The sequence below is a fragment of the Nerophis ophidion genome, linkage group LG24 (genome assembly GCF_033978795.1).
Source record: "Nerophis ophidion isolate RoL-2023_Sa linkage group LG24, RoL_Noph_v1.0, whole genome shotgun sequence".
Taxonomy (NCBI): Eukaryota; Metazoa; Chordata; class Actinopteri; order Syngnathiformes; family Syngnathidae; genus Nerophis; species Nerophis ophidion.
This window is the reverse complement of record NC_084634.1, coordinates 35,516,482-35,588,570: the sequence shown is the minus strand read 5'-3', so window position 1 is coordinate 35,588,570 and position 72,089 is coordinate 35,516,482. Positions and strand designations below refer to the sequence as shown.

At 39.6% G+C, this 72,089-nt stretch overlaps 2 protein-coding genes and 1 long non-coding RNA gene across 8 annotated transcripts in view; 1 reads left to right on the top strand and 2 right to left on the bottom strand.

The window, feature by feature from the left end:
- Nucleotides 1-883, bottom strand: part of LOC133542353 (rho-associated protein kinase 2-like) — a 164,359-nt gene extending 163,476 nt beyond the window's left edge. For 2 of the 4 annotated variants that reach the window (XR_009804135.1, XM_061886406.1), the window contains exon 1: nt 474-883. Coding sequence is in view for 3 of the 4 variants with exons in the window: in XM_061886406.1 (XP_061742390.1) it covers nt 474-569 (96 nt within the window). In the remaining variant the exon portion in view is untranslated. The remainder of the gene's footprint in view (nt 1-473) is intronic. The other 2 variants (XM_061886407.1, XM_061886408.1) reach the window with 2 other exon arrangements.
- Nucleotides 884-15,674: 14,791 nt separating this feature from the next.
- On the bottom strand, nt 15,675-67,273 carry LOC133542425 (sine oculis-binding protein homolog B-like). 3 transcript variants are annotated; one of them, XM_061886524.1, is made up of 7 exons: nt 66,981-67,273; nt 42,763-42,892; nt 38,262-38,450; nt 33,197-33,348; nt 26,366-26,461; nt 22,247-24,130; nt 15,675-19,260 (listed from the first exon to the last, which is right to left on the bottom strand). In XM_061886524.1, exons 1-6 carry the CDS (start codon nt 67,071-67,073, stop codon nt 22,256-22,258), a joined length of 2,535 nt encoding a protein of 844 aa, XP_061742508.1. In that variant the 5' UTR covers nt 67,074-67,273; the 3' UTR covers nt 15,675-19,260; nt 22,247-22,255. The 3 variants fall into 3 exon arrangements, with proteins under 3 accessions (XP_061742508.1, XP_061742509.1, XP_061742510.1); XM_061886525.1 differs by having other exon boundaries at nt 22,247-24,109; XM_061886526.1 differs by lacking the exon at nt 66,981-67,273 and adding an exon at nt 43,338-43,640.
- Nucleotides 21,846-42,606, top strand: LOC133542426 (uncharacterized). The gene is made up of 3 exons (XR_009804157.1): nt 21,846-23,820; nt 23,884-24,077; nt 40,600-42,606. It is a non-coding gene; the product is annotated as an uncharacterized LOC133542426 (long non-coding RNA).
- Nucleotides 67,274-72,089: the final 4,816 nt, after the last annotated feature.

Below are 72,089 nucleotides of genomic sequence, written 5' to 3'. Positions count from 1 at the left end.
CGGCGGGCCACATTTGGCCCGCGGGCCAGAGTTTGACACCCATGCTGTACAATATACAGAACAAGGTCCAACATATTATGGTATTTTAGGACATGTCTTATTTGTTTTGAATTCCAGATTAAATACAGAGAAATTGAATTGATTGACAAGTTGAAAAACTTATTGGGGTGTTACCATTTAGTGGTCAATTGTACGGAATATGTACTGTAATAAAAGTTTCAATCAATCAATCAAACTCCTATAATTTAAAAAAAATACAGATTCTAAAACTAATAACTTTTAGTAGTAGTAAAGCGGGAAAACTGACCGTCTAACATAAAATAAAATTATAAAATGGTGTTTTTACGAAGCGTCAAAGATCACGTGATTGTCAAACTTGCCGCCATGGCTCCAATGACGTCATCACCTGTTATCGCCATTATGTATCATTCTTCGACTCAAGACCAAAAAACACAACAAAAAAAAAAACTTACCAACAGCGTTTCCAAGTTTAACACCGACTCCGGGTTCCTCATGAGCGCCTCCAGCTTCTCCAGCCGGCTCTCCAGCCTGCTCTCCGCCCCGAGCATGTTTGATATTCCTTCTTAAATGTCAGAAAGAATCAAAAAGGAGACACCGGAAGTGGTGTTGTTTGCTAAAAGTCTACTCGCACCTGGCAGGACGCCTCATGACGCCGCTGTCCAGTTAGTCCGCTGGACTCATATTTAAACACACTTTTTATACAAAAAAAAAAGAATCCAAAAAAAAAAAGGGAAGAAGGGAAGAGTGGCTGATATTCCAACCGGAATAGTCGGTAGTAGGTCGGTCTCCGCGCTCAGGTGCGCGCGGTCTAGTCGCAGGTGAAGCTCGGCAAACTGATCCCAGAACAGCCTGTTCAACACCACAGTTGTCTGCCGCTGCCAGGCGTGACATCACACTTCCGGCGTGGACTACCAAAATAAAGCTGCGCTACGTTTCACCCTTTTTTTTTTAACTGGACCTAAAACTCATATATATACATATATATGTGTGTGTGTGATTTTACAGTGTTTATTAGTGGTTAATATTTTTTTTACAATTGTATGTTTTTTGTAGTTTTATAGCGCTTTACTACTTTTTACACGTGTATATAGTTTTTTTTTTTTTGTGGTAATTTATTCTAAAATATTTATGTAATTTTAGAGTGCCTAACTTCTTTTTACATTTGTTTGTAGTTTTTTTTTGGTAATTTATTTTTCAAATATTTATGTAATTTTAGAGTGCCTAACTTCTTTTTACATTTGTTTGTAGTTTTTTTTGGTAATTTATTTTTCAAATATTTATGTAATTTTAGAGTGCCTAACTTCTTTTTACATTTGTTTGTAGTTTTTTTTTGGTCATTTATTTTTCAAATATTTATGTAATTTTAGAGTGCCTAACTTCTTTTTACATTTGTTTGTAGTTTTTTTTGGTAATTTATTTTTCAAATATTTATGTAATTTTAGAGTGCCTAACTTCTTTTTACATTTGTTTGTAGTTTTTTTTTTGGTAATTTATTTTTCAAATATTTATGTAATTTTACAGTGCCTAACTTCTTTTTACATTTGTTTGTAGTTTTTTTGGGTAATTTATTTTTAAAATATTTATGTAATTTTAGAGTGCCTAACTTCTTTTTACATTTGTTTGTAGTTTTTTGGGGGGGTAATTTATTTTTAAAATATGTATGTAATTGTACAGTACCTAATTTCTTTTTAAACTTGTATTAATTTTTTTTTTTGGACAATTTATTCTTAAATATTTATGTAATTGTACAGTGCCTAACTTCTTTTTACACTTGTATATAGTTTTTTTTGGTAATTTATTCTTAATTATGTATGTAATTTTACAGCGCCTAACTTCTTTTTACACTTGTATGTAGTTTTTTGGGGGGTAATTTATTCTTAAATATGTATGTAATTTTACAGTACCTAACTTCTTTCTACACTTGTATTAAGGTTTTTTGGGGTTATTTATTCTTAAATATTTATGTAATTGTACAGTGCCTAACTTATTTTTAAATTTGTTTCTAGTTTTTTTGGGGTAATTTATTCTTAAAATATGTATGCAATTTTACAGTGCCCATTTTATTTTTACACTTGTATGTATTTTTTTGGGGGGTAATTTATCCTTAAATATGTATGTAATTTTACAGTGCCTAACTTCTTTTTACATATGTTTGTAGTTTTTTTTTTGGGGGGGGGGGGGGGGGTGGGGTTATTTCTTCTTAAATATTTATGTAATTTTACAGTGCCTAACTTTTTTTTTTACATTTGTTTGTAGTTTTTTGGGGTAATTTATTGTTAAAATATGTATTTAATTGTACAGTACCTAACTTTTTTTTACACTTGTATATAGTTTTTTTTTGTAATTTATTCTTAAAATATGTATGTAATTATACAGTACTTATCTTCTTTTAACACTTGTATATAGTTTTTCTTTTTTTGGTAAGTTATTCTTAATTATGTATGTAATTTTACAGTGCCTAACTTCTTTTTACATTTGTATGTAGTTTTTTTTGGTAATTCATTCCTAATATTTATATAATTTTACAGTGCCTAACTTCTTTTTACATTTGTTTGTAGTTTTTTGGGGGGGTCATTTATTTTTAAAATGTGTATGTAATTTTACAGTATCTAACTTATTTTTACAATTATATATATAAATATATATATATATATATATTTTTTTTTGGTAATTTATTCTTAAATATTTATGTAATTTTACAGTACCTAACTTCTTTTTACATTTGTTTGTAGTTTTTTGGGGGGGGGTCATTTATTGTTAAATATGTATGTAATTTTACAGTGCTTAACTTCTTTTTACACTTGCATGAGTGTTAAGAATGTAAAAAAAAATAGCTCCATCCATCAATTTTCTACCAGTTGTCCCTTTATTTGTTGTGGTTCAATTCTGCACTTATGGAGGTTTTTTTTAGAAATGTATTCTTACACATGTATGTAGTTTTAGAGCGCTTAACTTATTTTTACATTGTATGGAGTTTTTTTGGGGGGTAATTTATTCTGAAATATGTACGTCATTTTACAGTCTACATACATTTTTACACATGTATGTAGTTTTATAGGACTTAACTACTTTTTACACATGTATGTAGTTTTATAGCACTTAACTACTTTTTACACAAGTATGTAGTTTTTTTTAGAAATGTATTCTTACACATATATGTAGTTTTATAGCACTTAACTACTTTTTACACATGTATGTAGTTTTATAGCACTTAACTACTTTTTACACATGTATGTAGTTTTATAGCACTTAACTACTTTTTACACAAGTATGTAGTTTTTTTTAGAAATGTATTCTTACACATATATGTAGTTTTATAGCACTTAACTACTTTTTACACATGTATGTAGTTTTATAGCACTTAACTACTTTTTACACATGTATGTAGTTTTATAGCACTTAACTACTTTTTACACATGTATGTAGTTTTATAGGACTTAACTACTTTTTACACATGTATGTAGTTTTATAGCACTTAACTACTTTTTACACAAGTATGTAGTTTTTTTTAGAAATGTATTCTTACACATATATGTAGTTTTATAGCACTTAACTACTTTTTACACATGTATGTAGTTTTATAGCACTTAACTACTTTTTACACATGTATGTAGTTTTATAGCACTTAACTACTTTTTACACATGTATGTAGTTTTATAGCACTTAACTACTTTTTACACAAGTATGTAGTTTTTTTTAGAAATGTATTCTTACACATATATGTAGTTTTATAGCACTTAACTACTTTTTACACATGTATGTAGTTTTATAGCACTTAACTACTTTTTACACATGTATGTAGTTTTATAGCACTTAACTACTTTTTACACATGTATGTAGTTTTATAGCACTTAACTACTTTTTACACAAGTATGTAGTTTTTTTTAGAAATGTATTCTTACACATATATGTAGTTTTATAGCACTTAACTACTTTTTACACATGTATGTAGTTTTATAGCACTTAACTACTTTTTACACAAGTATGTAGTTTTTTTTAGAAATGTATTCTTACACATATATGTAGTTTTATAGCACTTAACTACTTTTTACACATGTATGTAGTTTTATAGCACTTAACTACTTTTTACACATGTATGTAGTTTTATAGCACTTAACTACTTTTTACACAAGTATGTAGTTTTTTTTAGAAATGTATTCTTACACATATATGTAGTTTTATAGCACTTAACTACTTTTTACACATGTATGTAGTTTTATAGCACTTAACTACTTTTTACACATGTATGTAGTTTTATAGCACTTAACTACTTTTTACACATGTATGTAGTTTTATAGCACTTAACTACTTTTTACACAAGTATGTAGTTTTTTTTAGAAATGTATTCTTACACATATATGTAGTTTTATAGGACTTAACTACTTTTTACACATGTATGTAGTTTTATAGCACTTAACTACTTTTTACACAAGTATGTAGTTTTTTTTAGAAATGTATTCTTACACATATATGTAGTTTTATAGCACTTAACTACTTTTTACACATGTATGTAGTTTTATAGCACTTAACTACTTTTTACACATGTATGTAGTTTTATAGCACTTAACTACTTTTTACACATGTATGTAGTTTTATAGCACTTAACTACTTTTTACACAAGTATGTAGTTTTTTTTAGAAATGTATTCTTACACATATATGTAGTTTTATAGCACTTAACTACTTTTTACACATGTATGTAGTTTTATAGCACTTAACTACTTTTTACACATGTATGTAGTTTTATAGGACTTAACTACTTTTTACACATGTATGTAGTTTTATAGCACTTAACTACTTTTTACACAAGTATGTAGTTTTTTTTAGAAATGTATTCTTACACATATATGTAGTTTTATAGCACTTAACTACTTTTTACACATGTATGTAGTTTTATAGCACTTAACTACTTTTTACACATGTATGTAGTTTTATAGCACTTAACTACTTTTTACACATGTATGTAGTTTTATAGCACTTAACTACTTTTTACACATGTATGTAGTTTTATAGCACTTAACTACTTTTTACACATGTATGTAGTTTTATAGCACTTAACTACTTTTTACACATGTATGTAGTTTTTTTTAGAAATGTATTCTTACACATATATGTAGTTTTATAGCACTTAACTACTTTTTACACATGTATGTAGTTTTATAGCACTTAACTACTTTTTACACATGTATGTAGTTTTATAGCACTTAACTACTTTTTACACATGTATGTAGTTTTATAGCACTTAACTACTTTTTACACAAGTATGTAGTTTTTTTTAGAAATGTATTCTTACACATATATGTAGTTTTATAGCACTTAACTACTTTTTACACATGTATGTAGTTTTATAGCACTTAACTACTTTTTACACATGTATGTAGTTTTATAGCACTTAACTACTTTTTACACATGTATGTAGTTTTATAGCACTTAACTACTTTTTACACATGTATGTAGTTTTATAGCACTTAACTACTTTTTACACATGTATGTAGTTTTATAGCACTTAACTACTTTTTACACAAGTATGTAGTTTTTTTTAGAAATGTATTCTTACACATATATGTAGTTTTATAGCACTTAACTACTTTTTACACATGTATGTAGTTTTATAGCACTTAACTACTTTTTACACAAGTATGTAGTTTTTTTTAGAAATGTATTCTTACACATATATGTAGTTTTATAGCACTTTCCTACTTTTTACACATGTATGTAGTTTTATAGCACTTAACTACTTTTTACACATGTATGTAGTTTTATAGCACTTAACTACTTTTTACACATGTATGTAGTTTTATAGCACTTAACTACTTTTTACACATGTATGTAGTTTTATAGCACTTAACTACTTTTTACACATGTATGTAGTTTTATAGCACTTAACTACTTTTTACACATGTATGTAGTTTTATAGCACTTAACTACTTTTTACACATGTATGTAGTTTTATAGCACTTAACTACTTTTTACACATGTATGTAGTTTTATAGCACTTAACTATTTTTTACAAATGTATGTAGTTTTATAGCACTTAACTACTTTTTACACATGTATGTAGTTTTATAGCACTTAACTACTTTTTACACAAGTATGTAGTTTTTTTTAGAAATGTATTCTTACACATATATGTAGTTTTATAGCACTTAACTACTTTTTACACATGTATGTAGTTTTATAGCACTTAACTACTTTTTACACATGTATGTAGTTTTTTTTAGAAATGTATTCTTACACATATATGTAGTTTTATAGCACTTTCCTACTTTTTACACATGTATGTAGTTTTATAGCACTTAACTACTTTTTACACATGTATGTAGTTTTATAGCACTTAACTACTTTTTACACATGAATGTAGTTTTATAGCACTTAACTACTTTTTACACAAGTATGTAGTTTTTTTTAGAAATGTATTCTTACACATATATGTAGTTTTATAGCACTTAACTACTTTTTACACATGTATGTAGTTTTATAGCACTTAACTACTTTTTACACAAGTATGTAGTTTTTTTTAGAAATGTATTCTTACACATATATGTAGTTTTATAGCACTTTCCTACTTTTTACACATGTATGTAGTTTTATAGCACTTAACTACTTTTTACACATGTATGTAGTTTTATAGCACTTAACTACTTTTTACACATGTATGTAGTTTTATAGCACTTAACTACTTTTTACACATGTATGTAGTTTTATAGCACTTAACTACTTTTTACACATGTATGTAGTTTTATAGCACTTAACTACTTTTTACACATGTATGTAGTTTTATAGCACTTAACTACTTTTTACACATGTATGTAGTTTTATAGCACTTAACTACTTTTTACACATGTATGTAGTTTTATAGCACTTAACTACTTTTTACACATGTATGTAGTTTTATGGCACTTAACTACTTTTTACACATGTATGTAGTTTTATAGCACTTAACTACTTTTTACACATGTATGTAGTTTTATAGCACTTAACTACTTTTTACACATGTATGTAGTTTTATAGCACTTAACTACTTTTTACAAATGTATGTAGTTTTATAGCACTTAACTACTTTTTACACATGTATGTAGTTTTATAGCACTTAACTACTTTTTACACATGTATGTAGTTTTATAGCACTTAACTACTTTTTACACATGTATGTAGTTTTATAGCACTTAACTACTTTTTACACATGTATGTAGTTTTATAGCACTTAACTACTTTTTACACAAGTATGTAGTTTTTTTTAGAAATGTATTCTTACACATATATGTAGTTTTATAGCACTTAACTACTTTTTACACATGTATGTAGTTTTATAGCACTTAACTACTTTTTACACAAGTATGTAGTTTTTTTTAGAAATGTATTCTTACACATATATGTAGTTTTATAGCACTTTCCTACTTTTTACACATGTATGTAGTTTTATAGCACTTAACTACTTTTTACACATGTATGTAGTTTTATAGCACTTAACTACTTTTTACACATGTATGTAGTTTTATAGCACTTAACTACTTTTTACACATGTATGTAGTTTTATAGCACTTAACTACTTTTTACACATGTATGTAGTTTTATAGCACTTAACTACTTTTTACACATGTATGTAGTTTTATAGCACTTAACTACTTTTTACACATGTATGTAGTTTTATAGCACTTAACTACTTTTTACACATGTATGTAGTTTTATAGCACTTAACTATTTTTTACAAATGTATGTAGTTTTATAGCACTTAACTACTTTTTACACATGTATGTAGTTTTATAGCACTTAACTACTTTTTACACAAGTATGTAGTTTTTTTTAGAAATGTATTCTTACACATTTTTGTAGTTTTATAGCACTTAACTACTTTTTACACATGTATGTAGTTTTATAGCACTTAACTACTTTTTACACAAGTATGTAGTTTTTTTTAGAAATGTATTCTTACACATATATGTAGTTTTATAGCACTTAACTACTTTTTACACATGTATGTAGTTTTATAGCACTTAACTACTTTTTACACAAGTATGTAGTTTTTTTTAGAAATGTATTCTTACACATATATGTAGTTTTATAGCACTTTCCTACTTTTTACACATGTATGTAGTTTTATAGCACTTAACTACTTTTTACACATGTATGTAGTTTTATAGCACTTAACTACTTTTTACACATGTATGTAGTTTTATAGCACTTAACTACTTTTTACACATGTATGTAGTTTTATAGCACTTAACTACTTTTTACACATGTATGTAGTTTTATAGCACTTAACTACTTTTTACACATGTATGTAGTTTTATAGCACTTAACTACTTTTTACACATGTATGTAGTTTTATAGCACTTAACTACTTTTTACACATGTATGTAGTTTTATAGCACTTAACTACTTTTTACACATGTATGTAGTTTTATAGCACTTAACTACTTTTTACACATGTATGTAGTTTTATAGCACTTAACTACTTTTTACACATGTATGTAGTTTTATAGCACTTAACTATTTTTTACAAATGTATGTAGTTTTATAGCACTTAACTACTTTTTACACATGTATGTAGTTTTATAGCACTTAACTACTTTTTACACAAGTATGTAGTTTTTTTTAGAAATGTATTCTTACACATATATGTAGTTTTATAGCACTTAACTACTTTTTACACATGTATGTAGTTTTATAGCACTTAACTACTTTTTACACAAGTATGTAGTTTTTTTTAGAAATGTATTCTTACACATATATGTAGTTTTATAGCACTTTCCTACTTTTTACACATGTATGTAGTTTTATAGCACTTAACTACTTTTTACACATGTATGTAGTTTTATAGCACTTAACTACTTTTTACACATGTATGTAGTTTTATAGCACTTAACTACTTTTTACACATGTATGTAGTTTTATAGCACTTTCCTACTTTTTACACATGTATGTAGTTTTATAGCACTTAACTACTTTTTACACATGTATGTAGTTTTATAGCACTTAACTACTTTTTACACATGTATGTAGTTTTATAGCACTTAACTACTTTTTACACATGTATGTAGTTTTATAGCACTTAACTACTTTTTACACATGTATGTAGTTTTATAGCACTTAACTATTTTTTACAAATGTATGTAGTTTTATAGCACTTAACTACTTTTTACACATATATGTAGTTTTATAGCACTTAACTACTTTTTACACATATATGTAGTTTTATAGCACTTAACTACTTTTTACACATATATGTAGTTTTATAGCACTTAACTACTTTTTACAAATGTATGTAGTTTTATAGCACTTAACTATTTTTTACAAATGTATGTAGTTTTATAGCACTTTACTACTTTTTACACGTGTATGTAGCTTTTTTTTAGAAATGTATTCTTACACATTTTTGTAGTTTTATAGCACTTAACTACTTTTTACACATGTATGTAGTTTTATAGCACTTAACTACTTTTTACACATGTATGTAGTTTTATAGCACTTAACTACTTTTTACACATGTATGTAGTTTTATAGCACTTAACTACTTTTTACACAAGTATGTAGTTTTTTTTAGAAATGTATTCTTACACATATATGTAGTTTTATAGCACTTAACTACTTTTTACACATGTATGTAGTTTTATAGCACTTAACTACTTTTTACACAAGTATGTAGTTTTTTTTAGAAATGTATTCTTACACATATATGTAGTTTTATAGCACTTTCCTACTTTTTACACATGTATGTAGTTTTATAGCACTTAACTACTTTTTACACATGTATGTAGTTTTATAGCACTTAACTACTTTTTACACATGTATGTAGTTTTATAGCACTTAACTACTTTTTACACATGTATGTAGTTTTATAGCACTTAACTACTTTTTACACATGTATGTAGTTTTATAGCACTTAACTACTTTTTACACATGTATGTAGTTTTATAGCACTTAACTACTTTTTACACATGTATGTAGTTTTATAGCACTTAACTACTTTTTACACATGTATGTAGTTTTATAGCACTTAACTACTTTTTACACATGTATGTAGTTTTATAGCACTTAACTACTTTTTACACATGTATGTAGTTTTATAGCACTTAACTACTTTTTACACATGTATGTAGTTTTATAGCACTTAACTATTTTTTACAAATGTATGTAGTTTTATAGCACTTAACTACTTTTTACACATGTATGTAGTTTTATAGCACTTAACTACTTTTTACACAAGTATGTAGTTTTTTTTAGAAATGTATTCTTACACATATATGTAGTTTTATAGCACTTAACTACTTTTTACACATGTATGTAGTTTTATAGCACTTAACTACTTTTTACACAAGTATGTAGTTTTTTTTAGAAATGTATTCTTACACATATATGTAGTTTTATAGCACTTTCCTACTTTTTACACATGTATGTAGTTTTATAGCACTTAACTACTTTTTACACATGTATGTAGTTTTATAGCACTTAACTACTTTTTACACATGTATGTAGTTTTATAGCACTTAACTACTTTTTACACATGTATGTAGTTTTATAGCACTTTCCTACTTTTTACACATGTATGTAGTTTTATAGCACTTAACTACTTTTTACACATGTATGTAGTTTTATAGCACTTAACTACTTTTTACACATGTATGTAGTTTTATAGCACTTAACTACTTTTTACACATGTATGTAGTTTTATAGCACTTAACTACTTTTTACACATGTATGTAGTTTTATAGCACTTAACTATTTTTTACAAATGTATGTAGTTTTATAGCACTTAACTACTTTTTACACATATATGTAGTTTTATAGCACTTAACTACTTTTTACACATATATGTAGTTTTATAGCACTTAACTACTTTTTACACATATATGTAGTTTTATAGCACTTAACTACTTTTTACAAATGTATGTAGTTTTATAGCACTTAACTATTTTTTACAAATGTATGTAGTTTTATAGCACTTTACTACTTTTTACACGTGTATGTAGCTTTTTTTTAGAAATGTATTCTTACACATGTATGTAGTTGTATCGCATTTCATTACTTTTTACACGTCTATATACATATATAGTTATTTTTTTTAAAGTGAATTATATTTATATAGCGCTTTTCTCTAGTGACTCAAAGCGCTTTACATAGTGAAACCCAATATCTAAGTTACATTTAAAGCAGGTGGGTGAAGTGTCTTGCCCAAGGACACAACGGCAGTGACTAGGATGGCGGAAGCGGGAATCGAACCTGCAACCCTCAAGTTGCTGGCACGGCCACTCTACCAACCGAGCTATGCCGCCCCTAAAGACATTTAGTCTTGCATATGTATGTAGTTTTACAGTGCTTAACTTCTTTTTACATTTGTATGTACTTTCTTTGAGATTTATTCTTAAATATGCATGTCGTTTTACAGCACCTAACTTCTTTTTACATTGGAATGTAGTTTTTTTGGGGTAAATTATTCTTAAATATGTTTGTAATTGTACTATCGTACATGATAAAACGTGAACATATTCCCGCCAACTTTAACTTCATTTCAGGTTTCTAGATTTCACTTGGATATTAGAAACCACGGCGTTTAATGTTTAAGTATTATTATACTCGCACGCTTCCGGCTTTTATTTTGAAGGGGTGTAGTTTCTGGTAGGGTTTTATTTTCGCTATATTGTCACACATCTCCCTCACCTTCCCTCCTTACTCACACCTGTTTTTATTCTTATGAAGTGTTTGGAGTTTTTTGCCGATCCACTCCCGCTCCATGTTGGGACGCACCTCCCTCAAACACGAAGCCGGAATTCCTGCCCTCTTATCTCATCAATCTGCCCACAGCCTCCGGTGACTTCCAGCATTTAAAGAATGCTGATGCTCAGCCTGCCAGGCATGTCGCTGCTAAAAATATCCTTTTTTTTTTCCAGGCCCCTGAATGAGTTAATCACACACGGCTTAGAATATTATTAATTTTTTTTATTATCCATTTAAATTTACAAATACAAACAAACAAAAAAAAAAATGGTGATATCTACTCGGGAGCGACAAAAAACGGTGGCACAAAACATATTTCAACCAAAATGTGCAAAAAAAACAGTATTGGCAGACTTTTTTTTGTCTTGTTATTGGCCTGTAATTTTTTTTTTTTTTTTTTAGCAGTGAGTCACACAAAGTCCCCCTGGCCAGCCGAGGATGATTTACGGCACAAGCATGGCGTGACCTGTGACGGTGGGAGTGGGGCTGGTGGGAATAAGCGAGGGGGGGGGGGGTGCAGGTGTGGAATGATGACATCATGTTGACACTTCTCCCATCCATAGTGTGGTAATGGCTGGTGAATATTCCATTTGACATTTCTAGTGGAATTTCTGGCCTGTGTACCATATATTGAAGTCCTAAAAGAAAGTCTATCTAAAAGCCTCCGAACCACTGCTGATCATAAGTAGGGGAAATTTGAGCTTGTGGTCGTTATGACCATTCTAAGAAATGTTTTGACTATTTGTTATGACTAAGGGATCCACAGTTGTTTGGGAGCCAGCAGTTGCAAAACAACAAGACCTTAACACATGAGGAAAACATATAAAAAGCCAGGAGATCAATAATTGATTGCATGATTCTGGTTCCTTGGTAGGATACTGTCTGTTTGCGTTGGCAATTTAAATCCAACTTGTACTTTTGAATATGGGTAAATAAACCTTTTGTCCTAAAACCACGTTGTTTGCAGTTTAAGCTCCGGGCCTATCCACCACACATTTAAAAGAGAGTGCTTTCTTTCTAATAAAATAATCTTGCCTTCAATAACATTGTCACTTATGGTGGGGTAAGAAGTAAATAAATGATGTTGTTGTTATGGCAACACACACCGAGCCACTTCCTGCTCCGTCACTGAAAACAACACAATGCCGGGTTTTCCCCTTGACACTGTCACTGTCCCCAGGTTGAATTCAAGATTCATGTAAAAATATAAAAGTATAAAAATGGTTTTATGTAAATATAAATTAATTGGAATAGGGGCTCCGAATGAAATGTTGCTTAGGGCCCCGATTTAGCCAGGGATGGGCCCTGCGTGTGAGGAAAATCGGACGATAGCTTCTTATATGGATGAGTATTTCTGTGATATGATCAACAAAAATACTCCGGGGATTGTAATACTGATCACTGCATACTGCAGTATTTGACGGTTGAATAATGTACAGTATATATATATATATATATATATATATACATATATATATATATATATATATATATCTGTATATATACATATATATATATATATATATATATACATATATATATATATACACACATATATATATATATATACACATATATATATACAGTATATGTAAATTATTAATATATATACATATATACACACATATATGTACATATATATATATATATATACACTAGATATATATATATACACACACACATATATATCTATATATAAAGTAAATATATGTATATATAAACACATACACATATATATAATTACATATACATATACACACACATATATAGAGATATATGTACATATATATATATATATATATATATATATACACTAGATATATATATATATATACATACATATATATCTATATATAAAGTAAATATATGTATATATAAACACATACACATATATATATATAATTACGTATACATATACACACACATATATAGAGATATATGTACATAAATTTATATATCTATATACACGCATGTATATACACATAAATATGTATATATATATACATATATATATATACATACACACACACATATATATACATATATATATACATTCATATATATGTACATATACATGTATATCTATATACACACACATATATACAGTGTGTGTATATATCTATATACTCACACATATATACAGTATATATATATATATATATATATATATATATATATATATATATATATTTCTTTAATTCCATGACTATTTACATTGTAGATTGTCACTGAAGGCATCATAACTATGACACCCGTGAAGTGAAACCCATTTCAGGTGACTACCTCTTGAAGCTCATGGAGAGAATGCCAGGAATGTGCAAAGCAGTAATCGGAGCAAAGGGTGGCTATTTTGAAGAAACTAGATCATTCTCAGTTAAGTACATAACTCCACATGTCTTCATTCATAGTTTTGATGGCTTCAGTGACAATCTACAATGTAAATAGTCATGAAAATAAAGAAAACACATTGAAATGAAAAGGTGTGTCCAAACTTTTGGCCTGTACTGTATACATATATGTATATAGATATGTATATAAAACACCACAATAGGTAATATCACACACTGTTTTTTGGAATCATCTCATTGAAGGCTTTTTCTTTTTTAAAAGGGCAGAATGCAGATCAGTTGCACATGTTTGGCATTATTTGGGCTGAAAAGGCAATTGAACTGATTAGTGATTGAAGCGACTGAGAGTGCACTCATGCTTTGTGTGTGATGCTGCTGAACACCAACAAATCACGTTGCACATAGTTTTCTCTGTGAAGAAAAATACAGAGATATCATTCCTAAGAGGTTGCCAGCAGACACAAGACATTGATACAACGTCGATTATACTTATGTTCTTTTAAAACTGACTTCTAAACAATCTTGCAAAACAGTCGGATTTGTAAAGTGAGACAACTTTGATGTGTAACGTTGGGAAATGACGTAACATTCAACGGTTAAATCAACGTCAGAACCCAACATTGATTTAACGTAATCAAAAAGCATGTTGTTTCAACGTTATGTTTGTGTTGTAGAATATTGGTTGGGAAATTACCAAAATTCAACCTTCAATTCAACATCAGAACCCAACATTGATTCAATGACCAAAAGTCAACGGTCAAATCAACGTCAGAGCCCGACATTGATTAGTCGTTATATAGCATGTTGTTTCAACGTTGTATTTGTGTCGTAGAATATTGGTTAGGAAATGACCAAACTTCAACGATCAAATCAACGTCAGAACCAAACATTGATTTAACGTCGTTCAACGTTGTGTAATTGTGTTGTAGTATATTGGTTGGGAAATGACCAAAATTAAATGGTTAAACCAACGTCAAAACCCAACATTGATTTAACGTTGTCAAAAAGCATGTTGTTTCAACGTTGTATTTGTGTTTTAGATTATCGTTTGGAAAATGACCGAAAATTCAACGGTCAAATCAACGTCAAAACCCGACATTGATTAAGCGTGGTCAAAAAGCATGTTGTTTCAACGTTGTATTTGTGTTGTAGAATATTGGTTGGGAAATGACCAAAATTCAACGGTCAAACAATGTCAGAACCCGACATTGATTAAACGTTGTCAAAAATTATGTTGTTTCAACGTTGTATTTTTGTTGTAGAATATTGGTTGGAAAATGACCACAATTCAACGGTCAAATCAACCCAACATTGTTTAAACATTGTCAAAAATTATGTTGTTTCAACGTTGTATTTGTGTTGTTAAATATTGGTTGGGAAATGACCAAAATTCAACGGTCAAATCAACCCAACATTGATTAAACGTTGTCAAAAAGCATGTTCTTTTAACGTTGTACTTGTGTTGTAGAATATTGGTTGGGAAATGACCAAAATTCAACGGTCAAACAACGTCAGAACCCAACATTGATTAAACGTTGTCAAAAAGTATGTTGTTTCAACGTTGTATTTGTGCTGTAGAATATTGGCTGGGAAATGACCAAAATTCAACGGTCAAATCAACGTCAGAACCCAACATTGATTAAACGTTGTCAAAAAGTATGTTGTTTCAACGTTGTATTTGTGTTGTAGAATATTGGTTGGAAAATGACCACAATTCAACGGTCAAATCAACCCAACATTGATTAAACGTTGTCAAAAAGCATGTTCTTTTAACGTTGTACTTGTGTCGTAGAATATTGGTTGGGAAATGACCAAAATTCAACGGTCAAATTAAACCAACATTGATTAAACATTGTCAAAAAGCATGTTCTTTCAACGTTGTATTTGTGTTGTAGAATATTGGCTGGGAAATGACCAAAATTCAACGGTCAAACAACGTCAGAACCCGAGATTGATTAAACGTTGTCAAAAAGTATGTTGTTTCAACGTTGTATTTGTGTTGTTAAATATTGGTTGGGAAATGACCAAAATTAAAAGGTCAAATTAAACCAACATTGATTAAACGTTGTCAAAAAGCATGTTCTTTCAACGTTGTATTTGTGTTGTAGAATATTGGTTGGGAAATGACCAAAATTCAACGGTCAAATCAACGTCAGAACCCGACATTGATTAAACGTTGTCAAAAAGCTTGTTGTTTCAACATTGTGTAACGGTCAATTTTACGTCGATCAAAACCCAACATTGATTAAACGTCATTCAACGTTGTGTATTTGCGTTGTAGAATATTGCTGTGGAAATGACGTAACATTCAATGGTCAAATCAACGTCAGAACCCAACATTGATTAAACGTTGTCCAAAACCATGTTTCAACGTTAGGTTCGAGGACCTAACTTGAAAAGTTGTTAATGTTGTTTTAATGTCTTGTGCCTGATGGGTTGTGCAACATCCGCTATGGCACAACTCCCCCTTATTTCCTAATGTTACAACACTGGCATGGAAACAGGAGTTCAGAACACTAAAAAAAAACAAAAAAACAATTACCGTACTCACTTGAACATAAAAACATCCTCTATAAAAATGACACTTTTCCATATCCGTTTTGAGTAAACAAGTCCAATTAAATAAATGTCTCCGCCCGAATGGAGCTACCGCGACCCCAAAAGGGACAGGCGGTAGAAAATGGATGGATGGATGGTGTTGTTTGCTAAACTTCGTTAACATTGAGACACTTTTTATCCAGTGTTTTTTTTTTTCTCTTTTTGCATCCGTCATGGTCACTGGTGGGAGACAATGACATCAAGGCATGCTTGCTGCGGGGTTTGGCGACCTCTGGTGGTTGGTTGGCCTATGTACATCTCCAGACATAATATAAGACCTCTGTCTTTTGCAGAATAGTTTTCTCTGGAAACATACCGTCTAATACAGACCTGGGCAAATAAAGTTTTTCCATCTGGCCCGCCGGACATTCCCAAATTTTTTTTTTTGTATTTCTTTGAGATGAAAAATGTTTCTAATGACCGGAAGTCTTGAACTGTACTCAGTATTTCAATGGTCGGAATCTGCCCTTTTGCATGATATGGTAGTTACTATGGTCATCTAATTAGTTACTATGGTCATCTAATTAGTTACTATGGTCATCTAATTAGTTACTATGGTCATCTAATTAGTTACTATGGTCATCTCAGTCACAGCAGCTCAGACGAGGCACCAAGCAGTGTGGGCGGGGAGCGTTTCCACAGAGCGTCGGCCTGAAATGCGGGTGTCAGGGACAGATGCGGAAAGTTCTAAAGCTTTATTTTTCGCTGTTTGGTGCATTTTTGTTGTGTTTCGCTTGATTGTAAAATATGTAAATGGGGAGGGGGAGTGATGTTCACATGTTGTCAATATTCAGTGTTTTATCCTTCATAGCTAATATTGTAAATCCCACATTCTTTATTTTTTTTTAATGCACATTCTGGGTGTCTCATTGAGTAGCATCCAATCAAACATTTTTGTGAGGTTTTGTATTATTGTTCCTAAAAACAGATACACCAGCAAACCCCAAACACATTTTTTTCCTCTCTAAATTTGGCCCCCTAGTCCAGTGTTTTTCAACCTCATTTTTTTCCATTGAAAATTGAAATTCTGAGGCACACCACCAGCAGAAAACATCAAAAAAATGGAACTCAGTAAGCCAATATTGACGATAAAAAGTAGTTATCGCATAGCTCTTGTCTCATCACGCCCTGAATTATTTAGCTTTTTTTAGTGTTTTCCTTTGTGTAAGTGTCTTACGCTCCTATTTTGGGTGGCTTTTCCTCTTCTGTTGGTATTTTCCTGTAGCAGTTTCATGTCTTCCTTGAGCGCTGTTCCCCACACTGGCTTTGTTTTCGTAAATTAAGACTATTTTAAGATGCGTTTACTAGCCTTCTTTATGGGGACATTGTTGATTGTGATGCCGTGTACGGATGTACTTTGTGGACGCCGTCTGCTCCACACGCTGTAAGTCTTTGCTGTCGTCCAGCATTCTGTTTTTTGTTCACTTTGCAGCCAGTTCAGTTTTAGTTTTGTTTTGCATAGCCTTCCCTAAGCTTCAATGCCTTTTCTTAGCGGCACCCGCCATTGGTTTAAGTGTTAGATACCTTTTTACCTGCACGCTGCCTCCCGCATATCGTGATCACAACAAACCGTGTTCCCGAAATCTACAAGAGCAATTAGCTACCTGCTGCCACCTACTGATATGGAAGAGTATGACACGGTTACTCCAGACTGTATCTCACGACACAGTGGTAGGAAACCACTGCCTTAGTCAAAATAATTGCCCAGGCCTGGTCTAATATTTAGGTCAATGTCGGTAATAGTTTTTTCCATAGCTGATCAAGGAAATGTATTCAAATTCCGCTCCCTTCTAGAAATATGATTTCCTATCCACATGTTGAATAAATGCATCATCAGGACCACTAAAGTGATCAGTAGGTCAGTCCGTCTTATAATCTCTGTTATTATACATTATTTAACATCTAGTCATAAACTGCTCAGTCATCAGTCTTAACCAAAAAGCCCTTTTTTTGTTTACATCTCATCCATCCCTGAACAAGCATAGTGGATAGTGAGGAACTCAAACCTCAGAACCCGGGCGTATTTAGATTGGGCGTGGGTGATGGAGAGTAGAAGCCAATCCTATATTCCGAACTGTCGGTCAAAAAAAAAAAAAAAATCCTCCTCCTCCTGAAGTCTGAGCCCCGTCGGCCAGGTAACCCAAAACCTCAAGTGGGGAGTCCGTGTGGTATACGGGGGAGAGGAACAATGTGGCTCTTTGTGCAAGCTGGGCAGAGAAAACAAGCCGTTTCCCCTGGAAAGAGATCATGTTCGGGCTCCATCTGAGAAGACCACACAGGGCTGATCAGTGCGGAGCGAGGAGGAGGAGGAGGAGGAGGAGGAAGACCACGATGAGGGCATCTGGGGCACACTTCAAGGGACGGTCCTGTACCAAACAGTCCTTGGACACGCCACTTGTTTTGGTCCAAAGGAGACTGGGATGGTGGAGCCGTGCCGGAGGCTTCCGGCTTTGGCACCCTGCTGACCCGCACACTGGTGGGCTGTTGGGAGCAGGGCGGGGAAGGTGTTAGCAGTGGCGTCGTCCACAAGAGGGCGTGGTACTGAATCTGGCACTGCCATGCTGTGTCGAACAGGGCTGCTGTTCATTCATTGATGTAGGGGGGTGAGGGTGGGTGGAGGGAACCAGAAGAGGATAAGTTTAAACATACATTGACTTTATTTGTTCAGCAATGCCATATATACACTTTCAGTCTAGTCGACACCAGAGTGATACCTTACACAATCAAACCAAAAACATCTGGGCCCCTTCACGCACATGCATATTAAATGCAAACAGGCCCCCGTGCTCACAGTGTTCTGTACTCCCCCCCTGTTTCAAAAGCTCAGCGAATACTCAAGTGGCGTGTTCGGATTACACAAGCCTATAAAGTATCCCTAATAAACTTAAGACAGAAAAGTTTCCTGAGCCGAAAGCCAGTCCGGTGCCGCTTGTGTCAGAGTCAGAGATATTTCAAAAGAATGACAATAGGACAGGACGGTAGGTGGCAAGCTGAAGCCTTTGACATAGGGCAGCGGCCGGCTCCCGTTACACGCAACACAGGGCTATAAATCCGTCCGCACGACACAGGCAGCGCGCCGTGATTTCATATGTATCGGTTACTAAGGGAACACTTGAAACCACAACAAATGACAACACTCACTCTTTAGCAGAAGCCAACCTTGCCCTGCTCGGGACAGAAAAACTGCTTACGGTTTATGCATATTCCCTTTTTTAAAAGCTTTTATGGAGTTGACTTCTGCCCTTTTGAGGGACAACGTGCAGTGGAAAAGCAGTGCAGTTGGAAATTAAAAACCAGGTTTGAAATATCAGCGAATTAATCTCTCGGTAACGTGATCTCAATATGGCAAGGTACCAGTGGGTGCGGACGCACGGGTGGTGTTACAGACAGACATTTGGACTACCGACCCGGCAAGTGAAAAAAAGGAAGAAAGCTGGTCTTCTTTACTTAACATCTGGTTGGCAATGGACAGTAGTTGTGATTGCAGACGGAGGAAAATAACAATAGGAGCGCGAAAGTCTGGTTTTGTGAAGACTCGCAGCTGTTTCCCAGCTGGGTCTTCTAGTAACAGGATCTCTTCTGACTGTCTCCACATTGGCGTTGAAATAAGTTTGTTGATGAACCTTGCTTCAGAACCCGATTCTGAAGAAAGGTTCGCGGTGCACGAGGCACAAGGATAGACTCCGTCAACCAGACAGATCAAGCAAGGTTCATCAACAAACTTATTTCAACGCCAATGTGGAGATTGAAATAAGTTTGTTGATGAACCTTGCTTCAGAATCAGAATCAGATTCAGCAAGGTTCATCAACAAACTTATTTCAATCTCCACATTGGCGTTGAAATAAGTTTGTTGGTGAACCTCTGAAAAAAATAGCTCAACATAAACTTTTATCCCGGGACGGTTTGCGGTTCACGAGGCACAAGGATAGACTCGGTCAACCAGACAGGCCAAGCAAGGTCATACTTGCCAACCCTCCCGGATTTTCGGGGAGACTCCCGAAATTCAGCGCCTCTCCCGAAAACCTCCCGGGAGAAATTTTCTCCCGAAAATCTCCCAAAATTTAGGGGAAGCTGGAGGCCACGCCCCCTCCAGCTGCATGCAGACCTGATTCAATGTTGTGACCCTCTTAAACAGGACAATGCTGCCATCTACTGTACATAGAATAGTATGTAAATATATTCTACATTTAAGTGCAGTCAAGGAACATGCATTAGGTAGTCTGTTGCTCTGAAGCCCACAGTAAAGAGACGTAACTTCATCACGTCGCCTGGTTATTGACAACCCAATATATTACACCGTCTACGGACAAAATGAAGAAATACGCTTGCAAGTTCCAGAACGATTAGAAACACGAATTTCAGTTTATCCAGGAGAGTTCGAAGGGTAAGGGGTATGTTGCCTGTAAATTTTGTAGAACAGACATTCCAATGAACAAGGAGGCCGAACGGATGTACTCAGCCATGAACGGTCAGCGAAGCACAAAGCGTCCGCAGCGCAGCATCGTTCACAACCCAGGATTATGGGCCACCTCGCAAAATGGAGACCCGATGGTGTAACTTATGCTGAGACAAAGATGGCTATGCTGATAGCTGGAAGCAACATCCCGTACTCATTTGCGGATGTCTACGACAAATCCGTGAGGGATATGTTCCCGGATTCGGAGATCGCTCGCCAATACGCAAATGGCAGAACAAAGTTTACTCAAATAGTGAAAGGTAAGTGTTGTTGTTGTTTTTTTAGTAACCAGCAGGCACAGTACAGTTAGTAGAAGAACTGTGTTTTTATTACTGTGTATTTGATAGGTGCTGCCGGAAATTCAACTATTTCTTTTATTTATACATTATAATAAAATAAATATATATAGCTAAAATTCACTGAAAGTCAAGTATTTCATACATGCATATATATATATATTTGAAATATATATGAAATACTCGAGTTGGTGAATTATACTCCTCCCCTCTTAACCACGCCCACCACCCCAACCATGCCCCCAACCACGCCTCCGCCCCACCCCCGACCACGCCCCCCACCCCCCACCTCCCGAAATCGGAGGTCTCAAAGTTGGCAAGTATGGCGATCTGTCTGGTTGACGGAGTCTATCCTTGTGCCTCGTGCACCGCGAACCGCCCCGGGATAAAAGTTTATGTTGAACACACACACACGCTATTTTTTGCAGAGTCAAAGGCATCCTGGCACGCCGCCAGAGCATTGTGACTGTCAGGTTGTGTCGAAAGTGATCGCCTTTCAAAGTGACTCTCACTGCCCCGTGCCCTTCACCTCCTTCCCTTGTTGTAACCCTAGAGCACAGAGGAGTGCCAGGTAACCACGAATCTCTCTCTCTTAGGCGCCGTGCTGTTTAGTGACCATGTGAGACCCGTGATTCAGTTTCCCCTATGGGAGACTGTGCGCGCATTTTCCGGTCCTCGGTCAAGCGATATTTGGAATAATCGGTGGTTTTTAATTCGACCGCCATTGCTTGCCACAATGCAAATTGATATGTATGAACTTTGGCAAAATGACGTTTAACGGGCATGCCACGGTTTAAAATGAGCTTTCTTACCTCAGTCTGTTATTTGTTTTGATCACGGATTCGTAGGCATCTCCTCTTTAGGGCTGGCTCCATGTCACCAGAACTGGGTGTATTAGCGGAGCCTCGCAAGCCACCCTTGTCCCTGAGTTTAGGCAAGAGCAGCGGAGTTGGACTCCCGCCTGTCTTTGGTGCGGTGGGTAGGGCGTAGGCATGGTCCTCATCTGGGAAATGGGGGTCTTCTCCAGCATTCGTAACTGAACATTCTTCTAACTGACTGATTGGACCCTCAACTCGTGCAGGGTTGACAACAGAGCACTTATTTTCTTTTATAGATTCCTGCTCAGTCAGTGCAGGATCTGTTGGGGGTGCTGGTACTCTTTGGGGTAAGAGTGTGTCTAAACTTGCGGTGGATTGTACAGAGGACATCCCATTTGGACCTTGGCTCTGAGATTTTAGGACAGAAGACATGCCATCATATGGGTGGATGTTAACTGTAGGGCTTGGTGGAGGTGACACATGAGAGTCCTTATTTTGGATTACGGTGTCATGTGAAGGAGATTGAGGGGGTCGAATGATGTCATGGAACCCTGACTTGATACTCTGAACAGTATGTGACTCCTCTAACCCCGAGAAGTCCTGTAATCCCCTGGAATGAGGTTCCAGCTTCACTTGGGTTCTTTGTAGTACCCTTTGTATAACTTGTCGTTCTGACTGTTGCTGTTGTTGTTTGTAGTCTATCAGTCCTTCCGAGCTGCGCGTTGAGCAGGGGGAGGCGTTGTACTGCGCTCTGGGGGACGATGTCCCACTGTGACATGTGGATGTTGGGGATGGGAATGGCCTTTCTGATTTAACCCAACTCAGGTCCATAAAATTGGAGTCACCGTGTGACAAGTTTCCACCCACTTTGTGGTGTAACGAGTGGGCGTTCCCTTCGGATACTCCAGGAGATGGAACCCTGAAAGGTATGGATCGACACCTCTCTGTTCCATCTGGGACAGGCTGTATAACGCCGCTGTGATTTGGGGTTTCATGATTAGTTTTGGGAGGCATAGGAACAGGGATTGGAATGGGTATTGGGATCGGTAGAGGAACAATAATGGGGTAAGGAACCAGGACAGTGGGTTGTGGAAGGAGTGGACTAAATGAGGGGATGCCAAAGTTCATAAAGGGAGGCATTGGGACAGGGCCTCTGGGCAACATGTTCACCGGAGGGGAGTGGAAGCCCGGGAAATAGGGTCGAGGGAAGGGATGCATCAGTCCTGGTGGGTTCATGGAGGTGGAGGTGGGAGGCTGAAGGTGAGGAGAATGTGGAGGTCTGTGAATTGGGCTTGAAGAGGGGCCTGGTTGTCTTGAATGGTGGGCAAAGGGGCTTCTGAGACCCTGGGCATGAAGAGGAGGTCTGATAAAGGGCATTGGCATTTGAGGAATCGGCTGATGATCCAAAGGGTGGTGTGGATGTGGAGATGGGATGAAAGTAGGGTGAGGCGACACTGCTACAGCTTGAGGAAGTGGTTGGATGGGCCTGTCCACAGTCCTTTGGCCAGAGACTGGAGGCTTAGATGAAGACGATAATGACTCTGATGGGGAGATGGAGGATGATTCTGGTAAGTCCTTATTGGAAATGTTTCTATGATGTGCATCCCCGGTGATACTGCTGTTATTCCAAGACTCCGGAGTTAGAAGCTTTTGTCCGGCAATACTGGCGTCCGACCGCCCCTCCGAGCTAGCTCTAGCCGGGCTGGAACAGGTAAGAGCGGCGCGGGCTTCTCTGTAAAAAACATCCATCTTGTACTGATTGAGACATTTTGTGCTGCAGAACTGGAGTCGCTCTTCGCCGGATCCGAAATCCAGGTATTCTTTGGTATGTCGGACATGCTTGCACCAATCGCACACCTGCATTACAGGAGAGAGAGACTGCGGAGGGTCACTAAAACATGCCGTTATACTGACGTTAATTACAGCCATGCAGTGTCTTCTCCAGGCACAATACTATAGAAATCTATGTATACTTTATCAATCACTCAATCAATCAATCAAAGTTTACTTATATAGCCCTAAATCACGAGTGTCTCAAAGGGCTGCACAAGCCACAACGACATCCTCGGCTCAGATCCCACATCAGGGCAAGAAAAACCTACTGTAGAGCATAGATTTACTATATCCTAAAAATAACTCAACACGGAAATTATTTTCAGCATTGCTTGCAACAGGTGTAAGTAGCAAGATAATTGGGTCTTGCTCACAGTCAAGAACCATGGTGGTAGCATCATGGTCTGGGGTGCATGAGTGCTGCTTGCATGAGGGAACTGGGGTTTTATGAATGGGAAAATTGATTCCAGGAAATATTATTAAATCTAAATGTCTATCCATCCATCCATTTTCTACCGCTTATTCCCTTTGGGGTCAGCTACAATGTCATGTTTTTAGTCTTCTCCCATGAGATTATGTAATAAAATTGTTGCTTCAATGTGAAAAATCGCATGCATATTATAATCTCGTCATTTTCTCATATATACCACTTTTCATGGACTGGCAAGATGTAACACAATGTGCCCTTCACCAGGGTAAAAAACAACATCGTAATTTTGGTACAAGTTTCTTTTTCTGGCCTTTAGGACCTACCGTATTTTCCGGACCACAGGGCGCACCGGATTACAAGACGCACTGCCGAAGAGCGGGTCTATTTAGGTCTATTTTCATTCAAAAGGCGCACCGGATTATAGGGTGTATTAAAGGGCTCAAATTATTTTATGTTTTTCTAAATGTAAAACACCTTGTGGTCTACATAACATGTAATGGTGGTTCTTTGGTCAAAATGTTGCATGGATTATGTTTTACAGATCATCTTCAAGCTGTTTTATGGCAATCGCTTCCGGATGCACCTGTTTTGTGGGCGGTCTTATTTCCGTGGCTCACCTCCGACAACATCTTCTCCCCATCATCTTTGTTGTAGCGGTGTAGCGTGCAAGGACGGGAGTGGGAAAAGTGTACAAAAAAATGGCGCTAACTGTTTTAATGACATTCAGACATTACTTAAGTCAGTAACGGAGCAACATGTGTTCCGTGAAAAACCGTCCGACCGTAACTTTCTAATAACTAAAGTTCCTTGGGTGAATAATGTAAACTCACAACACTAAAATGTTTTAGTGCTTTCATGGCGAGTTTACTGACAGATATAAGTAAGAACATTACACTACTTTATATTAGAAATGGCAACAGCTGAGGAGGTATGTCCCATAACGAGAAGATATAGAAAAAGAAGATGCTCGGTACGGACTACAAAGGCGGATGCGCGCAAATTTTCAGTTCTTATACAGATCCCAAATATAGATCAGCAGGTACTAGAAGGGAAGAAAAGTTGCTTTTGCATACAATTGCAAAACAAAACGGCAGATAATATGTCTTACCTTATACACGCACCAAAATATTACTCGTTAATTGAAGCACAGTACAATCCATCAAGCGGTGCGGCTTCATAGCCTACCAAAGTCGTACTAAAACATTTTCATGGATTTTTGAGCACTGTGTGTAATGTTCTATATTTTCAATGGAACATATAAACATTTTTGTGTTGTTTACTTGAGTCATATTGCAGTCTACACGTATCTCTTATGGGTGACTGCCATCTACTGGTCACACTTATCATTCCTCCATGTACCAAATAGAACAGCTTTGAGGTCAGTAAGCACAACCCAACTGATTCTGTACATTAGGCACACTGTTTTGAGAAAATGAAAGGATTTTAAGTGCGCCTTATAGTCCAAAAAATACGGTATATGTAAAAACCTGTGTTGAGGTGCATGAAATCCACTGCCATCTAGGGCTGGGCGATATATCGATATACTCCATACATCGCGGGTTTGTCTCTGTGTGACATAGAAAATGACTATATCGAGTATACTTATAGTCACTGTCACCGACGTCCCACTGGGATGAGTTTTTCCTTGCCCTTATGTGGGCTCTGTACCGCGGATGTCGTTGTGGCTTGTGAAGCCCTGTGATTTAGGGCTATATAAATAAACATTGATTGATTGATTGATTGATTGATTGACCTATAATTGAGCCTTGGGGAACCCCAGATCGTATTTCACGAGAAACATGAATCCTGACTTGAATGAAAACATCTGTCTGCGAGATAAGACTACTTACCCGGACATTGCTGTTCATCTTCATCACCAGCCTGGGCGAGTCCTCTGTACGCGGGTGCTTGGGGGATCTCTCGCCGTGGAGGTCTTCATCTCTGGCCTAAGTGGGTGGAAAACCACACAATGTGACATCCACAGTCATCAAACTCGAGTTTACACTTCAAAATCCAATCCAAGACCGAAGGAATCAAACCCTAAAGGTCAATACTAGGGGTGTAACAAAACACGAAAATTTCGGTTCGGTACGTACCTCGGTTTAAAGGTCACGGTTTGGTTCATGTAAGAAAACAACCAAATATAAATTTTTTGCTTATTTAATTACCAAATTTGTAAACAGTGGCTTTATCCTTTTAACATTGGGAACACTATAATAATTCTGCCCACGTTAATCGACATTAAACTGATTAAATAAAAAGACAAAACTCTTCTTCTACATATAAAAAGTGCAACATTATACAGTTTCAAGTCGACTCATCATGCTTGATTTATCCATCCATCCATCCATTTCCTACCGCGTATTCCCTCTTGGGGTATCGGGGGGCGCTGGCACCCATTTCAGCTACAATCGAGCATAAGGCGGGGTACACCCTGGACAAGTCGCCACCTCATCGCAGGGCCAACACAGATAGACAGACAACATTCACACTCACATTCACACACTAGGGCCAATTTAGTGTTGCCAATCAACCTATCCCCAGGTGCATGTCTTTGGAAGTGGGAGGAAGCCGGAGTACCCGGAGGGAACCCACGCATTCACGGGGAGAACATGCAAACTCCACACAGAAAGATCCCGAGCCTGGATTTGAACCCAGGACTGCAGGACCTTCATATTGTGAGGCAGACACACTAACCCCTCTCCCACCGTGAAGCCCCTGCTTGATTTATCACAGTCGATATTTTTCATGTAAATGTTATATTTCTATCAACATTTGATATCAATCAATCAATCAATGTTTACTTATATAGCCCTAAATCACTAGTGTCTCAAAGGGCTGCACAAACCACTACGACATCCTCGGTAGGCCCACATAAGGGCAAGGAAAACTCACACCCAGTGGGACGTCGGTGACAATAATGACTATGAGAACCTTGGAGAGGAGGAAAGCAATGGATGTCGAGCGGGTCTAACATGATACTGTGAAAGTTCAATACACAATGGATCCAACACAGTCGCGAGAGTCCAGTCCAAAGCGGATCCAACACAGCAGCGAGAGTCCCGTTCACAGCAGAGCCAGCAGGAAACCATCCCAAGCGGAGGCGGATCAGCAGCGCAGAGATGTCCCCAGCCGATACACAGGCGAGCAGTACATGGCCACCGGATCGGACCGGACCCCCTCCACAAGGGAGAGTGGGACATAGAAGAAAAAGAAAAGGAACGGCAGATCAACTGGTCTAAAAAGGGAGTCTATTTAAAGGCTAGAGTATACAAATGAGTTTTAAGGTGAGACTTAAATGCTTCTACTGACCCTGCCATTCAAAACTTTCCTGTCTGTAAAACACACACACACACACACACACACACACACACACACACACACACACACACACACACACACACACACACACACACACACCGCAAAATGAGCTAACGTTACGCTAAAAGCTAATTAGCCTTCATCTCAAGCCAGAACTGCGAGCGAGCTGAGCTGCAGTTTAAGTTTCTAGAAGGTCAATGGACTCATAGTGATGTTACTAGTAGTTGACTGGGAGGTGTTTTATTATCATTTGGGGAGAGTACGCTGCCTTATGCTCACCTGCTAAACACCTATCTGCTGGACGCTGAAGCATTTACTACGTGCGCTCTGAATACGCACTGCTGATTGGCTGTTACCGCTACATATGTAACCAATCAGATGGTTGTGTAGGTGGGACAATGCTGGGTGCTGAGACAGAGGCAGAAGAAGCAAAGCAGCTTGTTAAGACTTTAGCCTAGAAACTCGTCCGGTACACCCCCGTACCGAACCGAAACCCCCGTACCGAAACGGTTCAATACAAATACACGTACCGTTACACCCCTAGTAAATACTGCAAAGGGAAACCAGTGTGCGGTGAAACCGATACGCTCCTACGACCAAGCAGGGAGATATGTGTCAACTGATGTATTGTCATATTAATAACGCCTTGCCAGTATTAATATTGGAAATTCCTCCCGATTTGTGTAAGATGATCCGCTGTGGGTCTGAGCGTGTTCCCCCGGCCCACCGAAGTGGTGTTGGGTTACGACACATGAGGCAGCTGAAGGTAAGGTATGCGCTGAAAGTGGACACCTCGCCCCAGGCCTCCTGGCCTTCCTCTCAGACAAGCAGCAACAAGCCGACCGCCTCTGAAAAAGTAGAGGGCTCGTTGCGCGCCGTCAGCTCGCCTCGTCTTTTTTCCGTCTCTGCGTATTGGTGAATAAAAAAAAAAAACAGTCGAAACAACGGTGTGAAAGGCGATAATGCGGACCTGGGCAAATTAAGGCCCGTTAAGCTTTTCAATCTGGCCCGCCGGACGTTCTCAAATACAAACCCCGTTTCCGTATGAGTTGGGAAATTGTGTTAGATGTTAATATAAATGAAATACAATGATTTGTAAATCCTTTTCAACCCATATTCAGTTGAATGCACTACAGAGACAACATAATATAATAATAATAATTAACTTCGAATTTCATTGCTGCAACACGTGCCAAAGTAGTTGGGAAAGGGCATGTTCACCACTGTGTTACATCACCTTTTCTTTTAACAACACTCAATAAACGTTTGGGAACTGAGGAAACTAATTGTTGAAGCTTTGAAAGTGGAATTCCTTACCATTCTTGTTTTATGTAGAGCTTCAGTCGTTCAACAGTCCGTGGTCTCCGCTCTCGTATTTTATGCTTCATAATGCACCACACATTTTCGATGAGAGACAGGTCTGGACTGCAGGCGGGCCAGGAAAGTACCCACTCTCTTTTTTTACAAAGCCACACTGTTGTAACACGTGCTGAATGTGGCTTGGCATTGCCTTGCTGAAATAAGCAGGGGCGTCCATGAAAAAGACAGCGCTTAGATGGCAGCATATGTTGTTCCGAAACCTGTATGTACCTTTCAGCATTAATGGTGCCTTCACAGATGTGTAAGTTACCCATGCCTTGGGCACTAATGCACCCCCATACCATCACAGATGCTGGCTTTTGAACTTTGCGTCGATAACAGTCTGGATGGTTCGCTTCCCCTTTGGTTCGGATGACACAATGTCGAATATTTACAAAAACAATTTGAAATGTGGACTCGTCAGACCACAGAACACTTTTCCACTTTGCATCTTAGATGATCTCGGGCCCAGAGAAGCCGGCGGCGTTTCTGGATGTTGTTGATAAATGGCTTTCGCTTTGCATAAGAGATTTAACTTGCACTTGTGGGGCGGTATAGCTCGGTTGGTAGAGCGGCCGTGCCAGCAACTTGAGGGTTGCGGGTTCGATCCCCGCTTCCGCCATCCTAGTCACTACTGTTGTGTCCTTGGGCAAGACACTTTACCCACCTGTTCCCAGTGCCACCCACACTGGTTTAAATGTAAAAATATAAAAAAATAAAATAGATATTGGGTTTCACTATGTAAAGCGCTTTGAGTCACTAGAGAAAAAGCGATATATAAATACAAATCACTCACTTACAGATGTAGCGATGAACTTTATTTAGTGACAGTGGTTTTCTGAAGTGTTCCTGAGCCCATGTGGTGATATCCTTTCGAGATTTATGTCGGTTTTTGATACAGTGCCGCCTGAGGGATCGAAAGTCACGGTCATTCAATGTTGGTTTCCGGCCAATCCGCTTACGTGGAGTAATTTCTCCAGATTTTCTGAACCTTTTGATGATTTTATGGACCATATATGTTGAAATCCCTAAATTTCTTGCAATTGCACTTCGAGAAACGTTGTTCTTAAACTGTTTGACTATTTGCTCACGCAGTTGTGGACAAAGGGGTGTACCTCGCCCCGTCCTTTCTTGTGAAAGACTGAGCATTTTTTGGGAAGCTGTTTTTATACCCAATCATGGCACCCACCTGTTCCCAATTAGCCTGCACACCTGTGGGATGTTCCAAATAAGTGTTTGATGAGTATTCCTCAACTTTATCAGTATTCATTGCCACCTTTCCCAACTTCTTTGTCATGTCATGGCATCAAATTCTAAAGTTAATGATTATTTGCAAAAAAAAAAAGTTTATCATTTTATCAAATATGTTGTCTTTGTAGCATATTCAACTGAATATGGGTTGAAAATGATTTTTACAACGAAGTTCTAAAGCTTAGTGATGTATCAGATGTTTTTTTTCTTCATATTTCGCTGTGTTTGTTGCATTTGGCTTGATTGTAAAATATGTGGATGGAGAGGGGGTGTGTTGTTCATATGTTCTTAATATTCAGGGTTTTATCGATCGTAGGAAAAAAAATACAATTCCATTACGTTTTTAAGGCGGTCAGTCATAATGTTTTTTAGAATTCAATCAGACTTTATCGTGAGGTTTTGTATTAGTTTTCCTAAAAATAAATATACCGGGCCCCCAGACACATTTTTTTTCTCAAAATTTGGCCCCCCGAGTCAAAATAATTGCCCAGGCCTGTCTTAATGGAAGTTGACAAATGGTGTCGTGTGCATCTGAGCCGTCTCTCATAGTCCTTGTTTTGGTCCGTCCCACACACTGAAACCACCCTAATGGCCGACCCGCCTCCATTAACCAGAACATGATACCTCGTCAGTAAACTTTGACTTTTATCGTGCCATTCTATACCGAGCAAATATTCACTGAAAGAGTTCCAACGTTGGCCGTCTGACTGGATAGATGGTCAAAAGGGACCGACGATGTTTCAAATCTACAAAACCCTGTTTCCATATGAGTTGGCAAATTGTGTTAGATGTAAATATAAACGGAATACAATGAATCATTTTCAACCCATATTCAGTTAAATGCACTACAAAGACAACATATTTGATGTTCAAACTCATAAACTTTATCTTTTTTTGCAAATAATAATTAACTTAGAATTTCACGGCTGCAACACGTGCCAAAGTAGTTGGGAAAGGGCATGTTCACCACTGTGTTACATCACCTTTTCTTTTAACAACACTCAGTAAACATTTGGGAACTGAGGAAACTAATTGTTGTGAAGCTTTCATAGTGGAATTCTTTCCCATTTCTTGTTTTATGTAAAGCTTCAGTCGTTCAACAGTCCGGGTTCTCCGCTGCCGTATTTTACGCTTCATAAAGCGCCACATGTTTTCGATGGGAGACAGGTCTGGACTGCAGGTGGGCCAGGAAGGTACCCGCACTATTTTTTTACAAAGCCATGCTGTTGGAACACATACTGAATGTGGCTTGGCATTGTCTTGCTGAAATAAGCAGGGGCGTCCATGAAAAAGACGGCGCTTAGATATGTTGTTCCAAAACCTGTATGTACCTTTCAGCATTAATGGTGCCTTCACAGATGTGTAAGTTACCCATGTCTTGGGCACTAATGCACCCCCATACCATCACTGATGCTGGCTTTTCAACTTTGCGTCGATAACAGTCTGGATGGTTTGCTTCCCCTTTGGTCCAGATGACACGATGTTGAATATTTCCAAAAACAATTTGAAATGTGGACTCGTCAGACCACAGAACATTTTACCACTTTGCTTCAGTCCATCTTAGATGATCTCGGGCCCAGAGAAGCCGACGGCGTTTCTGGATGTTGTTGATAAATGGCTTTTGCTTTGCATAGTAGAGCTTTAACTTGCACTTACAGATGTAGAGGTGAACTTTATTTAGTGACAGTGGTTTTCTGAAGTAGGGCTTCACGGTGGCAGAGGGGTTAGTGCGTCTGCCTCACAATACGAAGGTCCTGCAGTCCTGGGTTCAAAAATCCAGGCTCGGGATCTTTCTGTGTGGAGTTTGCATGTTCTCCCCCGGGTACTCCGGCTTCCTCCCACTTCCAAAGACATGCACCTGGGGATAGGTTGATTGGCAACACTAAATTGGCCCTAGTGTGTGAATGTGAGTGTGAATGTTGTCTGTCTATCTGTGTTGGCCCTGCGATGAGGTGGCGACTTGTCCAGGGTGTACCCCGCCTTCCGCCCGATTGTAGCTGAGATAGGCGCCAGCGCCCCCCGCGACCCCAAAAAGGGAATAAGCGGTAGAAAATGCATGGATGGATGGATGGTTTTCTGAAGTGTTCCTGAGCCCATGTGGTGATATCCTTTAGAGATTGATGTTGGTTTTTGATACAGTGCCGTCTGAGGGATCGAAAGTCAGGGTCATTCAATGTTGATTTCCGGCCATGCCGCTTACGTGGAGTGATTTCTCCAGATTCTCTGAACCTTTTGATGATATTATGGACCGTAGATGTTGAAATCCCTAAATTTCTTGCAATTGCACTTTGAGAAACGTTGTTCTTAAACTGTTTGACTATTTGCTCACGCAGTTGTGGACAAAGTGGTGACCCTCGCTCCATCCTTGTTTGTGAATTACTTAGCATTTCATGGAAGCTGCTCTTATACCCAATCATGGCACCCACCTGTTCCCAATTAGCCTGCACACCTGTGGGATGTTCCAAATAAGTGTTTGATGAGCATGCCTCAACTTTATCAATATTTATTGCCACCTTTCCCAACTTTTTTGTCACTTGTTGCTGGCATCAAATTCTAAAGTTAATGATTATTTGCAAAAAAAAAAAAAAGTTGATCAGTTTGAACATCAAATATGTTGTTTTTGTAGTGCATTCAACTGAATATGGGTTGAAAAGGATTCATTGTATTCCGTTTATATTTACATCTAACACAATTTCCCAACTCATATGGAAACGGGGTTTGTATTGCAATGGCGTTTTCTCACCGCTCACCTTATTGCGCTTGAAGTAGGCCCGTCTGCAGGCGGCGAAACACTTCTCGCTGCAGAAGCTCTTGAGCTCGGAACCCATGCATAGAGAGTAGCGCTTGACGCCTTCCTTCTGGCACCAAACGCACACTATCTGCACATTCTGCACGTCGTCCACTGCGGGGGAGAAGAATAGGGCGGTCAAAAAAAAAAAAAAAAAAAAAAAGGACATTTGTATAGCCCCTGTTTTTCCATGGTATATATACTGTAACAGTGATTGGCTCAAGTGGCTCTCAGGGGACAGCAACATAAGTATATCCTTCTGGACCTTTGTGTTTAGCAGAACAGGGCTGTTTTGTTTTTGTTTTTTTTCAGAATAAAAAAAAAAAAGTCCGTTCTATATTGAGTAAAACATGCTTGAAACTAGAGTATCAATCAGAATCAGAATCACTTTATTAATCCCAGAAGGGAAATTAAAACTCTTGCAAAGCTGTGTCATTAACACTCACAAGTATGGCGACTTGTCCAGGGTGTACCCTGCCTTCCGCCCGATTGTAGCTGAGATAGGCGCCAGCGGCCCCCCGTGACCCCGAAAGGGAATAAGCGGTAGAAAAATGGATGGATGGAAGTATAAAACTACTTTTTTTTAAAGTAATAATTTCTTATGTGTTGGTAGAGTGGCCGTGCCAGCAACTTGAGGGTTGTAGGTTCGATTCCCGCTCCCGCCATCCTAGTCACTGCCGTTGTGTCCTTGGGCAAGACACTTTACCCACCTGCTCCCAGTGCCACCCACACTGGTTTGAATGGAACTTAGATATTGGGTTTCACTATGTAAAGCGCTTTGAGTCACCAGAGAAAAGCGCTATATAAATATAACTCACTTCACTTACTTCAAGCATGAAAAAAATACGTTACATTTACTTAATTTAAGAATATTATTCAACATATTGAGCAAAAAGGTCAATTTTTTTTCTATCAAGAAAAGTGCACTTGTTATTAGTGAGAATGTACTTATTTGAAGGTGTCTTTGGCTTCATTCATTAATTTGACTTGTTTTGGAAAGTCTTGAAAAGTGTAATTTTCTTGTTCTATTGGCAGATAATTTTGCTTAGTTCATATAAAATACCCCTCATTTTTGTATTTTTTGTTTTTGTTTTTGAACACTGACTTTTTGCAGAGTATGGCTGCTGTCAAAATAATGCATGCATTTTTCCTCTGGATTTTATTATTAAATATATAATATACCATATACATACAGATATATTTTTAAGTAGACTGTCAATTTTACAGTAAAAATGTTAAATTTACTAAATTTTACTGTAAAATAAACTGTTTTTTTTGTTTGTTTTGTTTTTACAACATTTTACGGTTAATGGTAAAACAGCAGCTCTCTTTTTTGGGGGTGTTTTTTTTACAGAAAAAGGCAGAATTTTCATATACATTAAAAGCGTTACTAAAACGGCCTTCTTTCATCTCCGTAATATCGCTAAAATTCGCTCCATTCTGTCCACTAAAGACGCTGAGATCATTATCCATGCGTTTGTTACGTCTCGTCTCGACTACTGTAACGTATTATTTCCGGGTCTCCCCATGTCTAGCATTAAAAGATTACAGTTGGTACAAAATGCGGCTTCTAGACTTTTGACAAGAACAAGAAAGTTTGATCACATTACACCTGTACTGGCTCACCTGCACTGGCTCACCTGCACTGGCTTCCTGTGCACTTAAGATGTGACTTTAAGGTTTTACTACTTACGTATAAAATACTACACGGTCTAGCTCCATCCTATCTTGCCGATTGTATTGTACCATATGTCCCGGCAAGAAATCTGTGTTCAAAAGACTCCGGCTTATTAGTGATTCCTAGAGCCCAAAAAAAGTCTGCGGGCTATAGAGCGTTTTCTGTTCAGGCTCCAGTACTCTGGAATGCCCTCCCGGTAACAGTTCGAGATGCCACCTCAGTAGAAGCATTTAAGTCTCGCCTTAAAACTCATCTGTATACTCTAGCCTTTAAATAGACCTCCTTTTTAGACCAGTTGATCTGCCGCTTCTTTTCTTTTTTCTCCTATGTCCCAAGGGAGGGGGTCCGGTCCGATGACCATGGATGAAGTTATGGCTGTCCAGAGTCGAGACCCAGGATGAACCGCTCGTCGGGACCCAGGATGGACCGCTCGCCTGTATCGTTGGGGACATCTCTACGCTGCTGATCCGCCTCCGCTTGGGATGGTTTCCTGTGGACGGGACTCTCGCTGCTGTCTTGGATCCGCTTGAACTGAACTCTCGCGGCTGTGTTGGAGCCACTATGGATTGAACTTTCACAGCATCATGTTAGACCCGCTCGACATCCATTGCTTTCGGTCCCCTAGAGGGGGGGGGGGGGGGGGGGGGTTGCCCACATCTGAGGTCCTCTCCAAGGTTTCTCATAGTCATCATTGTCACTGGCGTCCCACTGGATGTGAATTCTCCCTGCCCACTGGGTGTGAGTTTTCCTTGCCCTTTTGTGGGTTCTTCCGAGGATGTTGTAGTCGTAATGATTTGTGCAGTCCTTTTGAGACATTTGTGACTTGGGGCTATATAAATAAACATTGATTGATTGATTGATTGAATTTAGTTTTCGCTATCTGCCACCACACCGTTTCAATACATGCGTAATCTGTTGAATCGCTTGCGCCGCCGAAATCCGAGTCTGAATCCGAGCTAATGTCGCTATATCTTGCTGTACTATCCGCCATGTTTGTTTGTATTGGCGTCACTATGTGACGTCACAGGAAAATGGACGGGCGGATTTACAGATAGCGAAAATCAGGCACTGTAAAGCCTTTTTTCGGGATATTCCATGATGGCTAAAATTTTGAAAAAAACTTTGAAAAATAAAATAAGCCCCTGGGAACTGATTTTTATTGGTTTTAACCCTTCTGAAACGGTGATAATGTTCCCCTTTAAGTAAAACCCTGACCTGTGTGCACACACCTAATGTATAGTGGTCATCCTCTGGAATGCCCTCCCGGTAACAGTTCGAGATGCTACCTCAGTAGAAGCATTTAAGTCTCACCTTAAAACTCATTTGTATACTCTAGCCTTTAAATAGACCTCCTTTTTAGACCAGTTGATCTGCCGTTTCTTTTCTTTTTCTCCTATGTCCCACTCTCCCTTGTGGAGGGGGTCCGGTCCGATCCGGTGGCCATGTACTGCTTGCCTGTGTATCGGCTGGGGACATCTCTGCGCTGCTGATCCGCCTCCGCTTGGGATGGTTTCCTGCTGGCTCCGCTGTGAACGGGACTCTCGCTGCTGTGTTGGATCCGCTTTGGACTGGACTCTCGCGACTGTGTTGGATCCATTATGGATTGCACGTTCACAGTATCATGTTAGACCCGCTCGACATCCATTGCTTTCTTCCTCTCCAAGGTTCTCATAGTCATCATTGTCACCGACGTCCCACTGGGTGTGAGTTTTCCTTGCCCTTATGTGGGCCTACCGAGGATGTCGTAGTGGTTTGTGCAGCCCTTTGAGACACTAGTGATTTAGGGCTATATAAGTAAACATTGATTGACTGATTGATACATTGTTTTTTTACACCATTATATTGTTTATGGAAAAATTACCTAAGTCGAAGCATCTTAAAACTCATTTATGTACTCTAGCCCGGTGGTTGGGAACCACCGGGCCGATTGGTACCGGGCGGCAGAATAATTTTTTATTATTATTATTTTTTATTTATTTTTTTTCAATTAAATCAACATAAAAACACAATATACACATACAATTAGTGCACCAACCCAAAAAACCTAATGTTTTCATGCCAAAAACATAAAATAAAAATAAAAACAACAACAAAATTAGGCATAATAATGTGTTAATTCCACGACTGTATATGTTGGTATCGGTTGATATCGGAATCGGTTAATTAAGAGTTGGACAATATCGGATAACGGCAAAAAAGCCATTATCGGCAGTCCGATATTATTGGACATCTCTAATTATCATCCATTATTTCTGGCGGGTGTTGCGGTGTCCGACTCTGTTTAGCAGTCCTTGAACGCACCTCCGTTGGATTACTCAGACACCCATGTTTTAATACAACTCAAAATAAGGTATGGTGTTTCTTAATGGGAAAAGATGTTAATGTAAAGTGCTTTTGGACGCACTATAAGTCTTTAAAGGGGAACATTATCAGCAGACCTATGTAAGCGTCAATATATACCTTCATGTTGCAGAAAAAAGACCATGACCTTTCACCCGTGACGTCACAATGGGAAGCAACCCACCATTTTCTCAAACACATTACACACACGAAGTCAAATCAGCTCTGTTATTTTCCGTTTTTTAGACCGTTTTCCGTTCCTTGGAGACATCATGCCTCGTCGGAGGGTGTAACGACACGATCAGGGACGGATTCAAGTTGATTTACGTGGAGCGTGCATCGATTAGCACGGCATGCTAATCGATGCTAACATGCTATTTAGGCTAGCTGTATGTACATATTGCATCGTTATGCCTCATTTGTAGCTATATTTGTATCCAGCCTTTCCCTCCACCCACATTTAATGCCAAACAAACACATACCAATAGTCTGATCCAAGTTGCACCAGTGTCAAAAGATGCGAAACTCCCTCGTTTTTTCTGCACATTTTACCGACGACAGCGATGGCACAGAGATGTGTGGATATCCTGCGACACTCAGAGCAGATGCATTTCCAACGATAAAGTCGACGAAATCACAAAGATGAGTTTTGTTGATGTTATTGACTTATATGTGCTAATCAGACATATTTGGTCACGGCATGACTGCCAGCTAATCAATGCTAACATGCTATTTAGGCTAGATGCATGTACATTTGTAGCTATATTTGCATTCAGCCTTTCCCTCCACCCACATTTAATGCCAAACAAACACTTACCAATTGACGGATTTAAGTTGCTCCAGTGGTCGAAAGATGCAATCGTTGGTTAGAAGGCGATCGCTGAATAACTTCAATAGCTATTTAAGTAAAACCCTGACCTGTGTGCACACACCTAACGTATAGTGGTAATCCCAATCTCAATGCACATGTGACAAACTTCACTGGAATGGCGAGGCTTGACTGGTTTACCTGCTGAGGGCTTTATGAGCGGGACGATGACAGGCGCACTCTTGTGCTCCTTGGGCGTGGATGTGCTCGTCGACGAAGAGGAAGGCGAAGACGAAGGGACGCCGGACGAATCCCTCTCGCCGCTCTTCACTGCAATGACCGAGTGACTGACTTTGCCCTGCGCGGTCTTCGGTTTTGGCAAGGAGTTTTCTGCAAGACAAGCATGGTTGGCGGTAAACTTTTTAAACTCAAAAGTCAAACAGAATGCCCCCCCCCCCAGTGACCTGGACCCCCTTGGTGCCTTATTTAAGACCCACAGTCAGGAATCTTGGTTTTAAATTGGACAACGATCTTAAATGAACACTAATGGATTATTTATAAAAACATTTGATTTAAAACTACCAGATCTCATCCAACTCAAGACTGCCCAAATGATTTATAAAGCAAGTAAAGATTTACTTCCAACAGGGTTACAGAGAAGATTTTTTACAAAGAGAAGGCAATTATAATTTAAGAGGAGAACTACTTTTTAAGATCCAATATTGTAGAACAACGCAGAAAGGAATGAGTATAACAATAGCAGGGCTTAAAATATGGAACTGTTTAAAGGATGAAATAAAACACAGCACCAACATAAACCAGTTTAAAAAACTTTTTAAATCATTTATCATGAGTAAATATAAGAAAGAAGAGCAAACATTGTTTTGGAAAGACAATAATATATAATATGTATATAAATAGAATTTATGATTTCATAATTAAATATATAGGTTATATTAAAATGTATATATTACCAGTTTATAGAGCGTTTTCCGTTCGGGCTCCAGTACTCTGGAATGCCCTCCCGGTAACAGTTTGAGATGCTACCTCAGTAGAAGCATTTAAGTCTCACCTTAAAACTCATCTGTATACTCTAGCCTTTAAATAGACCTCCTTTTTAGACCAGTTGATCTGCCGCTTCTTTTCTTTCTCCTATGTCCCCCCCTCCCTTGTGGAGGGGGTCCGGTCCGATGACCATGGATGAAGTACTGGCTGTCCAGAGTCGAGACCCAGGATGGACCGCTCGCCTGTATCGGTTGGGGACATCTCTACGCTGCTGATCCGCCTCCGCTTGAGATGGTTTCCTGTGGACGGGACTCTCGCTGCTGTCTTGGATCCGCTTTGAACTGAACTCTCGCGGCTGTGTTGGAGCCACTATGGATTGAACTTTCACAGTATCATGTTAGACCCGCTCGACATCCATTGCTTTCGGTCCCCTAGAGGGGGGGGGGGGTTGCCCACATCTGAGGTCCTCTCCAAGGTTTCTCATAGTCAGCATTGTCACTGGCGTCCCACTGGATGTGAATTCTCCCTGCCCACTGGGTGTGAGTTTTCCTTGCCCTTTTGTGGGTTCTTCCGAGGATGTTGTAGTCGTAATGATTTGTGCAGTCCTTTGAGACATTTGTGATTTGGGGCTATATAAATAAACATTGATTGATTGATTGACTTTATATGGAATTTAAATAAATTGTGTATATATAATATATATAAATAAATAAATAAATGGGTTGTACTTGTATAGCGCTTTTCTACCTTCAAGGTACTCAAAGCGCTTTGACACTACTTCCACATTTACCCATTCACACACACATTCACACACTGATGGAGGGAGCTGCCATGCAAGGCGCCAACCAGCACCCATCAGGAGCAAGGGTGAAGTGTCTTGCTCAGGACACAACGGACGTGACGAGGTTGGTACTAGGTGGGAATTGAACCAGGGACGCTCGGGTTGCGCACGGCCACTCTCCCCACTGCGCCACGCCGTCCCTGGGGGGTGTATATTGTAGCGTTCCGGTAGAGTTAGTGCTGCAAGGGTTCTGGGTATTTGTTCTGTTGTGTTTATGTTGTGTTACGGTGCGAGTGTTCTCCCGAAATGTGTTTTGTCATTGTTGTTTGGTGTGGGTTCACAGTGTGGCGCATATTTGTAACAATGTTAAAGTTGTTATACGGGCACCCTCAGTGTGACCTGTATGACTTATATATATAAATGTATATGTTTGATTTAAATGTTAAACTGTGTATATGAGACGTGTGCTACATATATGTTGCTTATATATTGTTTAAAAAAAAAAGTAATATAAGTGAAGCATGTTTTAGATTTTATATATTTTGAACCTTGTTCTTGTTGTGATGGGGTAGGTTTATATAAGCGTTGCTTCAACCTACACCCTTTCGGCTCAATCATTGCTCAAATGAGTGTTTTTTTTTTTCTTTTCTTGTTGTTGTTCTTTGTTTTATGTGAAGATTGCCGAAATAAAATACATTGATTGATTGATTGATTGAAATTGGAACATCATCTTAACTCCTTTGTACCATCTAGGTACACAGGCCGAGAGTGGAGTCGGCTGTCTTGGTTGCTTTGTTGGGTCTGCTCCTGTCTCTGGCCATCCTCCCTCCACCCCAGCGGACGATGGTGTGGAACACCGCAGAGGCCACCACAGTGGATATGTTTCTTTTACTTTTTATTCATAGCTGTATGTAGAAGTGTCTGGTTGTATCTGCTGCTTTAATGTCTTTAATGTCCTCTGTGTTCTTTGATGTTTGATGTTTCCCTCTTACATGTGTACCATGGCTATGAGTTGTTGTTTTTTCCCCTTGGCCTCAGTCTGCACCCCCACTCCAGGGCCCAGGCTAAGACCGATTTTTTTACATTTTATTTTAATCTTCTATTCTTTTCTTCCCCCCCCCCCCCCCCCCCCGTTTACCTGTATGTCATCTTTTTTGTAAGGGGCGCTGGAAGCCGGCAGACCAGTCAGCGATCCTGTTCTGTCTCCCTGTAATGTTTGTCTGATCTTGAATGGGATTGTGCTGAAAATTGTAATTTTCCTGACGGAATAAATAAAGTACTATCTAATCTAATCTAATCTAAGGTCAGGGGTGTCAAACTCAAATACAGAGTGGGCCAACATTTAAAACTGAACAAAGCCGCGGGCCGAGGTTGAACAAATTAACCTTTTAATAGGGACCCAAACAAGTTTTGCAATGAATATTGAACAAGCAAGGCTTAAATAAGGCAGCACGGTGGCACAGGCGTGCTGCCCTACAGTGCATCTGCCTCACAATACGAAGGTCCTGAGTAATCCTGGGTTCAACCCCGGGCTCGGGATCTTTCTGTGTGGAGTTTGCATGTTCTCCCCGTGACTGCGTGGGTTTCCTCCGGGTACTCCGGCTTCCTCCCATGGAACAGGCAGAGCTTATATAACGTAATCGTGCAAAATCAACTTTAAAAAAACAGACAAAAAAACATCAGTGGTATATTAAATAGGATTTAATTAAAACAATGAATGTCTCTTTTCTATTTCTATTTCTATTTACAGCCTTCCGAGGTAAATATCAACATTAACTTTTTCCACAGGCTAACAAATCCGAAAATAAAATAAAAATGAGGTGGGCGGGGTTTGGTGGTACTGGGGGGTGTATATTATAGCGTTCCGGTAGAGTTAGTGCTGCAAGGGGTTCTGGGTATTTGTTCTGTTGTGTTACGGTGCGAGTGTTCTCCCGAAATGTGTTTTGTCATTGTTGTTTGGGCTGGGTTCACAGTGTGGCGCATATTTGTAACAAAGTTGTTTATACGGCCACCCTCAGTGTGACCTGTATGACTGTTGGCCATGTATGTGTGTGTGAAAGCCGCATATATTATGTGACTTGGCCAGCATGCTTTTTATATGGAGGAAAAGAGGACGGGACGACATGTTGTAGAGGACGCTAAAGGCATTGCCTTTAAGGCACGCTCCCAATATTGTTGTACGGGTGGAAATCGGGAGAATGGTTGCCCAGGGAGATTTTCGGGAAGGGGCCCTAAACTTCGGGAGTCTCCCGGGAAAATCGGGAGGGTTGGCAAGTATGAGTATTAGCGGTGAACGTGGTGTTACCGGCGGGCCAGCTCTAATGTTAATTTGATATTGCCTCTAGGACCAAATGAAATTAAACGGCGGGCCAGAGTTTGACACCCATGATCTAGGTTTTGTCATTAAAGACTTTTTGCAAAAAAATAAAACAGTTTTATCTTTTAACAACTTTAATTGTGTGTTGTTCGGGTCTGTGGTACCCGTTTTCATTTCATTTCTTTCTTTGTTTTCTCCTAGCTTTTTGTTTTCTTGTTAGCCATTAGCTGTTTCCAGTTTTTCTGTTTCCTGCTAGATATCTGGTAGCTTCCACGCTAGGCCTTTTGTTTGTTATCCGCCCACGTGCGCGCTTTTAATTTGAACCCTTTGTTTGGTTTTGTTCTAGTTTTTTATATTAAAACTGTGTTTTCTCACTCCATACCTGCCTCCATCTCTGCATCTTGGGGTTCGTCAACAACAAACTTTGTCAATAAAGACCTATCCTATCCTATCCTATGTTTTTTTTTAATTAAGCTATGTAAATGAAGTGGTTTAGATTGGACGTTTGTGCAAGAAGTCAAGGAGGGAGTGGGTGCAGCGCATCGGATCGACTTTAACGTCGGTTGAACTTGCAGAACCTGTCGGCGGAGTCATGTCACCTTTTAACACAGACACATGCTGGCGCCTCTCCCTGTAGTTCCGGATCTCGTTGGCCTCGGAGTCTCTGAGGTCCACTTTGTCGTAGCCATACCATCCCAGGAGCTCGTTCATGGTGCTTTCCGCGAACGTCTACACCAGACCAAGCGTGGAAAGAAGTCAGGGATTAGCCTTGTTTTCAAAATGTATGAGGTTAGAACTCAAGCCACGGATTGGACACTGTGTACAAGTTCTGATCCTACACCAAACATCATCAGACGGTATGAATGGGTTCTGTTGGAGAACTGGAAGTGAGCACAGAGGAGTACAGTATGACGCTTTTTTCCATGATGCGCTCATGCTGTTTACCCTCGCTAAATCTGAGACGGAAAGGTTGAAAACCCGACACCAGTGTGAGATCTATGAATCATGCTTTTGTTTATCTCTTCTAATTGGGGAAAGAAAGCGGGAAGAACGAAGTTCCCCCTGCAGATGTGCCGGCCCCCTGGCCCCCCGTCCCTTCTTTATTTTATTACAGCCAGATTACCATTAAAAAAAAAAAATCAAAACACAAAGGTCCCACTCTTTATCCACCCACCTCTTCTCTGTGGCTTTTGGAAGAACTGGATTGGAGGAGAAACCTGATCTAGACCGGGGAGAAATCAGAGCGGGACACCCAACACCGCAGCCAGGTCCCACGCTTCTCGGAAATGCCCCCCGCTCTTCTCCGTCTACATCCACCCTGGCTGCGTTCGCCATCCTCCCCTCCACCCGGACACCTTCCAGCCCTGACACCCGACCCGGCCCTGCCTCTCAGGTTTCACCCTTTTCCAGCATAAGCCAGTCTGCTGTGGCCCGCGCCGTAGTACCGACTGCACATTCTTTCCCTTCGCTTTTCCTCACTCCAACCTCTGATCCGCACCGGGGCCTTAGAGAAATGGATCTCTCCCTGGACTTGCTCACTTTCTGCCGCGGGAGTGTGCAAGCGGCGGTATCGTATCCAGCTAAATACGCCTAACGATGATTAAAGTCAAGTATCCGGTGTCGGGTCCCGCGCTCTGGGCCCGGAGTGGAGGGAGTCGGACTCGGTGTGGTGTTGAAACAGATGTATTACAGAGACAACACCGGGTCGAGAAGTCTGTTATCCCGCCTTCCAGTGTGTGAACTTCCTTCCATCTTAAGATCGTTACATATTTACTCAAGAACGCAAGTCTGGCTCCGAACACTCTGAGTATTATCGGGATACAGTGGTCCGTCCTTTCTGGTTCTGGCATTCGACTTTTGACTCCTGTCGGAGGAAAAATGTACAAAACCCAAAACCAGTGACGTTGGCACGTTGTGTAAATGGTAAATAAAAACAGAATACAATGATTTGTAAATCCTTTTCAACTTATATTCAATTGAATGGACTGCAAAGACAAGATATTTAATTTTCAAACTGAGAAACTTATTTTTTTTCCCGCAAAAAATCATTAACTCAGAATTCAAAGGCCTACTGAAAGCCACACATTTTGTTCCAGCTTCGTTCCCAGCTATTAAGTCGTCTGTTTTCATCGCAAAATTCCACAGTGTTCTGGACGTCTGTGTTGCTGAATCTTTTGCAATTTGTTCAATGAACAATGGAGACATCAAAGAAGAAAGCTGTAGGTGGGAAGCGGGGAATTCAAAGGCCTACTGAAAGCCACTACTACCGACCACGCAGTCTGATAGTTTATATATCAATGATGAAATATTAACATTGCAACACATGCCAATAGGGCCGGTTTAGTTTACTAAATTCCAATATAAAAATTTCGCGCCAAAATATCCTGCTGAAACGTCTCGGTATGATGACTCGTGCGCATGACCTCACGCATTGTAGAGGACATTTTGTTCCAGCTTCGTTCCCAGCTATTAAGTCGTTTGTTTTCATCGCAAAATTCCACAGTGTTCTGGCCTTCTGTGTTGCTGAATCTTTTGCAATTTGTTCAATGATCAATGGAGACGTCAAAGAAGAAAGCTGTAGGTGGGAAGCGGTGAATTCAAAGGCCTACTGAAAGCCACTACAACCGACCACGCAGTCTGATAGTTTATACATCAATGATGAAATATTAACATTGCAACACATGCCAATACGGCCGGTTTAGTTTACCAAATTACAATTTAAAAATTTCGCGACGAAATATCCTGCTGAAACGTCTCGGTATGATGACGTGTGCGCGTGACGTCACGCATTGTAGAGGACGTTTTGTTCCAGCCTCGTTCCCAGCTATTAAGTCGTCTGTTTTCATCGCAAAATTCCACGGTGTTCAGGACATCTGTGTTGCTGAATCTTTTGCAATGTGTTCAATGAACAATGGAGACATCAAAGAAGAAAGCTGTAGGTGGGAAGCGGGGAATTCAAAGGCCTACTGAAAGCCACTACTACCGACCACACAGTCTGATAGTTTATATATCAATGATGAAATATTAACATGTCAACACATGCCAATACGGCCTTTTTAGTTTACTAAATTACAATTTAAAAATTTTGCGCCGAAATATCCTGCTGAAACGTCTCGGTATGATGACTCGTGCGCGTGACCTCACGCATTGTAGAGGACGTTTTGTTCCAGCCTCGTTCCCAGCTATTAAGTCGTCTGTTTTCATCGCAAAATTCCACAGTGTTCTGGACATCTGTGTTGCTGAATCTTTTGCAATGTGTTCAATGATCAATGGAGACATCAAAGAAGAAAGCTGTAGGTGGGAAGCGGGGAATTCAAAGGCCTACTGAAAGCCACTACTACCGACCACGCAGTCTGATAGTTTATATATCAATGATGAAATATTAACATGTCAACACATGCCAATACGGCAGGTTTAGTTTACTAAATTACAATTTAAAAATTTTGCGATGAAATATCCTGCTGAAACGTTTCGGTATGATGACGTGTGCGCGTGACGTCACGCATTGTAGAGGATATTTTGTTCCAGCCTCGTTCCCAGCTATTAAGTCGTCTGTTTTCATCGCAAAATTCCACAGTGTTCTGGACATCTTGTTGCTGAATCTTTTGCAATTTGTTCAATGAACAATGGAGACATCAAAGAAGAAAGCTGTAGGTGGGAAGCGGTGAATTCAAAGGCCTACTGAAAGCCACTACTACCGACCGACCACGCAGTCTGATAGTTTATGCATCAATGATGAAATATTAACATGTCAACACATGCCAATACGGCCGGTTTAGTTGACTAAATTACAATTTAAAAATTTTGCGCCGAAATATCCTGCTGAAACGTCTCGGTATGATGACGTGTGCGCGTGGCCTCACGCATTGTAGAGGACTTTTTGTTCCAGCTTCGTTCCCAGCTATTAAGTCGTCTGTTTTCATCGCAAAATTCAACAGTGTTCTGGACATCTGTGTTGCTGAATCTTTTGCAATTTGTTCAATGAACAATGGAGACGTCAAAGAAGAAATCTGTAGGTGGGAAGCGGTGAATTCAAAGGCCTACTGAAAGCCACTACTACCGACCACACAGTCTGATAGTTTATATATCAATGATGAAATATTAACATGTCAACACATGCCAATACGGCCGGTTTAGTTTACTAAATTACAATTTAAAAATTTTGCGCCGAAATATCCTGCTGAAACGTCTCGGTATGATGACTCGTGCGCGTGACCTCACGCATTGTAGAGGACGTTTTGTTCCAGCCTCGTTCCCAGCTATTAAGTCGTCTGTTTTCATAGCAAAATTCCACAGTGTTCTGGACATCTTGTTGCTGAATCTTTTGCAATTTGTTCAATGAACAATGGAGACATCAAAGAAGAAAGCTGTAGGTGGGAAGCGGTGTATTGCGGCCGCCTTTAGCAACAGAAACACAGCCGGTGTTTCATTGTTTACATTCCCGAAAGATGACGGTGAAGCTTTACTATAGAACAGAGATGTCAAGCGAACACGGTTAGATTGGACCACACACACAAAGCACAGTGTATTATGCAGCGATCATTTCGAAAGATCCTGACTCGAAGAGGGTCCCTTGCGAAGGGCAGAGATGGGCATCGCCACCACCCGTCGACTGGTGCTGAAGAAAGGTGAGGGGCCGACCTTCAGGTTGTACAGGTACGACCATATAATCTCACTAAAACACTAGTAACACAATAAGCAGATAAGGGATTTTCCAGAATTATCCTAGTAAATGTGTCTAATAACATATGAATCGCTCCAACTGCCGTCTAGTTTTTTTTTCTTCTAGTGCTTCACTCTACCTTTCCTCATCCACGAATCTTTCATCCTCGCTCAAATTAATGGGGAAATTGTCAATTTTTCAGTCCGAATCACTCTCGCTGCTGGTGGCCATGATTGTAAACAATGTTCAGATGTGAGGAGCTCCACAACCCGTGACGTCACGCGCACATCGTCTGCTACTTCCGGTACAGGCAAGGCTTTTTTATTAGCGACCAAAAGTTGCGAACTTTATCATCGATGTTCTCTACTAAATCCTTTCAGGAAAAATATGGCAATATCGCAAAATGATCAAGTATGACAGAATTGACCTGCTATCCCCGTTTAAATAAGAAAATCTCATTTCGGTAGGCCTTTAATGGCAGAAAAAAATGCAAAAAAGTTGGCACGGGCATTTTTACCACTGTGTTACATGGCCTTTCCTTTTACCAACACTCAGTAAACGTTTGGGAACTGAGGAGACCGATTTTTGAAGTTTTTCAGGTGAACTCTGTCCCATTCTTGCTAGATGTACAGCTCAAGTTGTTCAACAGGCTCCGTTCATATTTTACACTTCATAATGCACCACACATTTTCACTCTTTTACTTGTAACACGTGCTGATTGTAGCTTGGCATTGTCTTGCTGAAATAAGCAGGGGCGTCCGTGAAAAAGACGTTGCTTGGATGGCAACATATGTTGCTCCAAAACCTGTATGTACCTTTCAGCATTAATGGTGCCTTCGCAGATGTGTAAGTTACCCATGCCTTGGGCACGAATACACCTCCATACCATCACAGATGCTGGCTTTTCCACTTTGCGCCTAGAACAATCCGTCATGGTTCTTCTCCTCTTTGGTCCGGAGGACACGACGTCCACAGTTTCCAAAAACAATTTGGAAATGTGGACTCGTCAGACCACGGAACACTTTTCCACTTTGCATCAGTCCATCTTAGATGAGCTAGGGCCCAGCGAAGACGGCGGCATTTCCGGGTGTTGTTGATAAATGGCTTTTGCTTTGCATAGTAGATATTTAACTTGCGCTTAGAGATGTAGCGACAAACTGTAGTTACTGACAGTGGTTTTCTGAAGCGTTCCTGAGCCCATATGGTGATATCCTTTACACACTGATGTCGCTTTTTTATGTAGTACCCCCTGAGGGATCGAAGTCCGTAATATCATCGCTTATGTGCAGTGATTTCTCCAGATTCTCTGAAACTTTTGATGATATTACGGACCGTACATGGTGAAATCCCTAAATTCCTTGCAATAGCTCGTTGAGAGACCCATCCATCCATCCATTTCCTACCGCTTATTCCCTTTGGGGTTGCGGGGGGGCGCTGGTGACTATCTCAGCTACAATCGGCCAGAAAGCGGGGTACACCCTGGACAAGTCGCCACCTTATTGCAGGGCTCTCTGAGAAATTTTGTTCTTAAAACTGTTCGAAAATTTGCTCACACATTTGTTCACAAATTGGTGACCATCGCCCCATCCTTGTTTGAGAATGACTGAGCATTTCATGGAAAGCTGCTTTTATACCCAATCATGGCACACACCTGTTCACCATTAGCCTGTCCACCTGTGGCACATTCCAAATAAGTGTTTGATGAGCATTCCTCTGTCACGGCAACGGGGTCGTTCTCTGAGGAATGCAGACGGACTACTCCGGACAACATGATTTAATTATCAAAACTCAAAAAATAGTACAAAAACGGACAACAAGGCGAAGGCACAACTCGCTGATCGCACCCTAAGCTGAAGCTTCACTTAGCATGGACTGTGGACAACAAAAAAAAACACGTAACTTTGGCAGGAAACAAACAACTTACGTAGCAGGGTTGCATGAAGCAAACACTTCGCATAAACTCGAAACAAGACTCGAACCTATGTGACTGTTGCGTGCAGGAAAACAATGACGCCAGGCCGACCGACCGGCAAAGGCAGGCTTAAATAATGCCTCTGATTACTGCTCGGGCAGCAGATGAGTGGGCGAAGACTAATCAAGAGACGGGTGGAAATAATAAGTAACCATGGTAGCTAAAACAAACAAGGGTGCACAAAAACAGGAACTAACAGAACATAACAAAACATCATGACATCCTCCACTTTCTCAGTCTTTTTTGCCACTGGTGACAGCTTTTTTGAATCATGTTGCAAGCATCCAATTCCAAATAAGCTAATATTTGCAAAAAAACAACACCGTTTTCCAGTTCGAAAGTTAAATATCTTGTCTTTGCAGTCTATTCAATTAAATATAGGTTCGGGAGGTGGGGGGCGTGGTTGGGGGGGTGGGGGGGTGGGTGATTAAGAGGGGAGGAGTATATTTACATCTACAATTCACCAACTCGAGTATTTCATATATATATATATATATATATATATATATATATATGTGAAGTGAAGTGAAGTGAATTATATTTATATAGCGCTTCTCTCTAGTGACTCAAAGCGCTTTACATAGTGAAACCCAATATCTAAGTTACATTTAAACCAGTGTGGGTGGCACTGGGAGCAGGTGGGTAAAGTGTCTTGCCCAAGGACACAACGGCAGTGACTAGGATGGCGGAAGCGGGAATCGAACCTGCAACCCTCAAGTTGCTGGCACGGCCACTCTACCAACCGAACTATACCGCCGGTTGGTATACATATATATATGAAATACTTGACTTTCAGTGAATTCTAGCTATATATATATATATATATATATATATATATATATATATATATATATATATATATATATATATATATATATATATATATACATATATATATAAAAATAAAAGAAAAAGTTGAATTTCAGACGGCACATATCAAATACACAGTAGTAAAACACAGTTGTTCTTCTAACTGTACTGTGCTTGCTGGTTACTAAAAAAACTACAGCACTTACCTTTCACTATTTGAGTAACCTTTGTTCTGCCATTTACGTACTGGCGAGAGTCACTCGCCGTCAGGTGCGCAACACCACATAAATCGTTGGCCAATCAAAAAGCTACCCCATAACGCTATAGCCAACATTCACCAGGAGATGGCGACAGACAACATAGAACCACTCTATTACAGCCATGGCTGCAACTTCCTCGTTCTTCTGCTTCGTCTCCTTGTGTGTGCAGTTTTTTTGTTAAAACCCGTAGATGTTGCAAGCTGTTTATATAGTGGGAAAGCGGGCGTGAAAACAGGCTGTCCCCACTCAGGTCCGTATGGAGCTGGAGGGGGCGTGGCCTCCAGTTCCGCTGAAATCCGGGAGATTTTCGGGAGAGGGTTGGCAAGTATGGTTGAAAAGGATTTGCAAATCATTGTATTCTGTTTTTATTTACCGTTTACACAACGTGCCAACTTCACTTCTTTTGGGTTTTGCACACACTTCTGCCTTTCAAGACCTAATTGGCCTAAATGCGTCAGGTGTGGAAGCTAAGCATAAAAATATAAAGCCGTAAAGGAATGGAACAACTTCACAACCAACTTGAAAAGTCCAACAGATTACTCTCCATTCACCATTGAAGTTAAAAAGTGGCTTTGGAGCAATCCAAGCTGCTCACACGGTCTATAAGGTGGCCACGATGTTTGACACAGCAACCTAATGTGTGTTATATTCATCCATGACAGTATTTTTCTTGTAAATTGTGAGGTGTGTCTGTTCAAATCATGGCTGTTTTTACAACAGATGTGAACAAGAGCATGTATTGTCTCTGTGTGATGATGTAAATGAGGTGTGGTTGTGTTGTATATTAAGTATGTGTCCATGAAAGGGCATTTTATGACTTTTCTTAATTTGATGACATGCTATGGCAGACATGGGCAAATTAAGGCCCGGGGGCCAAATGCAGGGGCCAAATGCATTCCCAAATAATGTTTTTAGATGTTTAAGATGGAAAGTGTAGCTGCCATTATGATGTGCAATGATGTTTTCTAATGACTGTAAGTCTTGAACTATACAAAGTATTTCAATAGTTGGAATCTGCGCTTTTGCATGATATACCAGGAATCTAATGAGTTACTATGGTCATACAAAAACCCCGTTTCCATATGAGTTGGGAAATTAGATGTAAATATAAATGGAATACAATGATTTGCAAATCCTTTTCAAGCCATATTCAATTGAATGCACTACAAAGTAAAGATATTTGATATTCTAACTCATAAACTTTATTTGTTTTCTTGCAAATAATAATTAACTTAGAATTTCATGGCTGCAACACGTGCCAAAGTAGTTGGGAAAGGGCATGTTCACCACTGTGTTATATCACCTTTTCTTTTAACAACACTCAATAAACATTTGGGAACTGAGGAAACTAATTGTTGAAGCTTTGAAAGTGGAATTCCTTCCCATTCTTGTTTTATGTAGAGCTTCAGTCGTTCAACAGTCCGGGGTCTCCGCTGTCGTATTTTACGCTTCATAATGCGCCACACATTTTCCATGGGAGACAGGTCTGGACTGCAGGTGGGCCAGGAAAGTACCCGCATTCTTTTTTTTAACAAGCCACGCTGTTGTAACACGTGCTGAATGTGGCTTGGCATTGTCTTGCTGAAATAAGCAGGGGCGTCCATGAAAAAGACGGCGCTTAGATGGCAGCATGTGTTGTTCCAAAACCTGTATGTACCTTTCAGCATTAATGGTCCCTTCACAGATGTGTAAGTTACCCATGCATTGGGCACTAATGCACCCCCATACCATCACTGATGCTGGCTTTTCATCTTTGCGTCGATAAAAGTCTGAATGGTTCGCTTCCCCAAGATTTCGAATATTTCCAAAAACAATTTGAAATGTGGACTTGTCAGACCACAGAACACTTTTCCACTTTATATCAGTTCATCTTAGATTATCTCGGGCCCAGAGAAGCCGGCGGCGTTTCTGGATGTTGTTGATAAATGGCTTTCGCTTTGCATAGTAGAGCTTTCACTTGCACTTACAGATGTAGCGGGGAACTGTGTTTAGTGACAGTGGTTTTCTGAAGTGTTCCGGAGCCCATGTGGTGATATCCTTTAAAGATTGATGTCGGTTAAGGATAGAGTGCCGTCTGAGAGATCGAAGGTCACGGTCATTCAATGTTGGTTTCCGGCCATGCCGCTTACGTGGAGTGATTTCTCCAGATTCTCTGAACCTTTTGATGTTATTATGGACCGTAGATGTTGAAATCCCTAAATTTCTTACAATTGCACTTTGAGAAACGTTGTTCTTAAAATGTTTGACTATTTGCTCACGCAGTTGTGGACAAAGGGGTGTACCTCGCCCCATCCTTTCTTGTGAAAGACTGAGCATTTTTTTGGGAAGCTGTTTTTATACCCAATCATGGCACCCACCTGTTCCCAATTAGCCTGCACACCTGTGGGATGTTCCAAATAAGTGTTTGATGAGCATTCCTCAACTTTATCAGTATTTATTGCCACCTTTCCCAACGTCTTTGTCACGTGTCCCTGGCATTAAATTCTAAAGTTAATGATTATTTGCCAAAAAAAAAAAATGTTTATCAGTTTGAACATCAAATATGTTGTCTTTGTAGCATATTCAACTGAATATGGGTTGAAAAGGATTTGCAAATCATTGTATTTATTTCGACCGTGTCCCGACCGTGTTTATTCAGGTGTACTGGAGAGGAGGCTTCGCCGGATAGTCGAACCTCGGATCCAGGAGGAACAGTGTGGTTTTCGTCCTGGTCGTGGAACTGTGGACCAGCTCTATACTCTCGGCAGGGTTCTTGGGGGTCCATGGGGGTTTGCCCAACCAGTCTACATGTGCTTTGTGGACTTGGAGAAGGCATTCGACCGTGTCCCTCGGGAAGTCCTGTGGGGAGTGCTCAGAGAGTATGGGGTATCGGACTGTCTGATTGTGGCGGTCCGCTCCCTGTATGATCAGTGCCAGAGCTTGGTCCGCATTGCCGGCAGTAAGTCGAACACATTTCCAGTGAGGGTTGGACTCCGCCAAGGCTGTCCTTTGTCACCGATTCTGTTCATAACTTTTATGGACAGAATTTCTAGACACAGTCAAGGCGTTGAGGAGTTCCGGTTTGGTGACCGCAGGATTAGGTGTCTGCTTTTTGCAGATGATGTAGTCCTGATGGCTTCATCTGACCGGGGATCTTCAGCTCTCACTGGATCGGTTCGCAACCGAGTGTGAAGCGACCGGAATGAGAATCAGCACCTCCAAGTCCGAGTCCATGGTTCTCGCCCGGAAAAGGGTGGAATGCCATCTCCGGGTTGGGGAGGAGACCCTGCCCCAAGTGGAGGAGTTCAAGTACCTAGGAGTCTTGTTCACGAGTGGGGGAAGAGTGGATCGTGAGATCGACAGGCGGATCGGTGCGGCGTCTTCAGTAATGCGGACGTTGTACCGATCCGTTGTGGTGAAGAAGGAGCTGAGCCGGAAGGCAAAGCTCTCAATTTACCGGTCGATCTACGTTCCCATCCTCACCTATGGTCATGAGCTTTGGGTCATGACAGAAAGGATAAGATCACGGGTACAAGCGGCCGAAATGAGTTTCCTCCGCCGGGTGGCGGGGCTCTCCCTTAGAGATAGGGTGAGAAGCTCTGCCATCCGGGATTGTCTCAAAGTAAAGCCGCTGCACCTCCACATGGAGAGGAGCCAGATGAGGTGGTTCGGGCATCTGGTCAGGATGCCACCCGAATGCCTCCCTAGGGAGGTGTTTAGGGCACGCCCAACGGGGAAGACCCAGGACACGTTGGGAAGACTATGTCTCCCGGCTGGCCTGGGAACGCCTCGGGATCCCCCGGGAAGAGCTAGACGAATTGGCTGGGGAGAGGGAAGTCTGGGTTTCCCTGCTTAGGCTGTTGCCCCCGCCACCCGACCTCGGATAAGCGGAAGAAGATGGATGGATGGATGTATTTATTTTATATTTAAATCTAACACAATTTCACAACTCATACGGAAACAGGGTTTGTATGATCTGGTACAGAACATATCCGTCTTTGAGCTTACTGTTTCTGTGCATTGTCCCTTCAAATGAAGAGTAAACTAAACAAAACTAAAACCATCCAACCAACTAACTCGAGTTGAATATTGGGCTGATTGTACTTTTTTTCCCAGAAGCAACAAAGAGGCGGAGGTTTGTTCTCAGGGTGTGAGCGCTACACCCCTAATAGGTACAATGATGTGGTGTTTCCTTTAGAGTGTCGTACGCGTACACCGCCTGGTGTGGTTCCTTCCACACTTTTGTCCGCCCACACGCCCCCACAATGTTGTTTCTGTTTCTTCCTGGCAGTTTCCGACAAACATCTGCTTTGTGAGAGTGACAGGCCGTATCCTAAACCGCGGCCAGAGTGGCGGCCAAAGACAACAAAGAGAGGGGGCGGGCGCGCATCAAGCGAGGATAGCGTTTCACGTGTTTTGATTCCAATTAGGGGGACTCGTAACGCGGCACCTTCGCTGGATATCAAAACTCCGCAGCCCGAACCACTTAGAGCGGAGGGTTCTCAAACTTTTTTTCAGGGAAAAAAAACCTGGCTCTCCAAGTACCGCTGTGACGACCAACATTAAAATACAGTAGCGTAGTAGGCCTAAGTATTCATTAAAAACACAGCAGAGGTTTTATACAACAAGAATAGTTAATACTTGTGTTCATTGTAACATTACACATAGTTTAAACCTTTTTGAAACCAAGAGCTACTTCTTGGGTGCTGATTAATGCGAAGGGCTACCAGTTTGATACACACTTAAATAAATTGCCAGAAATAGCCAATTTGCTCAATTTACCTTTAACTCTATATGTTAATAATTAATGATATTTATCTTTGTGGAAACACTGATCATCTTAATGATTTCTCACAATAAATATATCATTTTGATGAAATGTTTTAAATATTAATTTAAATACAGGTTCGATTCCCGCTTCTGCCAACCTAGTCCCTGCCGTTGTGTCCTTGGGAAAGACACTTTACCCACCTGCTTTCAGTGCCACCCACACCGGTTTGAATGTAACTTAGATATTGGGTTTCAGTATGCAAAGCGCTTTGAGTCACTGGAGAAAAAGCGCTATATAAATATAATTCACTTCACTTCAATAGGTTAAAATCCAATCTGCACTTAGCCTTTAAATAGACTCCCTTTTTAGACCAGTTGATCTGCCGTTTCTTTTCTTTTTCTCCTATGTCCCACTCTCCCTTGTGGAGGGGGTCCGGTCCGATCCGGTGGCCATGTACTGCTTGCCTGTGTATCGGCTGGGGACATCTCTGCGCTGCTGGTCCGCCTCCGCTTGGGATGGTTTCCTGCTGGCTCCGCTGTGAACGGGACTCTCGCTGCTGTGTTGGATCCGCTTTGGACTGGACTCTCGCGACTGTGTTGGATCCTTTATGGATTGAACTTTCACAGTATCATGTTAGACCCGCTCGACATCCATTGCTTTCCTCCTCTCCAAGGTTCTCATAGTCATCATTGTCACCGACGTCCCACTGGGTGTGAGTTTTCCTTGCCCTTATGTGGGCCTACCGAGGATGTCGTAGTGGTTTCTGCAGCCCTTTGAGACACTAGTGATTTAGGGCTATATAAGTAAACATTGATTGATTGATTGATAGAATATATATAACAAATTGGACCAAGCTATATTTCTAACAAAGACAAATCATTATTTCTTGTAGATTTTCCAGAACAAAATTTTTAAAAGAAATTCAAAAGACTTTGAAAAAGGATTTTAATTTGATTCTACAGATTTTCTGGATTTGCCAGAATAATTTCGGGGAATTTTAATCATAATAAGTTTGAAGAAATATTTCACAAGTATTATTCGTGGAAAAAACAGAAACTAAAATGAAGGATTAAATTATTATTATTTTTTTTTCTTTACAATAAATAAATAAAAAATATTTGAACATTGATTTAAATTGTCAGGAAAGAATAGGAAGGAATTTAAAAGGTAAAATGGCATTTGTGTTTAAAAATCTTAAAATTTTTTAAGGTTGTATTTTTTCTATAAGAAGCAAATTTAAAAAATTAATTAATTTATTTAAAAAAGTGAAGACCGAGTCTTTAAAATATTTTCTTGGATTTTCAAATTCTATTTTGAGTTTTGTCTCTCTTAGTATTAAAAATGTCGAGACCAGCTTGCTAGTAAATAAATACAATTTCAAAAATAGAGGCAGCTCACTGGTAAGTGCAGCTATTTGAGCTATTTTTAGAACAGGCCAGCGGGCGACTCATCTGGTCCTTACGGGCGACCTGGTGCCCGCGGGCACCACGTTGGTGACCCCTGGTTTAAACAGTAAACTCTTTGAATATAGGAAGATAAAACACTGTACTTGAATCAAGTAATTATTTGGCTTACCCCTGGATGGAGCCCGCATACCACTCGTACACAGGTGTGTAACTAAAGACCCAGGGGCCAGACGGGGCCTACCAATTTCTTTTATGTGATGTCCTTTAATAAAGTTGTTCATTTTCCCAAAGGGTTCTCAAACTTCTGTGAAGTGAAGTGAATTATATTTATATAGCGCTTTTCTCTCGTGACTCAAAGCGCTTCACATTGTGAAACCCGGTATCTAAGTTACATTTGGCGCCGGGAGCAGGTGGGTAAAGCGTCTTGCCCGAGGACACAACGGCAGTGACTAGGATGGCGGACGCGGGGATCGAACCTGGAACCCTCAAGTTGCTGGCACAGTTACTCTACTTAAACTTTTAAAGTTAAAGTACCAATAATTGTCACACACACACACTAGGTGTGGCCAAAATATTCTCTGCATTTGACCCATCACTCTTGGTCACCCCCTGGGGGGTGTGGGGAGCAGTGAGCATCAGTGGTGGCCACGCTCGAGAATCATTTTTGCTGATTTAGCTCCTGATTCCAACCCTTGATGCTGAGTGCCGAGCAGGGAGGTAATGGCTCCCGTTTTTATAGTCTTTGGTATGACTCGGCCGGGGTTTGAACTCACGACCTACCGATCTCAAGGCGGACACTCTGACCACTAGGCCACTGAGTTGGTAGTTTTTTTCACTACCTCGGAAAAAAAACTTGGCACTGCAAGTACCACCATAATGGCTAACATTTAATACAGTAGCGTAGTACGCCTAAGTATTCATTGTGTTTGAATATTTAATTAAGTTATTCCTTGGCAAACCACTAAATTAGGGATGCCCAACTTGTTTTCATTGAGGGACCTTTGCTCGCAAAAGTTTTAGCGGGGGGTGTATATTATAGTCTCCCGGAAGAGTTAGTGCTGCAAGGGATTCCGGTTATTTGTTCTGTCGTGTTTACGTTGTGTTACGGTGCTTGTCATTCTTGTTTGGTGTGGGTTCACACATATTTGAAACAGTGTTAAAGTTGTTTATACGGCCACCCTCAGTGTGACCTGTATGGCTGTTGACCAAGTATGCCTTGCATTCACTTGTGCGTGTGAAAAGCCACAGATATTATGCGATTGGGCCGGCACACAAAGGTTTATTGGCGCTCTGTACTTCTCCCTACGTCCGTAAAAAGTCATATTTTTTTATTTTTGAAACCGATAATTTCCAAAATGACATTATAAAGCAGGGGTGTCCAAAGTGCGGCCCGGGCGGGGGCCATTCTTTAACGGCCCCACGGCACATTTTCAAAAAAACAATTGAAAAAAAATAAAAAACATGAAAAGTGGTGTAAAAGAGCAAATGTAACAAGAAAATGTTGCAATGCTTACTCTAATAACACAAAGCTGCCATGCAGGCTGTTTCTTTCTTTAAGACATAATAATGAATCAAAATCAATGTCATTTTGAAGTATTGACCTATTCAAGGCTTCAATTACGTCACATTAAATTATCCACTTTGAGATATTTTTGGGGAGAAAATGTTGCATATTTTGTGTTTTGCCGTATAAAAAACGGAGCTGAATTTTTTTTAAAGAAGGGCCTAAAACGTAAACAACATTCAAACTTAAAATCTCAAGATTATTGTGCTAAGAGTAAACAGTGAAGAAAAAAAAGTATAATTTATTTTTTAACACTTTAATGAGTAGGACACTTTTGGATCCCCAATTATTTTACTGTGATTTGTTTGTAAGTGTCATTGCTCAAAAAATAATAATGAATCAAAATCCAAAACTAAGGCTCAAATTATTACATAATCTCAAATATTCCACCTAAAAAAGTTATTGGGTGAAAATATTGCATGTTTAGTTTTTTCCGTTTTTTTCCCCCTAATGTTGATCTAGAGGTTTAAAACTTGAATAATAATGAAAATAGTAATATTGAATAATGACACATTTTTAATATATATATTTTTTTAACAAAAACCTTAGTGGAGGCCTGAATGTATATTTATTATATAAATATTGCATTGGTTTTTAAAATAAAAAATATGAAAATGGCCCCCGCTTGCTTTGATTTTTAGTGTGTGGCCCTCAGTGGAAAAAGTTTGGACACCCCTGTTTTAAAGTATTTATCAGCCGATAATATCGGACATCTCTCGCGTTAATAAAAGCTTTTTATTCATGGTCGGGTTGTTTTCAAGTTTAAAACACGTGCAATTTTCACTGTTTGGCCCCAGAGGGCCACTTTGAACAGTGAATACCATTTTACACAAATTTCCATGCATTTTTATTCATAGATTTTTCAAAAACTAAAATGTAAAAAAAAATAGGGTAAGAGTACTATTTACTGCCTCTTTGTTAGAAACCCCACTGTTTATATGAAACATGCTTCACTGATGAGAGTATTTAACAAGCACTGTTTTGTCCTACTAATTTCAGCGATCCTTGAACTCATCGTAGTTTGTTTACATGTTCAACCTTCTCCGCCCTTCCACAGAAAGACGTGTTTCATGCCACTCCTTCTTTGTCTCCTTTTGTCCACCAAACGTTTTATACTGTGTGTGAAAGCGCAAAGGTGAGATTTGTTGATGTTATTGACTTGCTGCAGTGCTTATCAGACATATTTGCTCACTGCATGAGTACAAGCTAATCGACGCTAACATGCTATTTAGGCGAGCTGTATGTACATATTGTGTGCCATGTTGTTCCAGACCACAGCAAACGTTACTCAGCTTGAAAAGATTGTATTAAATCCATTAGAAGAAGACAGCCTCCAGTTTGCTTAAACTTGGACACACACATCTACACCTTTGGCCATTCTAAGCCAGCAATTTCCAGTAGTTAGCTCATCTTGTGAAAAGCTTCCATTTTACTAATGTTTTCCAATGTTGCAAAAATGTGTACAATGAAAAAAGTATATACGACATTTCTGTCAACGAAGATTTGCGTCAGCCTTTGATAGTAGGCTAATATAGCTAATATAGACACTTACACCATGTGTTGCCTTCATTATAACATTTATTTAAGGCTTTTAAAGTCATTTTGATAGTAGGCTAATATAGCTAATATAGACACTACTATTATGTGTTGCATTCCTTATATCAATTTTATAAGACTTTTAAAGTCATTTTGATAGTAGGCTAATATAGCTAATATAGACACTATTATCATGTGTTGCCTTCATTATAACACTTATATAAGGCTTTTAAAGTATCTTATTATAGTAGGCTAATATAGCTAATATAGACACTTACACCATGTGTTGCCTTCATTATAACATTTATTTAAGGCTTTTAAAGTCATTTTGATAGTAGGCTAATATAGCTAATATAGACACTTACACCATGTATTGCCTTCATGATAACACTTATATAAGACTTTTAAAGTAATTTTGATAGTTGGCTAATATAGCTAATATAGACACTACTATCATGTGTTGCATTCCTTATATCAATTTTATAAGACTTTTAAAGTCATTTTGATAGTAGGCTAATATAGCTAATATAGACACTATTATCATGTGTTGCCTTCATTATAACACTTATATAAGGCTTTTAAAGTCATTTTGATAGTAGGCTAATATAGCTAATATAGACACTACTATTATGTGTTGCATTCCTTATATCAATTTTATAAGACTTTTAAAGTCATTTTGATAGTAGGCTAATATAGCTAATATAGACACTATTATCATGTGTTGCCTTCATTATAACACTTATATAAGGCTTTTAAAGTATCTTATTATAGTAGGCTATTATAGCTAATATAGACACTTACACCATGTGTTGCCTTCATTATAACATTTATTTAAGGCTTTTAAAGTCATTTTGATAGTAGGCTAATATAGCTAATATAGACACTTACACCATGTATTGCCTTCATGATAACACTTATATAAGACTTTTAAAGTAATTTTGATAGTTGGCTAATATAGCTAATATAGACACTACTATCATGTGTTGCATTCCTTATATCAATTTTATAAGACTTTTAAAGTCATTTTGATAGTAGGCTAATATAGCTAATATAGACACTATTATCATGTGTTGCCTTCATTATAACACCTATATAAGGCTTTTAAAGTCATTTTGATAGTAGGCTAATATAGCTAATATAGAAACTATTATCATGGGTTGCCTTCATTATAACACTTATATAAAGCTTTTAAAGTATTTTTTTATACTAGGCTAATATAGCTAATATAGACACTTACACCATGTGTTGCCTTCAATCTAACACTTATTTAAGGCTTTTAAAGTATTTTTGATAGTAGGCTAACATAACTAATATAAACACTTGCACCATGTGTTGCATTCATTATAACACTGATATTAGGCTTTTAAAGTCATTTTGAAGGTAGGCTAATATAGAGAATATAGACACTTACATCATGTGTTGCCTTCATTATAACACCTATATAAGGCTTTTAAAGTAATTTTGATAGTAGGCTAATATAGACACTTACACCATGTGTTGCCTTCATTATAACACTGATATAAGGCTTTTAAAGTCATTTTGATAGTAGGCTTATATAGACACTTACATCATGTGTTGCCTTCATTATAACACTTATATAAGGCTTTTGAAGTCATTTTGATAGTAGGCTAATATAGCTAATATAGAAACTACTATCATGGGTTGCCTTCATTATAACACTTATATAAAGCTTTTAAAGTAATTTGTTTATACTAGGCTAATATAGCTAATATAGACACTTACACCATGTGTTGCCTTCAATATAACACTTATTTAAGGCTTTTAAAGTCATTTTGATAGTAGGCTAATATAGCTAATATATAAACTATTATCATGGGTTGCCTTCATTATAACACTTATATAAGACTTTTAAAGTAATTTTGATAGTAGGCTAATATAGACACTACTATCATGTGTTGCATTCCTTATATCAATTTTATAAGACTTTTAAAGTCATTTTGATAGTAGGCTAATATAGCTAATATAGACACTTACACCATGTGTTGCCTTCATTATAACACTTATATAAGACTTTTAAAGTAATTTTGATGCTAGGCTAATATAGCTTATATAGACACTACTATCATGTGTTGCATTCCGTATATCAATTTTATAAGACTTTTAAAGTCATTTTGATAGTAGGCTAATATGGCTAATATAGACACTATTATCATGTGGTGCCTTCATTATAACACTTATATAAGGCTTTTAAAGTCATTTTGATAGTAGGCTAATATAGCTAATATAGACACTACTATCATGTGTTGCATTCCTTATATCAATTTTATAAGACTTTTAAAGTCATTTTGATAGTGGTGATATTATGGACCTTCGATCCCTCAGGCGGTACTGTATAAAAAAAAACACGACATCAGTGTGTAAAGGATATCACCACATGGGCTCTGGAATACTTCCAAAACCCACTGTCAGTATCTACAGTTGGTCACTACATCTTTAAGTGCAAGTTAAAACTCCATCCATCCATTTCCTACCGCTTATTCCCTTTTGGGGTCGCGGGGAGCGCTGGCGCCTATGTCAGCTACAATCGGGCGGAAGGCGGGGTACACCCTGGACAAGTCGCCACCTCATCGCAGGGCCAACACAGACAGACAGACAACATTCACACTCACATTCACACACTAGGGCCAATTTAGTGTTGCCAATCAACCTATCCCCAGGTGCATGTCTTTGGAAGTGGGAGGAAGCCGGAGTACCCGGAGGGAACCCACCCATTCACGGTGAGAACATGCAAACTCCACACAGAAAGATCCAGAGCCTGATTTGAACCCAGGACTGCAGGACCTTCGTATTGTGAGGCAGACGCACTAACCCCTCTGCCACCGTGAAGCCCAAGTTAAAACTCTACAATGCAAAATAAAAGCCATTTATCAACAACACCCAGAAACGCCGCCGGCTTCGCTGGGGCCGAGCTCATCTAAAATGGACTGATGCAAAGTAGAAAAGTGTTCTAGGGTCCGACAAGTCCACATTTCAAAGTGTTTTTAGAAACTGTCCTCTGGACCAAAGAGGGAAAGAACCATCTGGATTGTTATAGGCACAAAGTTGAAAAGCCAGCATCTGTGATGATATGAAGGTGTATCAGTGCCCAAGGCATGGGTAACTTACACATCTGTGAAGGCACCATTAATAGTGAGAGGTACATACAGGTTTTAGAGTAACATATGTTTGCCATCCAAGCAACGTCTTTTTCATGGACGCCCCTGCTTATTTCTCAGTTTGAACATTAAATACCTTATCTTTGCAGTCTATTTGATTGAATATAGGTTGAAAAGAATTTGCAAATCATTGTATTCCGATTGTAGCTGAGATAGGCACCAGCGCCCTCCGCCACCCCAAAGGGAATAAGCGGTAGAAAATGGATGGATGTATAGATGTATTCTGTTTTTGTTTACCTTTTACACAACGTGCCAACTTGACTGGTTTTGGGTTTTAAATGTGTAATGTTTTTGACATTTTGTGTATGTTTGGGTTTTCCTCTGTGATTGTGATTCATTTCCTGTCAGCGCTCTTATTATTGTTGCAGAGCGCTAGTTTCCCTCACCTGGCAACCTGGCACACCTGGCGGCAATTGCCAATCAGGCTATTATTTATACCTGCCTCAACCTGCAGTCAGTGCTGTAGTATTGTTAGTTGTTTTTTGCGGTTTGCCGTCTCCTGGTTTTCTCATATCCTGTTTGCTTATTCCTGTTTTCTTGCATTTCCTTTAGACATTAAAGGCCTCATGAAATGAGATGTTCTTATTTAAACGGGGATAGCAGGTCCATTTTATGTGTCATACTTGATAATTTTGCGATATTGCCATATTTTTGCTGAAAGGATTTAGTAGAGAACATCGATGATAAAGTTCGCAACTTTTGGTCGCTAATAAATAAGCCTTGCCTGTACCGGAAGTAGCAGACGATGTGCGCGTGACGTCGCGGGTTGTGGAGCTCCTCACATCTGAACATTGTTTACAATCATGGCCACCAGCAGCGAGAGCGATTCGGACTGGGAAATCGACGAATACCCCATTAATTTGAGCGAGGATGAAATATTCGTGGATGAGGAAAGTGAGAGTGAAGGACTAGAAAAAAAAAAGACTATACAGTGGGAGCGATTCATATGTTATTAGACAAATTTACTAGGATAATTCTGGAAAATCCCTTATCTGCTTATTGTGTTACTAGTGTTTTAGTGAGATTATATGGTCGTACCTGTACAAACTGAAGGTCGGCCCCTCACCTTTCTTCAGCACCAGTCGACGGGCGGTGGCGATGCCTATCTCTGTCCTTCGCAAGGGACCCTCTTCGAATCACGATCTTTCGAAATGATCGCTGCATAATACACTGTACTTTATGTGTGTGGTCCAATCCAACCGTGTTCGCTTGACCGCTCTGTTCCATAGTAAAGCTTCACCGTTATCTTTCGGGAATGTAAACAATGAAACACCGGCTGTGTTTGTATTGCTAAAGGCGGCCGCAATACACCGCATCCCACCTACAGCTTTCTTCTTCGACGTCTCCATTATTCATTGAACAAATTGCAAAAGATTCAGCAACACAGATGTCCAGAATACTGTGGAATTTTGCGATGAAACCGGACGACTTATAGCTGGGAACGGTGCCTGTTTTTAGAAGCCTGTTTTAGGGCGGCATAGCTCGGTTGGTAGAGTGGCCGTGCCAGCAACTTGAGGGTTCCAGGTTCGATTCCCGCTTCCGCCATCCTAGTCACTGCTGTTGTGTCCTTGGGCAAGACACTTTACCCCCCTGCTCCCAGTGCCACCCACACTGGTTTAAATGTAACTTAGATATTGGGTTTCACTATGTAAAAGCGCTTTATAAATATAATTCACTTCACTTGTTTTCCTGCAACAAGCTCGCCATCTTTGCATTTTGGGGTTGGTCACCATCTCTTCCTGACAGTTACAATGGCCAGAAATATGAAATATACTTGTTAAAGGCCTACTGAAAGCCACTACTACCGACCATGCAGTCTGATAGTTTATATATCGATAATGAAATATTAACATTGCAACACATGCCAATACGGCCTTTTTAGTTTACTAAATTGCAATTTTAAATTTCCCGCCGAGTTTCCTGTTGAAAACGTCGCGGAATGATGACGTGTGTTTGTGACGTTATTGGTTGGAGGGGACATTTTATCTCAGCACCACTTACGGCTAAAAGTCGTCTCTTTTCATCGCATAATTACACAGTATTTTGGACATCTGTGTTGCTGAATCTTTTGCAATTTGTTCGATTAATAAAGGAGACGTCAAAGAAGAATGCTGTTGGTGGAAAGCGGTGGATTGCAGCTGCACCGAAACACAGCCGGTGTTTCTTTGTTTGTTGTGAAGCTTTAACACAGAGCGGTCAAGCGAACATGTTTCTCTACGTCAACCAGCAAGTGTGTGGATGGGAAAATTGTGATATTAAGTCGGCTCTTGATAATAATAATAATAATAATAATAATGGATTAGATTTATATCGCGCTTTCCTATTACTAGATACTCAAAGCACTCACAGGGAAGTGGGAACCCATCATTCATTCAGACCTCTTACCGGAGACTTGAGTGGATTACGCGACCTCATCCTGCAGCTCAAAAAGGCAGCTGTGATCTTGGCTCCTCGGCTTCTCTCAGAGACACTGGCGTTCACCGCAGCCATCCCACTTTAAGGTATGACTTTACAATCTCACTAAAATACTATTAAAGGCCTACTGAAATGAGATATTCTTATTTAAACGGGGATAGCAGGTCCTTTCTATGTGTCATACTTGATCATTTTGCCATATTGCCATATTTTTGCTGAAAGGATTTAGTAGAGAACATCCACGATAAAGTTCACAACTTTTGGTCGCTAATAAAAAAGCCTTGCCTGTACCGGAAGTAGCAGACGATGACGTCACCCGTGTGAGGGCTCCTCGCATCCTCACATTCTTTATAATGGGAGCCTCCAACACAAAGAGCAATTCGGACAGAAAAAGCGACAATTTCCCCATTAATTTGAGTGAGGATGAAAGATTCATGGATGAGGATATTGATAGTGAAGGACTAGAAAAAAAAAAAGAAAAAAAAAAAGCGATGACTCCGGGCGGCGGCAGTGGGAGCGTTTCAGATGTAATTAGACACATTTACTAGGATAATTCTGGAAGATCCCTTATCTGCTTATTGTTTTAATAATGTTTTAGTGAGATTGTAAAGTCATACCTGAAAGTCGGATGGCTGCGGTGAACATGCCAGTGTCTCTGAGAGAAGCCAAGGAGCTCACAGCTGCCTTTTTTGACAGCGATTGCAGGAGGACGAATAATCCAATGATGTCTCCGGTAAGATATATATAGCACAATTTTCCCATCCAAAAACATGCTGGTTGACGTAGAAAAACATGTTGGCTTGACCACTCTGTGTTAAAGCTTCACAACAAACAAAGAAACACCGGCTGTGTTTCGGTGCAGCTGCAATCCACCGCTTTCCACCAACAGCATTCTTCTTTGACGTCTCCATTATTAATTGAACAAATTGCAAAATATTCAGCAACACAGATGTCCAAATTACTGTGTAATTATGCGATGAAAAGAGACGACTTTTAGCCGTAAGTGGTGCTGAGCTAATATGTCCCCTCCAACCAATAACGTCACAAACACGCAACGTTTTCAACAAGAAACTCCGCGGGAAATTTTTAATTGTAATTTAGTAAACTAAACCGGCCGTTTTGGCATGTGTTGCAATGTTAATATTTCATCATTGATATATAAACTATCACACTGTGTGGTCTGTAGTAGTGGCTTTCAGTAGGCCTTTAACACAATAAGCAGATAAGGGATTTTCCAGAATTATCCTAGTAAATGTGTCTAATTACACCTGAAACGCTCCCACTGCCACCGCCTGGAGCAGTCGCCTTTTCTTTTTTTTTTTTTAGTGCTTCACTCTAACTTTCCTTATCCACAAATCTTTCATCCTCGCTCAAATTAATGGGGAAATCGTCGCTTTCTCGGTCCGAATTGCTCTTACTGCTGGTGGCTCACATTACAAACAATGTAAGGATGTGAGGAGCCCTCACACCCGTGACGTCACGCGCACATCGTCTGCTACTTCCGGTACAGGCAAGGCTTTTTTATTAGCGACCAAAAGTTGGGAACTTTATCGTGGATGTTCTCTACTAAATCTTTTCAGCAAAAAAAAAATATGGCAATATGGCGAAATGATCAAGTATGACACATAGAATGGACCTGCTATCCCCGTTTAAATAAGAACATCTCATTTCAGTAGGCCTTTAAATAAACCCTCTGCCTTGCGTTTAATGAATACTTAGGCCTACCACGCTACTATACGGTCATTATGGTGGTACTTGTAGAGTTTTTTTCTGAGGTGGTCCTGGGTGAAGAAAGCACATACATTACAGGGCCGTATAAAAGAAGGTGGTGGGCCAGTTTGTGAGGCGCACATTTCCTTCGCCAGAACCCTCCTCTGCTGGAAGGAGACTCAGATACCCCTTACCAGCGGTCTCAAATAACCAGTGTCCGAACCCAAACAAAGCACACAATCCCTGGATAAGTTTCCGTGCGGTGATGGCGGAGGGGAGGGAGTTGTGGAAAAAGGAAAAAAAAAAAAAAATCTTCGGTTTCGGATGCTTTACTTTTCTCAGGTTATTCGAGGGGTCCCCCACCCTCGCCGTGGAAAAGTGACGCACATCTGGGTCTCCAGTGGACACAGCTGGCCTGACATGACGTCACAAAAGGCCAACATCTGCAGCCTAATTAAAAATGTCGCTCCAGGTTGTTTATTATTATTACCGCTGATATAAAACAACCCGGTCATATAAACAAAGATGTGGGAGGAAAAGAAAAAGTTTCCTTACCTTCATCTCCTGGTTGATCTCCCTCTTCACGGGGTGCGCGGGTTTCCTGCTGCGTTTACTTTCTGGCGGTCTGCCGTTCTCCATCTCTGGCATAGTCCCGGGCTGTGGAAGTGGACCCGCTCCGGATCTTTTGCGGCTGTGGATGTGGGGATGGAGAGAGTCAGTGAGTCGGGGAAATGTCGTCCGAGTGAAAGCTGTCACTCGCAGTGACAGCGGCTGTCATTCCCCGGGCGTGCGAGCTCCTCATCTGGGGGCTCCACGCAAAGAGTCGGCGGAACATGCGCGTAAAGTGCGCTCCGTGCTGGGAGAACAAGCCCCCACCGCACTACCGCCGTCAAGCTAGTGTCGGTGCAGGAAGTTCTACTTCCGGTTAGCCCCGCAAATAAAAGCCCTCCAGCATTCATAGCATTGTATGCTTTTAACGCTGCGAATGAATGAATGTATTTATTCCGACATACAATTATATATATATATATATATATATATATATATTAGAGATGCGCGGATAGGCAATAATATCATCCGCAACCGCATCACCAAAGTCGTCGTCCACCCGCCGTACACCCGAACCAACATTTTATCAGGACCGTACCCGCCCGCCAACCGCCCGCTGAAACACATCAGAAGTCGGCCGCCTTTACCACTCACAGAGCTATTTAAACCTGTTTCAGAGCGTAATGAAGACAATAACGTTCTCGCGACTATTCAATAGCGTTCATCCTGATGACAAAAATATGGGGTGTGCTGTGAAGCCATTGCCTTAGACACCTTCAACAACATGTACGAACCGAATGTTGGTCCGGCAACATGTTGTGTGCAGATTCCGCAATCACACGTAAAAGATTGAAAGGCATACTGGGTGATACAGAGTACACTGATGGTTGTGATATAAACAACTTTAACACTTACTAATATGCGCCACGCTGTGAAGCCACACAATACAAGATTGACAAACACATTTCGGGAGAACATCCTCAAAGTAACACAACATAAACGCAACACAACAAATACCCAGAATCCTTTGTATCCGTGACACTTCCTGAATATATTTTACACCCCCGCGCCCCCAACCCCGCCCACCTTACCAACACGCGGGTGAGGGGGGGTAAAATATATTCAGGAATTGTAATGAATACAAAGGATTCTGGGTACTTGTTGTGTTTATGTTGTGTTTCTGTGAGGATGTTCTCCCGAAATGTGTTTGTCGTTCTTAATTGGTGTGGCTTCACAGCGTGGCGCATATTACTAAGGGTGTTAAAATTGTTTATATCACAACCATTAGTGTACTCTGTGTCACCCAGCATGCCTTGCAGTCGTGTGCGTGTTTCCGCGGAAGCCACACACAACATGATGCTGGATTGACAATCAGATCGTACATGTTGTAGTAGGCGACAAAGCCAATAGCCCCTAATACTTATTATCTGGGTGACTGCCGGCAGTCATTCAAGAGAATAATAGCATCTCCTATTGTCTTCTTCGCTTTATGACACAAGTCTTAAATGGCTCTTTAAATGGCAAATGATACCGATGCCAGAACCATGTATATTTTACTTTTTCGTCATGTCAACCGCCCGACCCGCGGTTTATCCACGGACTCCGCGGATGAGACCGCAAACCGCGCATCTCTAATATATATATATATATCTATATATATATATATATATATATATATATGGCAGCACAGGGGACCAGGGGCTAGTGCATGTGCCTCACAATAGGAGGGTCCTGAGTAGTTCTGTGTTCAATCTTGGGCTCGGGATCTTTCTGTGTGGAGTTTGCATGTCCTCCCCGTGACTGCGTGGGTTCTCTCCGGGTACTCCGGGTTCCTCCCACTTCCAAAGACATGCACCTGGGGATAGTTTGATTGGCAACACTAAATCGACCCCTAGTGTGTGAATGTGAGTGTGAATGTTGTCTGTCCATCTGTGTTGGCCCTGGGATGAGGTGGCAATTTGTCCAGGGTGTACACTAACCTTCCGCCTGAATGCAGCTGAGATCGGCTCCAGCAACCTCCCGCGAACTCAAATGGGAAAATATATATATATATATATATATATATATATATATATATATATATATATATATATATATATATATATATACATATATATATATATATATATATACATACATACTGTAAGTGGAGGGAGGCGTGACCTGCGGGCCTGCCGCGGAACAGGGTCTGCCAGGACCGGCCTCAAAGACAGCGACAGGTGAGTAGATGGCGCAGGTGGGGTTTGTTATCTAATCACCTGTCGCCTTTATTAGCAGCAGCCAGAATGAGACACACGGTTGGAGTTGGAGTTGGAGTGGGAGCCAGAGAGAGAGAGAGGCACGAACAGAGAGAAAGAAATTTTTCCGGAAAGCAAAAGCCTCTCCACATTTATGAAAATAAAACAGTGTTGTGTATATATATATATATATATATATATATATATATATATATATATATATATATATATATATATATATATATATATATATATATATCTGGCTCCTGGATTAAATACATTGATAATTGATTAATTAATTCATTTGAAGCGTTAACAAGCATATAATGTTAGAAATGCCGGAGGGCTTTTATTTATATATACATCAAATCAAATTGTGCAATGTAAAAATAGCAATAGATTTCATGGCAAAATTGTGAAATTTACTGTGGTTTTTACAGCCTTTTTCTCGAAATGAAAAAACGCCTTTCTCTTTAACCATTTACAGTAATACACCAAATATTTTACACTTGTTGATTTGTGGTAAAAAAAACAAAAACAAAAAAAATGGCAACTCAGAAACACAGAATTCAGAAAAAATTACTTTAAAATATATATATTTTTTTACTCACAGTAATAAACACATTCTGGCAAATAAGTTGCCTTTTTTGTTTACCTTAAAAACAGCAGTACTGTTTTTCCATTTACAGTAATATACACTACATTTTAAGGTGAAATTATTGCAACTTTACATATTTATTTTGCATATTAATTTCTAAAAAAATCTACTAATAAAACTCATAAAAAAACATTGTGTAATAATAGTATTCACAGTTTGACGCGGCCCTCTGGGGCCAAACAAACTCTGCACTAGTGGTACACCTACCACAGTTTGAAAATAACTGTTCTACGTGTTCCTTCTTTCAAGTTTTACAGTAAAAAAAACATATGTATTGCATTGGACTGCATGTATTTTCAACTTGAGAACGATCCGACCATGAAAAAAAAAAAGCTTTTATTAACGCAGGGGTGTCCAAAGTTCAGCCCGTAGCTCCGGTTTTGTTGTTGGATAAAAAGTCAAAAATGAGCAAAAAATAGTGACATAATGCAAAAAATTAAATAAAAAAAAAAAGTATTCAAATATCACAGCCATGTCAATAATATTTTCGACCAAGGGCTGCAATTTCAATTACTTTTTATTTTGTAAAACATAAAATATCAAGTATTTAAAGACAAATATTAAAGTGAGCTTTGTGTTTTTTTCATTTAAACATTTTCTTTTCACCTGATAATAGTACACTTTGTTACCTATAACACAGGACTGACACTAAATTTTGTATTTTAACAGATCGGAGCTTTGGCCGCAAGGTAGTTGGTGCCTGTCGGGGCGGCAATCCTAAAACCCCTTGGTGGACACCAGCGGTGAGGGATGCCATCAAGCTGAAGAAGGAGTCCTATCGGGTCCTTTTGGCTCATAGGACTCCGGAGGCAGTGAACAGGTACCGACAGGCCAAGCGGTGTGCAGCTTCAGCGGTCGCAGAGGCAAAAACTCGGACATGGGAGAAGTTCGGGGAAGCCATGGAAAACGACTTCCGGACGGCTTCGAAGCGATTCTGGACCACCATACGCCGCCTCAGGAAGGGGAAGCAGTGCACTATCAACACCGTGTATGCTGCGGATGGTGTTCTGCTGACCTCGACTGCGGATGTTGTGGATAGGTGGAAGGAATACTTCGAAGACCTCCTCAATCCCACCAACACGTCTTCCTATGAGGAAGCAGTGCCTGGGGAATCTGTGATGGACTCTCCTATTTCTGGGGCTGAGGTCACTGAGGTAGTTAAAAAACTCCTCGGTGGCAAGGCCCCAGGGGTGGACGAGATCCGCCCGGAGTTCCTTAAGGCTCTGGATGCTGTGGGGCTGTCTGGGTTGACTTGACTTTGCAGCATCGCGTGGACATCGGGGGCGGTACCTCTGGATTGGCAGACCGGGGTGGTGGTTCCTCTCTTTAAGAAGGGGGACCGGAGGGTGTGTTCCAACTATCGTGGGATCACACTCCTCAGGCTTCCCGGTAAGGTTTATTCAGGTGTACTGGAGAGGAGGCTACGTCGGATAGTCGAACCTCGGATTCAGGAGGAACAGTGTGGTTTTCGTCCTCGTCGTGGAACTGTGGACCAGCTCTATACTCTCGGCAGGGTTCTTGAGGGTGCATGGGAGTTTGCCCAACCAGTCTACATGTGCTTTGTGGACTTGGAGAAGGCATTCGACCGTGTCCCTCGGGAAGTCCTGTGGGGAGTGCTCAGAGAGTATGGGGTATCGGACTGTCTTATTGTGGCGGTCCGCTCCCTGTATGATCAGTGTCAGAGCTTGGTCCGCATTGCCGGCAGTAAGTTGAACACGTTTCCAGTGAGGGTTGGACTCCGCCAAGGCTGTCCTTTGTCACCGATTCTGTTCATAACTTTTATGGACAGAATTTCTAGGCGCAGTCAAGGCACTAAGGGGTTCCGGTTTGGTGACCGCAGGATAAGGTCTCTACTTTTTGCAGATTATGTGGTCCTGATGGCTTCATCCGAACGGGATCTTCAGTTCTCACTGTATCGGTTTGCAGCAGAGTGTGAAGCGACCGGAATGAGAATCAGCACCTCCAAGTCAGAGTCCATGGTTCTCGCCCGGAAAAGGGTGGAGTGCCATCTCCGGGTTGGGGAGGAGACCCTGCCCCAAGTGGAGGAGTTCAAGTACCTAGGAGTCTTGTTCACGAGTGAGGGAAGAGTGGATCGTGAGATCGACAGGCGGATCGGTGCGGCGTCTTCAGTAATGCGGACGTTGTATCGATCCGTTGTGGTGAAGAAGGATCTGAACCGGAAGGCAAAGCTCTCAATTTACCGGTCGATCTACGTTCCCA

What these genes read in the sequence shown, in the direction of transcription:
- LOC133542425 (XM_061886524.1), bottom strand. Translation starts at nt 67,073, where the DNA reads ATGCCAGAGATGGAGAACGGCAGACCGCCAGAAAGTAAACGCAGCAGG. An exon ending in GCATGTGTCTGTGTTAAAAG is followed by an intron (nt 38,451 to 42,762) that starts GTGACATGACTC and finishes CTTGTCTTGCAG; the next exon opens with AAAACTCCTTGCCAAAACCG. An exon ending in GCTCATAAAGCCCTCAGCAG is followed by an intron (nt 33,349 to 38,261) that starts GTAAACCAGTCA and finishes TCTCCCCCGCAG; the next exon opens with TGGACGACGTGCAGAATGTG.